Raw genomic sequence first — 72,089 nt, 5'->3', positions numbered from 1 at the left:
TTGGGTAGGTTGCTCATTCCTTTTCACTTAGTTCCTTTTCTGGTGTTTTGTCCTGTTCCCTTACTTGGAATGTATTCCTCTCCCTCCCCATTTTGCCTCTTTCCCTGTGCTTGTGTCTATATATTAGGTAAGTCAGCTATGTCTCCTCTTCTTGGATAGGTGACCTTATATAAGTGATGGCTTAGGAGGCCCGCAGTGTGCTTCCCTCAGTTCTCAATGTTCCAGGGGTGACCCCTATGTGGGCTACGTGTGTCCTTCTGTTGTGGCCTGTTTGCTCTCCCTGTAGGCGCCCAGGGAGGCTGAGTTATGCTCCTGGCCAGCTGTTGTAATGCTCAGCTGCTTGTTGTTGTTGTGGGCCCTTCAGTCTCATTATCAGGTGTGGGGAGCCCCAGCACAGTTGGCTGCAAGTTCTAATACCACATTTGTGTTGCAGTATTTCTTTTAAGTGAGTAGGCCCCCAGCGTGGCAGGTTGTTAGGCTCAGGGGCTTACAGTTGCTATAAGCCTCCAGCCTTTAGGTCTCTTGTCAGCTCTCTGAGGATTGCAGCTGGGTGGGGCTGGCCTCAGGCACAGGAGCACCCAATTGTTTCAGGCTTTGGAAGGTGGGGCAAACCCCCATGTGGGTCTTTGAGAAGCACAAGTCTTCTGCAGCTGACAAGCCCTGCCACCCACAGGTCCACACACACAGTCAACACAGTCCTGCTCCATGTGTGCGCCCTGACCTCCTAAAGTGGACCCAGTCTCTCCACGGCGGGAGCCCCACACACTCCACCACTGCCCCACTCTCTCCACTTGCTCCTTGTGCACGCCCTGCCCCACTGAAGTCAGTTCAGTTGCCAGGCTGCAGAGAATCCAGTCACCAATCTATGCAGGCCCACAAGTTGCCTGAGGGCTTGTTGTTGGGTGGGACCAGTCTCTAGGGTGGGCTGCCCACCCTGGCTGAGCTTGATTAAATCGCTGCTCTAGTGGGTGGGGCAGACCTGGGCTAGCAGGCCCCAGGGAGAACTCCAATGGCATCTGTGTCAGCACTCCCACACCATGCCACAACGGTGGCCTCTGAGTCCCTGGAGAGGTCTCACCTCTCACCGAGATGCACTCAGGGCCTATCAGGTGAGTCTCTTTTCACCAAAGCACTGTGCACCTTTCTTTCTGGTGATTTTAGGTTGCTTTCTGAAACGGGTGAGTTTGCGCGTGGGCCCTTTAAGAGCCGGTTTTAATTTCTTTGTGAACCAGCTTTTCTGGGGTTACACCCCAATGTTTTAGTAGCAGGCAAAGTCAGATATCATGCCACTCATCTTGGTTTTGCTGGGTCCACAAAATGCCCACAGCGGGGGCACTCCCCGGCTCAGGGTCCCGCTCCTCCAGGGAGGCTGCGTACCTGTGGGCTGCTCCCGGGCGGCCGTGAAGCTGGCGGCTTGTGAAGGCGGCGTTTTTCTCTCCAGAAGGGAGTTTCTGCCTCTTCCACCTCAATTAGAATTGTCCTTTGTTGCAAGAGTTCCTCTTATCCAGTGTTCAGTTCTGTCTCAGGGGTAATTTTTCCATGAGTAGTTGTAAATTGGCTGTGTCCGTGGGAGGAGGTGAGTTCAGAGTCTGCTTATGCCGCCATCTTGACTTCCCCTCTATTGTTATTTTTTCCACCTTGCTTCTCTATATAAGTGTTGTCCCTGAGACACTGCCATTCCAGAATGCCATTATCCTTATTGAACCCAGTTCTATGGCTGTATCTCCTACTCTATTAACACTGGCCCTCAACAGACAGCCATCACTGAGCTTCTTAAAGACGCTGGTGCCACCTTTACCAATGCATTCCATATTGTCTTAAGCAAAGGAGTGTCCTCTGGTGTGTTGCCAGAGGACATATGCATATACCAGCTTACGTGCAGATGAAATATGCAGAATCTATGTTTATGTACTTTTACATACATTTAAAAATTGTTACACCAATGGGATCATACAATGTAACCTGTTCTACCTCTGAATTATTTCCCTTGGATTCTGGAAATCATCCCATTTCAACAGGGATGTACTAAAATTACTTTTAATGGCTGTATTTCATTTGTATGAATATACTAGCAATTCCTGTTTATGGTCAGTTAGGTTACTGCCAGATTTTCTTTGGTATTACTAAAATGCTTCAGGAGATATCTTTGTATAAATATCTTGGCATGTTTTTGAAAATTTTCATAAAATAAAGTCTTGACAGGGAAATCACTGGAAATTTTCTAGTATGAATTGAGTATTTTTAAGTAGGATTTTATAGAAGTATACAGAAAACACACATATAAAAAGTGTACAGCTTGATGAATTTTCACTAAGTGACCACAGCTATGTAGCCAGCACCCAGATAATAAACTGTCGGCATCCCAAAACGTATCCTTGTACCTCCCTCCAAGTCCCTACTCAACTCTCAAGGGTAATCACTATCGTGAATTCTCCCACCATAGATTAATTTTATCTGCTTTTGACATTTATATAATAGCAAATAATACCATATGTATTATTTCCTGTATGGCTCCTTTCTCTCAACATTTTGCTGCTTCAGGTGATGATAGTTCATTCATTCTCATCGACGTGTAATATTACATCATATAACCCTACCACTATTTTCCCTTCTATGGTTGATGGACGCATCATGAATAAAGCTGCTATGAACTTTCTTGGACACGCTTTTGGTGGACGCATGCATTCATCTTTCTTGGATATACCTAGAATGTTCAGCATGAGTAGATAAAGCCAAACACTTTTCCAAGGTAGATGTAATATTTACACTCCCACAATCAGTGGATGAGAGTTCCAGTTGCTTGGTCTTAATATATACATAATGTAGCAATTTTTTTCTTCATTGTTAGCACTTTTAGGTCCTGTTTAAGAAATCTTTGCCTACCTTTCTAGTCTCTTTTGATTTTTTTCTTCAAGTTTTGCTTTGGTTTTGAGTATTTATAGTTTTCATAGATATTGCTAAATTTCTCTCAAGATTATTCCCATTTACATTTCTACCTACAGTATATGAGTTAGCTTGTTTCTCCATAACTTCCCCAATACCAGGTATTATTAATCTTTTTCATTTTGGCAACATGGTATGAGAAAAATGATATTTTATGCAGTTTTGCTTTAAAACATTTGATTATGAGTGAGGTTAAGAATATTGTTATGTTTACTGATTTTTTTCTTGAAAATTCTTTTCATATCTTTTGCTTATTTATTTACTTTTTTATTGAGCTGCTGGGCTTTTCCTTACTGATTTGTACAGATTATTTATAAATTAAGAAAACTAGTTCTTTATAGGTATTATAGGTGTTGTAGTTGATTGTTGGTTGATCAGTGCTCTTTTGGCTTTTTTTATGATATATTTCACAAAGTGATTTACATGTTTATGCAACTCAAATTTGTTAGCATTTTCCTCTTACGTCTTTTAGGGTTTATATTACGCCTTCCCCATTTTAATATTTTTAAAACTTGGTAATGTTTTCTGAGACTATATTAATAAATTTATTTATTACATTTACGTCATTGAGTCATCTGGTATTTAATTTAAAGGAGATTTAAGTGATCTAATTTTATTTGGTCCCATATCAGGGAGTGTGCTAGGTCATGAGCACCATGAGGAAGGGGTACAATTAGCATCATTCTCTCAATCAGGTTAAGCCTGGAAACACTGATTCCAAGAGAGACCACAAGCCCCCCGTCTACTCTGAGATAGACCCCATAGTTATTGTATTTTCAAGTAAATATATGTTTCTTTTTTTCAGAGAATTAGGTCACCTTTAAAGTGATTTTTTTTTCACTTGCCTCTTTAGCAAATGTTCCCAATCCCTTCACAGAGAGGGAAAAAGAGGTGAAACCTGCAGGTTATAAATAATGATCTGACCTAGTGTGCAAAGATATACTTAACCAGAAGCTCTCCACGTCTCACACTCTCTAGTGTGTCATCTCCTGCAGAGATATTACCTATTTGTTTTCTTTTTTGGCTTTCATTGCTGGAGATATTTCACATTAGGAAAATCTGATTTTTCTACCATCACTCTACTACTTTCCCCTGATTGGGGTGAGAATGGCGACACCGAGATGATAGGAAAGGGTTTCTATTCTTAAGGGGCTTTTTCATATTTCCTCTTCGTTGCCTGCTGATCCATTTGGTTAGTTTCTCTACCAGCTAAGAGTATTTGAAATTTTCCAGGATTTTGTTTACTTACTTTTCCCTTGTTTTAAATTTTGAAAGTAGATGCCACATGTCAATTCTTGGATTATTGTGTCTCTCTTTTCATGATTATCACTTTGTTTGAGTGTATGGAATAAGTTTGTACCCCTTTCTTTGTTCTAACGTGGCTGGAGGCTTTTTCTTCTGATTTTTATCTTCTCTTTTATTCATTTTATTAAGTTTTGGAGAAGAAAAATTCTTTAATTTGATTTGATACTTCTATATACAAAAGAATAAAAGTCCAAGGATAGCCAAGACAATTTTAAAAAAATCAAGCTGGGGGGACTTTCCTTACCTGACATCAAGACTTATTAAGCTATCATAGTGAAGTCAGTGTGCTTTTCATGCAGGGACAGCCAATACACAATGAAACAAACTATGGAGCCCAGAAATAGGTCCACGAATATTTTGATACTTGAAATGTATGATTTTTCAGATCAGTAGGAAAATGATGGATTTTTAAAGATATGGTACTGGGGAAATTTGTTAGCCATGTGGAAATAAATGAAATTGGATCCTTACTCATACCCTACACATAAATCAACTCCTGGTAGAAGGAAAAACTAGAAAGCATTTACAACACAATATGGAAGGATACCTTATGACCTCAAAGTAGGGAAGATATTCTAAATAACACATAAAAAGCATAAACCACAAGGAAAAGAATCATAAATTTAACCACATTGAAACTGAGAACTTCTGTTTATCACCACAAATAAGTAAGAAGACAAACTAAAAACTAGAATTAATTTGCAAGGCATACAGTGGCTAAAGGATTAGGACACAGAGTATATTAAAAGATCCTAAAACATGAAGAATAAGAAAAACGTGAACAATCTGATAGAAAAATGTCCAAAAGAAATGAACAGGAATTTCAAAGAAGGTGAAGCATAAATAGCCTTAGACATATGAAAAGATTTTCAGCCTCATTAGTAATCAGGGAAATGGAAATCAAAATCACAACCAGATACAATTTCACACCCACTTGAAGGACAAAAATTGAAAAGTCTCCTAATACCAAGAGTTGGCAAGGATGTAGAGTAAGGGGAACCCTTACTTCACCACTAATAGGAGTGTAAACTAGTATGGCAACATTGGGAAGCACTTGAGCGTGATTTAGGAACTGTGGCCATGTGCATACTCTACAACCATCACTTCCCCTCCAGGCAATATTCTCTAGAATAGCTCTTGTTCATGTGCATCGGAAGATACAGATAAGAATGTTCAGAACTGCATTATGCCAAATATTCATCAACAGAAGCATGAATAAGTCAGATGTGGCAAATTCATACAATGGAATATTAAATAGCAACGAAAAAATTTAACTACAGTCACATCAACATCGATGAATCTCAGAAACAATGCTGAGAGCATGAATACGTACAATCCAGTTCCAATAGACAAAACTAAGCAGTATATGGCTTAGGGATACATTCGTAGGTGGTAAAATATACATAGAAAATCCAGGGACTCTAAACCCATTTGTATACTGTTGGGAAAGACGCCATTTAAAGTGGGAAATTGAAAGTGTAAATATAAGAAGGAAAACTGTTGGAGGTAAGTCCCTGAGAATAAAGAAGAGGAATGGACTTCAGAGGATTACTTCTCTCTTTTATTGGGGGTTGGGAGTGTTGTTATACAGGTGTTAATTGTATGATTCCTTTTTTATTTTTAATAATCACAAACTTGTAACCCACTAATCACAAACTTACAGATTAGAGGGAAATGCAAGGACAACACTTTTAAATGAACAATTTGAGTAAAATGTCCAATCCTCCTCCAATAATTTAGTGTGTATTTCAGTAAATGAGGAAATTCTAATCACTACGAGGAAACATAACCACAACACAACCAGCAAAATCAGGATGTCAACACTGATGTTAGCTTAGATGTTAATGTTGGTTACTTTCATCTAATCCTCATACTTCATTCAGGTTTCACCAATTGTCTCAATAACGTCTTTTATAGCAAAAAGACCCAGTTTGGAATCACATGTTACATTTAGTTTCCTCCAGTCTGGAACAGTTCCTCAATCTTTCTGTGATGTTTGTGATCTTGGCACTTTTTAAGATTACAGGCCAGTTATTTTGTAGAATGTCCCTCAGTTTAGGTTTGTATGGTGTTTCAAGATTATTAGATTTAAGCTATGCGTCTTGGCAGGAATATCACAGAAGTGATGCTGTGTTTTCACTGGATCCCATCAGGTGGCGCATGATTCTCTTTTGTCCCATATTGATGATGTTCACCTTAATGATTTGAAAATATCCCTGAAAAACGGCATAGTGACCAGGCTTCTCCTCTGTAATGTTAGTCTTTCCCCACTTTGTCATTAGTAAGGATTTTGTAGGGAGGTAATTTGAAACATTGTAAATATACTATTTCGCACTGAACTTTTCATTTATTCATTTATTTGCTTTTATCTGTATGGACTCATGGTTTTCTATTTCATTCAGTGGATTAAAATCTGTTACTACACTGTTTATTTTGATGATAAAATTGTCTCAGATTTGGCTAATGGGAGCTTTTGACATGTCCTCATCTTTCTTTGAGCACTTCTTTGCTTTCTGGAACAAAAGATGTTCCAAGTTTATATTTTCCCTTTCCTTGGCATCAGCTGTCTTTACAAGGTTCCCTGGTTCTTTATAGAGAAAGACAACGTTTACAGGTCAACCTCTGGGTGCTAGTCGTGTTTGTTGTTATTGAAGTGTCTCTCCTAGTAATCCTAGACAATACATTCCCAGCTATATTTATTCCTGTATCTAAATATATTGAACACCATGAGTTCACACAGATACCTCCAATTGTAGTTCCATACCACGTCACTCTCTTTCCATATTTGTAACCCACTTCTCCAACTGTGAGAAATCCCCCTTTCATTTCTTTACGTATTTCCTTATTTGATCAATTCCTCTGTCCAAATGGTGCTATTCCCTGCCCAGCACAGATGCCCTCCTCTTCCCACTCAGATCTGACTCTTAACCAAGATAGCCTTAATGATCCCCTCAGCTTGACTAAACTTTGGACGGCCTTGTTCCTAACTATAGGCCCCTGACTAAAGGCCTCTCTTTTCTTAGAGCATTTACTCCGATTTCCTAATTTACTCTAATTTGCCTATAATTGTAAATTCTTTCTCTGCCCCTTTAAAATGCACTTAAATCTTCTCCCAGCCTGTTGCCAGTTTTACAACCCAGAACTGTCTTTCTCAAGCACCAGGGAACCATGTCTTTGAAATGTAGACATCAAAGGAGATAGCACCCCTGTCTCCCAGTTTATGTGGGAAGGTGGAAGCCTAACTTAGATGGGTGCCAACTAGCAAAACCAGATGGCCTAATCACAGAGAAAAACATGGGCAAACTCAGGAGTAACTCAATATGCTCCACGCATCCCACTGACCAACCTCCCCGCTAGTCCTCCAGTGCTTTCCCACTAGTTCACTCAGGGCTTAAAGACCTTCTCACCTTTTGCTTCAGTGGAGTTGAGTTCAGTCTCTCTCTCCCTATTGCCATAGTCTCTCTCTCTTTTTTTTTTTTTGTGAGGAAGATCAGCTCTTAGCTAACATCTGTTACCAATCTTCCTCTTTTTGCTGAGGAAGATTAGCCCTGAGCTAACATCTGTGCCCATCTTCCTCTATTTTGTATATGGGATGCCGCCACAGCATGGCTTCATGTGTGGTGCGTAGTAGGTCCATGCCCAGGATCAAACCCATGAACCCTGGGCTGCCAAAGTGGAGCGCACGAACTTAACCACTATGCCACCAGGCCGGCCCCAGCCATAGTCTTGAATAAAGTCTTCCTTGCCTGTTTAACTTTGTCCAGTGCAATTTTTGCTCTGACACTCTTCATTTCAGGCCTCTTTCCCAGAGGGCCACTTCCTTATTCTGCTTGGGCTCTGACACTCCACACCAGGCTGCCCCCTGTACACCCTCCTCATCCCCTTCAGGCTCTGACTCCCCACACTGAGTTACTCCTGCAGGTGGATACTCTCTTCACACTGTCCAGGTTCTGACTCCCCACCCCAAGTTACCCCTCTGAAGGACCATTTTCCTGGGCCCTGACTTCCTGCTCTGGGCCACCTGGACTCCCGCCTCTCCCACCACAGACACCTACCTTTCCCTGCACATATAATGGTTTTAGGGCTGAATTGTTTGAAAATGGAAGAGAAAGAAAGAGAAGGTAAGGGAAAGAAAGGTGAAGAGGAAGAGTTCATTTACTTTATTCCACATGTCCTTGCCCTGGCTATCTATTAAAACTGCTTAGGGAGCTTTTAAAAATTACTGATGCGTGGCCCTATCCCCAGAGATATATGATTGCCCAATAGCCGTCCTGGGCATCTGCTTTTTTGAAAGCTCCCCAGATGATGCTAATGTGGAGTCTGGGTTGAGAACCACTGCTCCATTAAGGACAAATAGCAAAAGATTTAGGGGTACGGGTGGCTTTGAGGATCTGGAGAATGGAGCATGTGAGAAAGCCCATCTGACAGCTTCAATTTTGTCCATTAGGTAGGAAGAGATGTTGTCAGGTGGGAGCGATGGGGTTCAAAATTTTCAGAGTGTGGGAAGTGGAGATTCTATGAAACAATGCTTATTGAGAGAGGGAGATGAAGCTTAATAAAGAGCCGTAGACTACTGGTCAAGGTACATTGCCTATTTGAAGTTATATGCTTCAGGGCTTGGTAAAATTTCTCAAATATTAAATTTATATTTTTTAAAGGTATATATAGAAAGAAAAGAAAGGAAGTAAACAACGGAGAGAGATATTGAGAAACTGAGGTTGAATAATATGATTTTTTTTCCTCCTTCCTTGTATATTCTGTATTTCTTAAGTTTGAAAATGAACTTTTATTATATTCATAATAGAAAAAATAACATTTTAATTTTCAAAAGGTAATGAAATAAATGGTGACCCAGCACACAGAAGTGTTAGTTGCCAGGGCTGCCATAGCAAACTACCAAAGACTGGGTGGCTTCAAATCAGAAATTTATTTCCTCACAGTTCTGGAGGCTAGAAGCCTGAGACGATAAAGGTGTCAGCAGGGTTGCTGTCTACTGAGGCCTCTCTCCTTGGCTTACAGATGGTCATCTTCTCCCTGTGTCCTCTCACGGTCTTCTCTGTGCATATGTCTGTATCCTCACCTCTTCTTACAAGGACACTAGTCAGGTAGGATTAGGGCCCACCCTAGTGACCTTGTTTTAACTTAACTACCTCGAGGGAGTCAAGATGGCGGCGTAGGCAGACTCTGAACTCACCTCCTCCCGTGGACACAGCCAATTTACAACTACTCGTGGAAAAATTACCCCTGAGACAGAGCTGAAAACTGGATAAGAGGAACTCCTGCAACAACGGACAATCCTAACTGGGGTGGAAGAGGCAGAGACTCCCTTCCGGAGAGGAAAAACGCCGCCTTCACAAGCCGCCAGCTTCATGGCCGCCGGGAGCAGCTCACAGGTACGCAACCTCCCTGGAGGCGCGGGGCCCTGAGCCGGGAGCGCCCCCGCTGTGGGCATTGTGTGGACCCAGCACAATCGAGACCAGCGGCATAATATCTGACTTTGCTGCTACTAAAGCATTGGGGAGCACCCCCAGAAAACCCGGTTCACAAAGAAACTAAAACTGGCTCTTAAAGGGCCGCGCACAAACTCACCTGATCCAGAAGGCATCCTAAAATCACCAGAAAGAAAGGTGCACACTGCTTTGGTGACAAGAGACTCACCTAATAGGCCCTGAGTGCATCTCGGTGAGGGGTGAGACCTCTCCAGGGACTGGGACATTGGCGGCGGCCATTGTTGTGGCCTGGTGTGAGCATGCTGACACAGACGCCATTGGAGTTTTCCCTGAGACCTGCTAGCCCAGGGTCTGCTCCACCCGCTAGAGCACCGATTTAATCCAGCTCAGCCAGGGCAGGCAGCCCACCCTAGAGACTGGCCCCACCTAACAACAAACCCTCAGGCAACGTGTGGGCCTGCATAGATTGGTGACTGGATTTTCTGCAGCCTGGCAACTGAGCTGACTTGAGCGGGGCAGGGTGTGCACAAGGAGCGGGTGGAGAGTGTGGGGTGGTGGCGGAGTGTGTGGGGCTCCCGCCTTGGAGAGACTGGGTCCGCTTGGGAGGTCGGGCGCCACACGGGGCAGGACTGTGTTGACTGTGTGTGTGGACCTGTGGGCGGCAGGGCTTGTCAGCTGCAGAAGACTTGTGCTTCTCAAAGACCCACATAGGAGGTTTGCCCCACCTTCCAAAGCCTGAAACAATTGGATGCTCCTGTGCCTGAGGCCAGCCCCACCCAGCTGCAATCCTCAGAGAGCTGACAAGAGACCTAATAGGCTAGAGGTTTACAGCAATTCTAAGGCCCTGAGCCTAACAACCTGCCACGCTGGGGGCCTACTCACTTAAAAGAAATACTGCAACACAGATGTGGTATTAGAACTTGCAGCCAACTGTGCTGGGGCTCCTCACACCTGATAAAGAGACTGAAGGGCCCACAACAACTACAAGCAGCTGAGCATTACAACAGCTGGCCAGGAGCATAACTCAGCCTCCCTGGGCGCCTATAGGGAGAGCTAACAGGCCACAATAGAAGCACACACGTAGCCCACATAGGGGCCACCCCTGGAACATTGAGAACTGAGGGAAGCACACTGGAAGCCTCCTAAGCCATCACTTACATACGGTCACCTATCCAAGAGCAGGAGACGGAGCTGACCTACCTAATACATAGACACAAGCACAGGGAAAGAGGCAAAATGAGGAGGCAAAAGAATACATTCCAAGTAAGGGAACAGGACAAAACCCCAGAAAAGGAACTAAGTGAAACAGAAATGAGCAACCTACCCAACAGAGAGTTCAAACTAAGAGTGTTAAGGATGCTAACTGATCTGGGGAGAAGAATAGATGAACTCAGTGAGAATGTCAACAAAGAAATGGAAGATATAAAAAAGAACCAATCAGAAATGAAGAATACAATACTGGAAATGAAAAATTCATTAGAGGGACTCAAAAGCAGAGTAGAGGATACAGAAGAACGGATCTGTGAGCTGGAAGAAAGACTAGAAGAAATTACCCAAGGTGAACAGGTAAAAGAGAAAAGAATTAAAAAGAGTGAGGACAGTCTAAGGGACCTCTGGGACAACATCAAGCGCACTAACATCCGTGTTATAGGTGTCCCGGAAGGAGAAGAGCGAGACAAGGGGGCAGAGAATCTATTTCAAGAAATAATAGATGAAAACTTCCCTAACCTAAGGAAGGAAACAGACATCCAGGTACAGGAGGCACAGAGAGCCCCAAACAAGATAAACCCAAAGAGGCCCACACCAAGACACATCATAATCAAAATGTCCAGAATTAAAGATAAAGAGAGAATCCTAAAAGCCACAAGAGAATGTCAAGTTACATACAAAGGAAACCCCATAAGGCTATCAGCTGACTTCTCAGCAGAAACCTTACAGGCTAGAAGAGAATGGCACGATATATTTAAAGTGCTAAAAGGAAAACTTACAGCCAAGAATACTCTACCCAGCAAGGTTATCGCTCAAAATGGAAGGAGAGATCAAAAATTTCCCAGACAAGCAAAAATTAAAGGAGTTTGTCACCAAGAAACCAGTGTTACAAGAAATGTTAAAGGGACTGATTTAAGGGGAAAAGAGAAGACCACAAATAGGAAAAATTATCTATTTCACGATTAGAACGTAATGGATACAAATGCACAAAAAGAAGTTGGATATGATATCAAAAACAAAAGGAGGGAGGAGGGTAGTTAAAGAGTACAGCTTTCAGACAGAGGTCAAACTAAAGTGACCATCAATTCTGTATAGAAGAAGTAAGGAACAGAGAAGGACTACTAAAACACTGAGGGAAAAAAAAAAAAAAAGTTAAAAATGGCAGTAAGTACATACTTATCAATAGCTACTTTAAACGTCAATGGACTAAATGCTCCAATTAAAAGGCATAGGGTGGCTGACTGGATAAAAAACAAGACCCATATATATGCTGCATACAAGAGACACACTTCAGACCTAAAGACACTCACAAACTGAAAGTGAAGGGATGGAAAGATACTCCACGCAAATGGCAATGAAAAGAAAGCAGGGGTAGCAGTACTCATATCAGACAAAATAGACTTTAAAACAAAACTGTAAAACGAGACAAAGAAGGACATTACATAATGATCAAGGGAACAATCCAACAAGAGGATATAACACTTGTAAATATCTACGCACCCAATGTAGGTGCACCTAAATATATAAAGCAATTATTAACAGACATAAAAACAGAAATAGACAGTAACACAATAATAGTAGGGGACTTTAACACTCCACTTACACCAACGGATAGATCATCCAAACAGAAGATCAATAAGGAAACATTGGCCTTAAACGACACACTAGAACAGATGGACCTAGTAGATATATACAGAGCATTCCATCCAAAAACCGAAGAATACACGTTCTTTTCAAATGCACATGGAACATTCTCCAGGATTGATCACATATTAGGCCACAAAACAAGTCTCCATAAATTTAAGAAGATTGAAATAATACCAACCATCTTTTCTGACCACAGTGGTATGAAACTAGAAATCAACTATAGGAAGAAAATCAGAAAAGCCACAAATACATGGAGATTAAACAAAATGCTACTGAACAACGATTGGGTTAACGAAGAAATCAAAGAAGAAATCAAAAAATACCTGGAGACAAATGAAAATGAAAATACGACATGCCAGAATGTATGGGATACAGCAAAAGCGGTTCTAAGAGGGAAGTTTATAGCAATACAGGCCTATCTCAACAAACAAGAAAAATCTCAAATAAACAATCTAACAATGCACCTAAAGGAACTGGAAAAAGAAGAACAAACAAAGCCCAAAATCAGTAGAAGAAGGGAAATAATAAAAATCAGAGCAGAAATAAATGAAATAGAGACCAAAAAAACAATAGAAAAATTAATAAAACCAAGAGCTGGTTCTTTGAAAAGATAAACAAAATTGACAAACCTTTAGCTAGACTCACCAAGAAAAAAAGAGAGAAGGCACAAATAAGTAAAATCAGAAATGAAAGAGGAGAGGTTACAACAGACACCTCAGAAATACAAAAGATTATAAGAGAATACTATGAAAAACTATATGCCAACCAATTCGACAATCTGGAAGAAATGGATAAATTCTTAGAATCATACAACCTTCCAAAACTGGATCAAGAAGAAGTAGAGAATTTGAATAGACCAATCACCAGTAAGGAGATCGAAACAGTAATCAAAAACCTCCCAAAATAAAAGTCCAGGACCAGATGGCTTCCTGGTGAATTCTACCAAACATTCAAAGAAGACTTAATACCTATCCTTCTCAAACTCTTCCAAACAATTGAGGAGGGGGAAGCCTTCTAACTCATTCTGAAGCTGACATTACCCTGATACCAAAACCAGACAAGGACAACACAAAAAGAAAATTACAGGCCAATATCACTGATGAACATCGATGCAAAAATCCTCAACAAAATACTAGCAAATCGCATACAACAATACGTTAAAAAGATTATACACCATGATCAAGTGGGATTTATTCCAGGTATGCAGGGATGGTTTAACATTCGCAAATCAATCAACGTAAAACACCACATTAATAAAATGAAGAATAAAAATCACATGATCATCTCAATAGATGCAGAGAAAGCATTTGACAAGATACAGCATCCATTTATGATAAAAACTCTGAATAAAATGGGTATAGAAGGAAAGTACCTCAACATAATAAAGACCATATATGAGAAACCCACAGCTAATATCATCCTCAATGGTGAAAAACTGAAAGCTATCCCTCTAAGAACAGGAACCAGACAAGGATGCCCACTGTCACCACTCCTATTTAACATAGTATTGGAAGTCCTAGCCAGAGCAATCAGGCAAGAGAAAGAAATAAAAAGGGATCCAAATTGGAAAGGAAGAAGTGAAACTGTCACTATTTGCAGATGACATGATTTTATATATAGAAAACCCTAAAGAATCCACCAGAAAACTTTTAGAAGTAATAAACGACTATGGTAAAGTTGCAGGATACAAAATCAACATACAAAAATCAGTTGCATTTCTGTACACTAACAACGAAGTAGCAGAAAGAGAAATTAAGAATACCATCCCATTTACAATTGCAACAAAAAGAATAAAATACCTAGGAATAAACTTAACCAAAGAGGTGAAAGATCTGTACACCCAAAACTATAAAACATTGCTGAAAGAAATTGAAGAGGACACAAAGAAATGGAAAGATATTCCGTGCTCTTGGATTGGAAGAATTAACATAGTTAAGATGTCCATACTTCCTAAAGCCATCTATAGATTCAATGCAATCCCTATCAAAGTTCCAACAACATTTTTCACAGAAATAGAACAAAGAATCCTAAAATTTATATGGAACAACAAAAGACCCGAATAGCTAAAGGAATCCTGAGAAAAAGAACAAAGCTGGAGGTATCACACTCCCTGATTTCAAAATATACTACAAAGCTATAGTAACCAAAACAGCATGGTACTGGCACCAAAACAGACACACAGATCAATGGAATAGCATCGAAAGCCCAGAAATAAACCCACACATCTATGGCCAGCTAATCTTCGACAAAGGAGCCAAGAACATACAATGGGGAAAAGAAAGTCTCTTCAACAAATGATGTTGGGAAAACTGGATAGCCACATGCAAAAATGAAAGTAGACCCTTACCTTACACCATACACAAAAATTAACTCCAAATGGATTAAAGACTTGAATGTAAGACCTGAAACTGTGAAACTTCTAGAAGAAAACATAGGCAGTACGCTTCTTCCACATCAGTCTTAGCAACATCTTTTTCAAACACCACATCTGACCAGGCAAGAGAAACAATAGAAAAAATAAACAAATGGGACTACATCAAACTAAAAAGCTTCTGCACAGCAAAGGAAACCATCAACAAAACGAAAAGACAACCTAACAATTGGGAGAAGATATTTGCAAACCATACATCTGATAAGGGCTTAATCTCCAAAATATATAAAGAACTCATGCATCTCAACAACAAAAAACTACCAACCCAATTAAAAATGGGCAAAAGACCTGAACAGACATTTCTCCAAAGAAGATATACAGATGGCCAACAGACACATGAAAAGATGTTCAAAATCACTAACTATCAGGGAAATGCAAATCAAAACTACAATGAGATATCACCTCACGCCTGTCAGAATGGCTATAATTAACAAGACAGGAAACAACATGTGTTGGAGAGGATGTGGAGAGAAGGGAACTCTCATACACTGCTGGTGGGAGTGCAAACTGGTGCAGCCACTATGGAAAACAGTATGGAGATTCCTCAAAAATCAACGATAGAACTACCATATGATCCAGCTATTCCACTGTTGGGTATTTATCCAAAGAACTTGAAAACACCAATTTGCAAAGGTACATGCACCCTGTGTTCATTGCAGCCTTATTCACGATAGCCAAGACTTGAAGCAACCTAAGTGCCCATCAAGGGACGAATGGATAAAGAAGCTGTGGTATATATACACAATGGAATACTACTCAGCCATAAGAACGATAAATCCAGCCATTTGTGACAACATGGATGGACATTGAGGGTATAATGCAAAGTGAAATAAGTCAGAGGGAGAAGGTCAAATACCGTATGATTTCCTTCATTAAGTAGTAGATAATAACAACAATAAACAAACACATAGGGACAGAGATTGGATTGGTGGTTACCAGAGGGGAAGGGGGGAGGGAGGAGGGTGAAAGGGATAATTCGGTACATGTGTGTGGTGATGGGTTGTAATTAGTATTTTGGTGGTGAACATGATGTAGTCCATGCAGAAATAGAAGTACAATGATGTACACCTGAAATTTTTACAATGTTATAAACCAATGTTACTGCAATAAACAAAAAATTAAAAAAAAAAAAATAACTTAACTACCTCTCCAAGATCCTATTTCCAAATACAGTCACATTCTGAGGTACTGAGGGTTAGGACTTCAACCTGAATTTTGGAGGAGCAAATGCAGCCCATAACAGGCACTGAGATCACACTGAGATTTTAATGTTCTCCCCGGTATTTCTATTTTATTTTTTTCTATAGGTGCCCCTCACCTCCCCTCCCCATCCCCCAGTGATTTCTTAACTCTTATGACTTAAAATTCTGCCTGGGAAGAGTTTCTAAGCAATGGTTCAACTTTAGTGGTAATTTTCTGTGATGCTAATTTTTTAATATTTTGCAACATTCCAAGCCCAAATAAATGCATTCTCAAGCAAAACTGAAACTTTCTGCATTTCTGCTTCCTCATTCTCCCTCTGCACTTCATATCTCACACACTTTCAGGAAGAGTCAGAGCACAGGGAGACCAGAACACTTCACAACTTAAAGGCTTAGCTTTTAAAAAGGATCCTTTAGTCGTATGTCTCCTAGCCATCAGTAGAAGAAGAAGAAAGCAAAGGTTAAAATCAACTGTTTCAAGTTTCCGATATAAAAAGTTTTCAGGAAAATCCTGGTAAGTTACTGAATCATTAAACTTTATTTTTTATGCCTATGAGGAGACAGCTATTTTTAAAAACTCCAGCTGTGGTTTTTATAGAAATACATGTGTTTGTACATAAACTATAACTTATAAAAATATTGAAAGTAATTAGAAATATCGATGGATTAAATACATATCAGTACATTTAACTGAGGCTAACTTTGTAAATGCTCTCCTGAAAAGAAGCGTATTTATCGTGGTGAGAATGTTTCTGGTCGTGCAGGGTGGTGGGAAAGATGATAGAGAAACAATGCAAAGTTCAGCAATTTAAGCATAAGAGATTGTAAAGGTACCTGTAGTCATGTGCAATTTTGCAAAATTCTGTCTTCCGTAACTTAAGATGTTCTGAGAAGTTTTACATTTAATCAAAGATACACCCTCTAGAGGCTAGCTATTTTTCTATGCAAGTGTTTCCTTCACCTCTATCTCATAAAGTAACCTAGTTAAAACTGCAGGAAAGTGAAACTTAGCTTCAGGAAAATGAAACTCAGCTTGCTTGTGTTTGGTTTCAGTTCGTCAGACCATCAGAGAAGGGTGTGTGTAGCCCTTCCGGGCTAGAGCCGAGATTCTGAAGTGCCTTTCCCCCACTATCAGCTCTAAGAGTGCTCAGAGCAGAACAACTTCTCAGGGCATGGACACCTGGGGTGCTGCTGAGGACCTCCCTGAGATGAGGGTGGGTGGGCATCAGTGCTTGCCCCTAAGAGCTCTGCTGACTTGGTACCTCTTGTTCAAAAGCTAAAGAGAAAATTGTAGTAGTCACTTGAGAATGGCATCCTGAAGCTCCTTTGCCAGGAATTAATGTCACTATTGATAAGAAGATTTGTGTTCACAATTGTTTCAAGACAGGAAGATGAGGGAAGGAAGCCTAGGAAGCCAAGAGTTGTCAAGGCATTCTCAAAATTTGTCCACAGCAGTCATTTTGATCTTTACTTAGCTCCAACAATATATATGCAGATGCTCTTAAAATTGCTAAAGTACAAATGATTTTTAAAAAAGCATTACTGAATATAACAAGCTCAAATCATTATATGTTCACAACTGCTATCCTGTAGGGGGAGGGGGGATTGAGAAACTTTTGACTTTATAATAGGTCTGAGGATGTTATTGAAGTGTTTAGTATATCATGTTGAGACAAGGTATTGTCAATTTTTCCATTTAACAGAAGAGACTCCAGATTTAGGGAATAAGTGTCAGTGACCTTATCTGAGAAGAGTATTTCTATCTCCCTGGTATCTATTAGCAGAATCTGAACAAAAGGCAGTGAGAGAAAGCTGTCACCTGTTAGGTGCACGAAGTGTCCTTTGCAGCATCCCCTACACTAGACACAGCATGCAGTGAGTTGCTGGCTGTGTAGACACCAAAGAGCTGTAAGAAGAAGGGATGTGCTGAAGAGGGAAATTCTTGATGTGCTGCTTCATTTCTAGAACGTAGAGCCCTATTGGAATTTTGTAATTACTGGCTAAAGCAAAAGAGAGAATCTGGAGTCTGTTCTCTCAGTCTTACTATATCCAGAGAGAGTGTAGATGGTTAAATTACTGAAGGGGGACTCCGGCTAAGAGAAGGTACTGCGTCAGACCTGAACAGAGGGTGTCTGTGGCAAGGGGTAAGCCCCTCACCAGATCAGCTTCCCAGAGCAGAGACAGCAGATGAAAACAGCAGAGATGCTGAGGCTCTGACCCTGACGACCTGGAGTAGTAAGGGACCTCCAGCGGGGAAAACCTGGTATGAGAAATGGCCTCATTTGGGGACTGTGAGTGACATAGCAGAACATTGATGCAGGTATTGTGAAACTGGGGTACCTGGAAGGACTGGAAGAGAAAACACATTTCTTAATTTTCTTTTCCTTTTGATAAAACTTCTTTTTTATTCTTGTGACCAGGTGATTGAAGCTAGAATTTGTTCTGGCCTTACTAGTAGCAGCACCCAGATTTCTGTCTGGGATTTAGGCCAAGTGAAATAACCACCCTAGAGAAATGAGCAAAGTTCTTTGACCCACAGACATTGCTAACTCAAGGGTTTTCAAAAATTCATTATTTTTAACTACTTTAAGAAAATATGTTATTCATTCAACAAATTTTTGTTCAGAAGCTGCTGTGTGCAAAGCACTGTAAAATTGTGAACAAAATATACAAACCCTTGTCCTCACGAACTACACAGAATAATGGTGGGACAGAAAAAAACACAAGATACATAGGTAGACATATATGGCAAATTTGATTGTGATAAATCCTAAGTAGATTGAAAAAAAAAAGCCAGAGGAGGAATAGGAAATGCTGGGAGATGAGAGAATGTTTTCAGGAAGCTGGCCAAGCAGTGCGTCAGTAAGAAGCTGACATGCAACAAAAGACCTGGGGGAAGTGTGCGAGAGAGCACGCAGGTATCCGAGGACACTCCCAGGAGAGGAAGCAAGTGCAGGGCCAGCAGCAGAAGCAGGTGCCGCCTGCAAAGCAACGAGGAAGTCAGGGTGCTAGACCAGATCTAGAGAAACAAAAGTAAGATGTAGGATCAGAAGGCTAACAGGGTGCCAGGTCACGTGAGGCCTATTAGTTCATAAGGAGCTCAGCTTTCACTCTGAGTCGAATGGAAAGCCACTAGAGGGATTGAACAGAATATTGGTATGATTTTACATTTGAACAAGGTGACTCTGGCTGCTATTTTGAAAAGTCCTCAAAGGAGTCAATGACAGCAAGAGGGAAACCAGTGAGGAAGCTACTCCTACAATCCAGGAGAGAGAAGACGGGGGCTTGGACCAGGTGGTAGTGGTGGACGTGGTGGCCGGTGGTCAGACGCTGGACATGTTTTGAAGGTACAACCTATAGGACTTGTTCCACATTGAATGTGGAACATGGAAGAAGAGAAAGAGAAAGGAGGCCTGCAACATATTTTTGGATGTTTATTTATTTTATTAATAAAGTATTTCAATATAGGAAGAGATGCCATCTAGGTGAAGGATGTGCCTTTCACTATTCTTTCAAATCTTCTATATGTTTGAAAATTTTCATAGTAGAAAATCAGGGCAAAAATCTGTCCCATAAAGAGTTTCTAAACAACAGTCCAATCAATTTGTATTTTAAATTGCTGCAATATTTTTTTTGATGTAATAGATTCTCAACAAATATAATTTCAGGCAAAACTGGAAAAAGACCAGGTCTGGTCTTCCTACATCTCTACTTCCTTGTAGCTGCTGCTTTCGAGGACGTGACTCTTGCAAGCTCTCAAGAAAAGGCAAATAATCTAACTGCTTGAGATCAAAGAACCTCATGAAGACTTATTTCAAGTTGCTGATATAAAAAGTGGAAGTTTTCAGAAAAGCCCCGGTAAGTTTCTAATCATTAAAGATATCTGTTTCATCAACTTTCTTTAAAAGCTAAATTTAAAAACTAATTCTAAAAACTAAAGCAGAACTTCAAAAATGAATATACTTTCAAGTGCACATAAGCTATTTCTAATGAAATGATTCTAAAAGGGATGAGAAATCTCAATGCTTTTATACATATATCGCTAGACGTAACTTATGCTGACTGCAGAATTCTTTAAGAAAGAAACTTTCCAGGAAGCATAGTGCAGAGAGTGTTTCTGCTGGAGGTGGTAGGCTCTGGGGAGGAGGTTAGAACAGCTAAGTAAAATGTAGATCAGAAGATCAGGAATTGAAGCACACTAAACTGGAGAAAATTGTAGCCGTGTGCAGCTATGCCAAACTCTGTCCTATAGAACGCAAGACCATGTCAAAAGTTTATATCTAGTTAAAGGTTAAAATCGCCAATGTTTAATTATTACTTTATTTAAGTCTTTCCTTCACAACTAGCTTGTACAGAGACTATAGGAAGAAGTATATAATTTTAGCGTACACTTCCAGAAAATGAAACTAACTTGCTGTGTAGTTTGTTTTGAAGAACTTCAGAGCAGGGCATGGGCCTGCTGGCCTCCTGCCAGGACTGCGATCTTTCTTTCCTGGAGGCAAAGATACTGCGGGCTGCTGAGGCCCAGCCTCCTAGAGATTGGGGTCGGCACAGGTGCTTGCCCTGGAAGTTGCGGGTTTCCTGAGGTTCAAAACTTTCCCAGAACACAATAAAGGAGATAAGATGGAGGTCTTCTCCCCAGCTCTGACTGGAGCAACACCCTTATCCATTTTCGACTTAGAGGTTTAATGTACTTTTCTTCTGAAGAAGCAGAACAAAAACAAACAACCACCAAGACAACACTGGTTCTGGTCTAATTCCCTTGTACTGTGAATGGGAAAACAGGCTGGCTGAGAGGAGACATGGTTTAATCACAACACAGTTTTCCTGATCACAATTCTTCCCCATTTATTTACGCTGTGTAGCTTCTTGCCAAACATAAAAGTCCCTCAAGTTTAAAAATATGCCAATACTCCAGGATGTAAATCCAATCAGATAATGTTCATGAGAGGACTTTGTAAGCCCTAGAACAGTGAAGTATATTAAAGTTATATACATATGTAAACAAACTATCACCCAAAATAAAGTTGAAGACGCTGATTGGGCCAAAGAGTTCTGTCAAAGAACTATTAAAACCTTTTTGCCCAAATCATTGTCACCTTGAATTAAATATATAACTCCAGCCAAATACGGATCCTAGACCATATAAGATGCTCTTATACATGACAGAGTGCAAAATTCATGCGAAAGTGTTATCAAATATATAGGAGCTTCAAATCATTATGTATCTTCTCAGATCACATCATAGGGGTGGGCAGCTGAAAAATTTTTTGATGTTATAAAGTGTCATCTTTGAACAATGCGGGAACCTCTGAGACAAGGTAGAGATAAAAAGACAGGCTTGGGGAAGACAAATATCAATTCCCCTACTTGAGCAGAGTGCTTCCATCTCCCTGGTGGTTCCTGGCAGAATTCAAACAATAAAGGAGAAAGCAAGAAGAAGCTATCTCCCTGTGAGGTGGCACAAAGACAAACCTCCCACCATCCCACATTACACACACATACACACAGTGTCTCTGGCATGTAGTTTCAAGGCACCCCAGGTGGCTGGAATGGAGTGAGTGGAGGTGATGAGGTCAAAAAAATAGTGGAGGGGGCATGTCACATAGGACCTTATGTAAAGACTTTGGCTTTTACTCCAAGTGAGATGAGAAGTCATTGGAGGATCTGGAGCAGAGTGACATGATCACACTTACATTTCAACAGAATAACATTGGCTGCTGTGTTGAAAATAGAGTGAATGGGGGTGGGGGCAAAGCCAGAGTCAGAGAGACCAGGCAACAAACTATTAAAACAATACAGGAAGAGATAATGTCTTAGACCCAGGCGGTGGCAGTAGGGGTAATGAGAAATGGTGGAATTCTGGATATACTGTGAAGGTGGGGTTAAAAGCATTTGCAAATATAGTGAATGAGAGGTGTATGCAAAAGGAAGAGTCAAAGATGCTGCCAAGGTTTTTGCCTTGGACAATTGGCAAGTTCCATTAACTGGTTAGACTGTGGGAGGAGCAGTTTTGGGGCAGGAGGGGCAGATATCAAGAAATCACTTTTTGCCATGTTGATTTTAAAAGGACGTTAGACATTCAGGTGAACACATGGAAAAAGGTGGTTAGATATATGATCTGGAGATCATGGAAGAAGCCAGGGCTGATGATATTAATTTGGCATTCATGGACATACAGATTGTGTTTAAATATAAGATGGAGGAAATCCATAGGGAGAAACTCTAGATAGAAAAGAGACTTCCACAGGCTAAGCCTGAGAGGCACTCCAGCATTTAGAAATGGAGAGTTAAGAAGGAAAGAGCAGAGGAAACTGAGAAGGACCAGCGAGAAAGGGAGGAGAAAAATTAGGAAGGCTTGGTGTCCCAAAAGCCTGGGAAGAGAGTATTTCAAGGAAAAAAGAGCAATCACTTGTTTTAAGTGCTGCAGACAGGTCAAGAATTGTTTTTTAGCAAAGCAAAGTGCAGTTTCAGTGGAGTAGTGAGGCTAAAACCTGATTAGAGTGAGTTTTAAAGGGAATGAAAGAAGAAAAACAGGAAATAGCAAGTATAGACAGTACTACTGGGAAGCAAAAGAGAAATATGGGGCAGGAATAGAGCCGAAAGTCTTGTTTAACATGAAAAAAATAGTTTATTTGTATGCTGAAGGGGAAGATCTGGTAGCCAAGGAAAGACTGAGGAGGCCAGATAGAGCGAAGAGAATTGCTGGAGAAACTTCCTTGAGTAGAAAAGAGAGATGAGAGGGCTAGTACACAAGTGGAGAGGATGATCTCACAAGGAGTGTGGACAGTCCGTTCAGAGAACAGAACCTAAGATAGAAAATGTGGACCTAGTAATAGAAGAAAAGTCAAGAAGCAGGTCGGTGATAGACATGGTTTTAGGAGCTCAGGGAGGCTCTTTTCTTATTGTTTCAATTTCCCCAGCTATCATGCTCTATTTCTCTGCTTTATTTACTCTCTCACTGTCCTGAATGACTATTTCACACTTTCTCCTCTCTCATCAAATCTCCAACACTTCCTCACCAATTCCTTCAATAGGAAGCAAGATTACAGCTGAAAGTGACAATGGTGAGGAAGTGTTGGAGATTTGATGAGAGAGGAGAAAGTGTGAAACAGTCATTTAGGACAGTGAGAGAGAGAATGAAACAGAGAAATCGAGTGTGATAGCTGGGAGCATTAACATCCCGCTGGAGGATAGTGGTCATGACTTTAAAGTGAGACCAGTCGGGGTGTGGAGGGTCATTTTCCAGCCATGTTCCACTAAGCTGACATAGGTAGAGTGGTGGATTGTGGTATAAGAGGAGAGAGGAGAAAGCGAATGATTATAATGAATGAACAATAAAATCAAGCTAGTCACGGGGCGGGGGTTGGGGGTAGTGAGAACATGAGGAGGAGGTGAGGAAAAGCAAGAAAGTAGTAAGATGGGTGGATTAAAGATCTTGTGTTAAAGAAATATTAGAGTTTGAGCACTAAAGGTAATGAGTCTGAGGGGTGGGAGATGGTAGTGAGAGTGAGATGTTTGAATCTGAGGTGATGAAAGGCTTGTAGCTATTAGCGACTCTATTAGTTTGCAAGGGCTGCTGTAACAAAGTACCACAAACTGAGTGACTTCAATAACAGAAATGTATTGTCTCACAGATCTGGAGGCTGGAAGTCTTCAAGATCAAGGTATTGGCAGAGGTGGTTCCTTCTGAGGGCTGTGAGGAAGACTGTGTTCCGTGCCTCTCCCCTAGCTTCTGGTGGTTTGCTGGCACTCTCTGATGTTCCTTGGTTTGTAGAAGGATCACCTCAGTCTCTGCCTTCATCTTTACATGGTGTTGGCCCTATGTGTGTGCCTCTGTGTCCAAATTTCCCCTTCTTATAAAGATACCAGTCATCTTGAATTAGCGCTCACTCTAGTGACCTCATGTTAACTAGTTAAATCCGCAACAACCCTATATCCAAACAAGGTCACATTCTGAGGTATTGGGGCTAGAATTTCAACGCATGAACTTTGGGAGGGGTCACAATTCAACCCATAACAATTATGATAAGGTCAATGGTGTGACCATGAGAGTGGAGATGGGTGGAGTCAAGATCATTATACAAGAGGCAGTCAAGAGGGTGTAAGGCCAATGGAAGGATCAACTACATGTCTATTGAGTCACCAAAAATTATGACAGGAATAGTGTCTGAAGGCATGCGTGCCTCTTCCCTTCAGCTGCCTAACAGAAAGGAGGTCAAAATATATTAAAATGTATGAAAAGCAAGTATTCAGCAAATTCTCAAAGTATGAAATATTTTAAGACTCAAGGTTAAAATAAAATGGGTAGTCATATTTTTTGACTCAGCCTTTTCTCCAAAAAAATATTTCATTAGGAATACGTTTATTAATAACTGCTTACACTTTTGGCTCCATGTAGTGCTTGTAAACACGTAAGGCAGAGTCCCTCCCTGTAATCTTACCTGAGATGGCATTTAGGGCCTCTACAGAGGAGACAGGAGGATCAGGGATGAGCTTCCCAGGCTCCCAGGTTTGAGGAGTCATCCACTGGTCTATAATTCCCTTTGCCTAGGAATTCTCTTTGGCAAGAACAGTCCCTGGCTCTGGGAGCAGGAGCAGGTACTGCCCACTGCTGGAGTGCAATCACACTCATATTCCTCAGACCCACTGCATAGGCCTGTGGAAGGTCCACCAGGTAGACTATTCCTTATTCCCTTAACTCTGTCCCCCAGACTTTCTCCCTCTACCTGCCTCCCACCTACTCCAGCAGCCCCCTTTAAAGTCACGTGCCCAATCCAATGTCCCCACTCTCCTCCTAGTGATATCTCTCCTCCTCACAGGTCTCAGTCCTTTGCCCCTTATTGTGTCTTGCACAAAACGCTTATCACAATTTGTCACTATAAACTTCTGTGAATATTTTTGTGTGTGGCTTTTTTTTTTTTAATTTCCTCCATTGGACTATAAGTACCATGAAAGAACCTCACATCTCTTTTGGTTACCACTATTTTTCTTGAGCATGGTGCCTAATAGGTGCTCAATAAATATTTGTTGAGTAAACAAATGATACAATTTAAGATAAAATAATACTCATCTTTGGTTACAACGTGCACTAACTCTTGTGGAACCTTTAAGACCTCTTCCATCTACACTGTAAGTTAACAGAATTGATCATCTGAAATATGTTGGTAATATTCATAGTGCCATTTGCTAATGGTTCTGCTAAGTAGCTCAGGATTAGATGTGTCCTGCAGACTGAAGCCAGAGTGACTACAAGGATTCAAGACACTAAGGCACCAGGAAAGGATTTATCCAGTCAAGTAGAAGCTGCTATGCCCAGTGGTTGGGTGCTTGTAGACAGGATAAATCATTCAGGTGTACTTGTGGTATTCACACCACAAATGACTAGCATGGGTTTCTTCTCTGGCCAATCACAGGGCTGCAGGCTTAGGCTTCAGTTTAGCTCATCCTTCTCATTTGACCTCAAGGAGAGCTTCCAGGAAAGCTTTCACAAGACACTCCAAACATAGATGGGTCAAATTTGCAGTTTGGCTAGACTTTGTGACTTGTTATACACTAATTTTTTAAAAAAACCAGGTTCCTTAAATCTTTGATTTAAAAAATTACAAATCTTTTTAAATGTTTGTATTTTCTCTCTTTGTAGTTTATTTTAATATTTTTGTTTTGTTTGATCCTTAATGCATTTAGTCTATTTATCTTTATAATACTTTCACTTTCTTGTTTCCCTTATTTAAATCACTTTATCGATTCCTCTTTTTAATTTCGATTCAGTAGGTCTGGGGTGGGGCCTGAGAATGTACATTTCTAGCAAGTTTCCAAGTGATGCAGATGCTGCTGATCTGGAGACTGATTTTGAGAACTGCTCTGAGCCTTATCTGCACAATAGAGTGACCCAGAAAAATTTTTGAAAGTATTAATGGAGCCGACCTGGTGGCGTAGTGGTTAAGTTCAGAGAACTTTCCTTCCGCAGCCCGGGTTCATGGGTTCAGATCCCGGGCACAGGCATACATCACTCATTAAGCTGTGGAGGTGACCCACATACAAAACAGAAGAGGATTGGCACAGATGTTAGCTCAGGGACAATCTTCCTCAAGCAAAGAAAAAAAAGGAAGATTGGCAACAGATGTTAGCTCAGGGCCAATCTTCCTCACCAAAAAAAAAAAAAAGTACTAATGCCTGAACTCCACTCCCAATCCCTCAACCAATTAAATCAGAGTCTCAGAATGTGGTTCCCCAGGTGATTCTAATGTTCAGCCATGGTTGAGAACCCCTGCTCTAGGGGGTTCCAGGGTGTTCATCTCTTGCAATTCAGCAAAGTACATAATTGTAGGACCTTCATTAGTCTCATACCAATAATTTAGGCCGAAATGGTTTTAACAGTTAAAAACTCATATATTTTCCTTGCCTAATTTCAGGTAGGTCAGGCCAGTCTGAACTACAATTAACTCTTTTGGTACCTCTGAGAGCTACAAGAATTAGCCAACCAAATAAATTATCGTAACATTTTGCTACCAGGTCCCCCAAAGCTCCAGCCCTGATGGCCTAACAGCTTGAGTTCCAAAAGACAATAGGTGGTGAGTTAACTAATTGCTTTGTTACTGTGTAACTAAGATGGCAAGCTTCCTAGCTGTGAATAGAGTTTCCTATTCCCCAAACCACCTACACTTACCCAGTTTCAGATTTTGAAGTTTATTTGAAATATTCAGCTATGGGAATCATTTTCTGCATTACTTAAGATTCTGATTTTAAGTTACAAAAACCCAACTTTCACCAAGTTAAGCCTAAAAGGGAAAATTATTATAAAGATAAAGGGGTGTGTCATCCTAGTTAGCAGCTACTGCTTATTTAATAATCACAATTATAATCATCTAGGAAACAAGGGCACTAATTGGGACTATAAAACAGTTAAAATAATTATAAAGCAGTTTTAAGAGTCAGCTTTGAACAATATTTTATATATGTTATTTATATGAAATTATAGACATAATTGACTGTGATTTCAATGATAAAGTATAATACTAAAATACTTCTTATATTAATTTTTCCAGAGAAGAAAGTTGCAGCTTTGATATGAGTGAACAAGTAAACCTACCTGAAATGACCAAAGACTGGACCAAAGAGCATGTGAAACAATGGGTAACCAAAGACCTTAAGATTGATGAGAAATATGGGCAGATTCTGCTCCGTGAAGAAGTGACAGGATTAGTCCTGCAGGAATTAACTGAGAAGGACCTTATAGAAATGGAGCTACCACGGGGTCCGGCAATTTTGATAAAACGTTCTTATAACAAATTGAATAACAGTTCTCTTGAAAGTAGCAGTCAGGATTCTGGGCAATTAGATCATACAAAACCCTCCAAAAAAGAACACAAAGAAAAGCCACAACAATGTCATCCAAAATCGGAAAAGGAAAAATCAATGTCCTCCAATATTGATCACGATCTCAGAGACACCAGAGATACCAAAGAACAAGAATTGATTCTTATGAAAGAAAATGCATTAAATGAAGTAGCGATCGGTAAAGACAAAAAAAAGAATAAGCTGGAAACTGAACAGTTGGCTTGTATGCCATATCCTTTTGATCAGTTTCATGACAGCCATCGTTACATAGAACATTATATTCTACAACCTGAAACAGGACCACTCAATCTCATAGACCCAATACATGAGTTCAAAGCCCTCACAAATACAGAAACAGCCACAGAAAAGGACATTAAGATGAAATTTAGCAACGAAGTCTTCCGATTTGCATCAGCTTGTATGAATTCACGCACCAACGGCACCATCCATTTTGGAGTCAAAGACAAACCCCACGGAGAAATTGTCGGTGTGAAAGTCACCAGTAAAGATTCCTTCATTGACCACTTCAATATAATGATCAAACAGTATTTTGAAGAAAGTGAGATCAAGGTAGCCAAGAAGTGCATTCGGGAGCCACGGTTTGTGGAAGTCCTACTGCAGAACAATACACCATCTGACAGATTTGTCATTGAAGTAGATGTTATTCCAAAACACTCTGTATGTAAGGAAAAGTATTTCTATATTAAGATGCAAAATTGTAAAAACGACACATGGAAACAAAACCAAGATCTTTCACTGTTTGTGAGAGAAGGGGCTAGCTCTAAGGATATCCTGGCCAACGTCAAGCAACGGGATATAGATTTCAAAGCATTTACAAAAAATTTAAAGTCCCTAGTAACAGCTAGAAAAGAGGCTGAAGAAGAATATGACATGAAAGCAAATAAGAGGGAGAGTGAAGGACAAAAGCTGGTTAAACTTCTCATAGGAAACCGAGACTCACTGGATAATTCATACTACAGCTGGTATATTCTTGTAACAAATAAGTGCCATCCAAACCAAACAAAGAACTTAGATTTCCTAATGGAAATGAAATGGTTTGCTGTGTTGGAGTTCGACCCTGAATCTCAGAGCAAGGGGGTGGCCAAAGCTTACAAAAAAAGCCGAGTAGCAAACCTTCACTTTCCAAATCAGTATGAAGAAAAGACAACTCCCATGAGGGAGAAAATTTCTAGTCTGAATCTTTACCAGCAGCCCAGCTGGATTTTCTGCAATGGCAGAACGGACCTAAAAGATGAGAGGTATAAGCCTTTAGAACCACATTTATGGCAGAGAGAACGAGCTTCTGAAATTAGGAATCTGATTTTGTTTCTCACAGATGAAAATATAATGACAAAAGGGAAATTTTTGGTAGTGTTTCTATTACTCTCTGCAGTGGAAAGCCCAGGAGATCCCCTCATTGAAACCTTCTGTGCTTTCTACCAAGCTCTCAAAGGAATGGAAAATATATTGTGTATCTGTGTAAATTCACAGATTTATCAACGATGGAAAGATCTACTGCAAACAAGATTGACAATTGCAGATGAATTAGCAAACCACAGTATTTCCACTTTAAATTTGGAATTGATAAACAGTACTATTCTTAAACTAAAACCAGCGACTGAGTCATCAAGAAGGTTTTTGCCCTCCAGTGGGTTTTCTTCTGTTATCTTAGAGAAAAAGGTAGAAGATATCTTGACTGCACTGGAAATCCTCTGCGAAAATGAGTGTAGAGACACAGACATAGAGAAAGATGAATTTAAATTCCAAGAATTTAAGAAATCAAAAGAAGAGTACTTTTATCGGGGTGGCAAAGTATCCTGGTGGAACTTCTATTTTTCTTCTGAAAATTATTCATCAGCATTCGTCAAAAGGGACAGTTATGAAAACCTTAAAGATCTGATACTGTGCAGGGCAGAGTCTCCTAAGCCAACATTTGCAAAAATCATCAATCTTTATCATCATCCAGGCTGTGGGGGTACTACATTGGCTATGAATGTTCTCTGGGACCTAAGGAAAAACTTCAGATGTGCTGTGTTAAAAAACAAAGCAACTGATTTTGCAGAAATTGGTGAACAAGTGACCAATTTGATTACCTATAAGGCAACCAGCCAGCAGGATTACGTTCCTGTACTTCTCCTTGTAGATGATTTTGAAGAACCGGAAAACGTCTGCGTTCTACAGAATGCCATTCAGTCCATTTTCGCAGAAAAGGGTTTGCGATATGAAAAAACACTGGTAATTATCTTAAACTGCATGAGATCTCAGAATCCTGATCAAAGTGCAAAATCAGCAGACAGTATTGCACTAATACACCGACTTTCTCCCAAGGAACAAAGAGCTTTTGGGGCCAAACTGAAGGAAATTGAAAAGCAACACAAGAACTGTGAAAACTTTTATTCCTTCATGATCATGAAAAGTAATTTTGATGAAATGTATATAGAAAATGTAGTCAGGAATATCCTAAAAGGACAGGATGCTGACAGCAAGGAAGCACAACTCATTTCTTTCCTGGCTCTACTCAACTCTTATGTTACTGATTCTACAATTTCAGTATCACAGTGTGAAATATTTTTGGGAATCATGTACACTAATACACCCTGGGAACCTGAAAGCCTAGAAGACAAGATGGGAGCCTATTCTACACTTCTAATAAAAACAGAAGTCACAGAATATAGGAGATACACAGGTGTGCGCATCATTCATCCTCTGATTGCCATTTGCTGTCTAAAAGAACTGGAAAAAAGCTATGACTTGGACAAATGTAAAATTACGTTGAAGATCTTAAAAGAGAATTTATTCTATGATTCTGGAATAGGAAGAGACAAATTTCAACATGATGTGCAAACTCTTCTGCTTACAAGACAGCGCAAGGAGTATGGAGATGAAACAGACACTTTGTTTTCTCCATTAATTGAAGCTTTACAGAAGAAAGAAATTGAAAAGGTTTTAATTGAAGGAAGTATTCGATTCCCACAAAATGCATTCATTTGTCAGGCCTTAGCAAGACATTTTTACATTAAAGAGAAGAACTTTAACACTGCTCTGGATTGGGCAAATCAGGCCCAAAGGAGAGCACCTAAAAATTCCTATATCTTAGACACACTTGGTCAAGTCTACAAAAGTGAAATCAAATGGTGGTTGGATGAAAACAAAAACTGTAAGGATATTAGCATTAATGATCTAACACATTTCCTAGAAGCTGCTGAAAAAGCCTCAAGAGCTTTCAAAAAATCCCAAGAGCAAACTGATAGGAAAAACTATGAAACAGAGGTCTGGTTATCACAGAAGTCTCTAAGAAAATACGTCATGTACAATACAGCTGGTTTCTTGGGTGAAATAGAAGTTGGTCTTTATACTATTCAGATTCTTCAGCTCACTCCCTGTTTCCACAAAGAAAATGAATTGTCTAAAAAGTCTATGGTAGAATTTTTATCAGGAAAGGGGAATATCCCTACGAATTCAAAAAGTGAATATTATTCAGCTCTTAGGAAGTTCACATCCTACTTACAAAATTTACAATCAGATTTGAAAAGGTGCTTTGACTTTTTGGCTGATTATATGGTTCTTTTGGAAATGAGGAATACCCAAAAAGAAATAGCAGAAATCGTATCAAGCAAGAAAATCAGTCGTTGTTTCAGGAAATACATGCAATTTTTCTGCCATTTGGATTTGGGTCCATTACAAAGCAAAGAGAATCAGTTACTTGAAGAGGAGAATTGCAGGAAAGGTCTAGAAGCGTTGAGAGCAGATAGGTTTTCTGGACTCCTGGAATATCTTAATCCAAATCACAAAGAGGCTGCAACCATTATGGAAAATATAGTGAAAAAATACACCGTCCTATTGCAGCAAAACCCAAACAAACAGTGGACAAAGGAGAAACAAAATTTCATTTTGGCCAACATTATTCTCAGTTGTCTAAAACCCACCTCCAAGTCCATTCAACCACTTCCCTCGCTAAAAAAACAGCTCCGAGAAGTGTTGCATCTCGTAGGACTAACTCATCAATATCCAGATCCTTATTTCTTGGCCTGCCTCTTGTTCTGGCCACAAAATCAAGAGCTAGATGAAGATTCCCAGCTAATGGAAAAGTATCTTTCATCCTTAAATCGATCCTTCAAGAGACAGTACAGGAACATGTGCAGATCCAAGCAGGCAAGCACACTTTTCTATCTGGGGAAAGGGAAGGGTCTCAACAGTCTTCTTCACAAGGCAGAGGTAGAGCAATACTTTGGTAAAGTACAAAATACAAATTCCCTCTGGCAGAATGGAGATGTGTGGGAAAGAAAAGAAGTCAGAGACCTCCTGTGCCGTCTAATTGGTCAAGCTGAAGGCAAGCTAATCTCTATAGAATATGGAACAGAGAAAAAAATAAAAATACCAGTGACATCTGTTTATTCAGGTCCACTCAGAAGTGGTAGGAACATAGAAAGAGTATCCTTCTACCTAGGATTTTCGATGGAAGGCCCTCTAGCATACGATGTAGAAGTAATTTAAGATGAGATTTTAACTCAAATATGTTTGTTCATATCTCTCTAAGATTTTGTTCCCTCTCTCCATTCCTATGGCATTTTGATGACATTATTGGCTTACCTCTAATCACAGATTTTGCTTTTGTTTCCTCAAATGAATTATAAGCCTTTTTTAGGGCAGGAAATATATCTACACACAGAGCTTGGCACACAGCAGTCAACTGTTCAATGTTTTAAATGTGCATTTTCAGACTAAAATTTAATTAAGAAGTTTCAATTGGTATCCACTGGTCACATAATATCTGGTTGTAAGTCAATAAAATGGGTTTTAATTGTATCACTTGTGAATTTTCTGAAATATGAATTATTTCTTCACCGTCAAAGCAGAGATTTAATAAGACAAATAGGGAAGAAAAAGGCTCTCCTTAGTTTATTGAACTCAAACCCAAAGATCCACACCAGAGTGTCACTTACCTCACCTTGGTATCAACAAAAACATATGTGGAAGGTAAATATTTTGTTCCCGTCCTCCATCTACCCCTCCACCCACACAATTCTTTATAACCCTTGCCTTTCTCCCGACTCCTTGGGTCAGGAGGCAGAAGAGTGCAGAAAACAAAGTAGTTGCAAGCTTGAACTGCCTCCATCCTCTTGCTCCCATTTACAGATGAACCTGTTTCTTTGGCCATTCTTGCCTCCTGTCAACAGTCTTATCTCCACCTTTTCTTTAGATCCCATCTCCCCTGGCTTCTTTTTCCTACCCTCTTTGCTCTCTTTACTTCTCAATTAGTGCTATATGCATGCTGTTCCCTCTGTCAAATATTCCTTTATTTTCATCCAATATTTTCCATATAGCTATTCTGATTTGTCCACCAGTGAACTCCACCAAGAAGTCTTCCCTGTAACCCCTGCCTGATTAGATGACTTCCTCAAGGCAATATGTGCTCTCAACTTTCCAGCACCAAGAATGTTATCCCAGAAGCCTATTTCTCGACTTATACCAGCTGCTCAAACAGCATTCTAGAGCTTGGATTTTAAGAGATATTCATTGCCTATGAAGTGAAACACATGCTAATATAGATTAAATTGAATACTTAACAAATATATGTTTATTTATCCACTTCTTTATATCTCCTTATAATGTAACTTAGATATTCCGGGCTTTAAATGTAATTCCTCTTGTCATCAAGATGTCTATTTCATGTCAGGGTTCCTTTCATCAGTATTTTTATGAATCTCTGGGGAATGCCCACCTGATCCACAAACACATCCCTGTTTCTAGAAGCCACATCTGCTGCTGATCCTGCTCCAAACTGCTGCTTCCCTCTTCTGCAGTCCACCTGTCCATTGGGTAGCAGGCTCTCCCAAGCGGCTGCACTCCCAAAAGTGTTCATAGGCCTGTGGACCTTGACATAGGCCTGTCCCTTAATCCTACACAGCTCAGCTAAGACTGGGCTACAACATTTAACAAGACTTAACTAAAGGCTTGACGTAAGAGAAAAAAGTTATAATAGAAGGAGGAAAATCTGAGAATTGCTCTGGCTACCCATGACTATCCTCAGAGTGCATAGGCCCAGCTTTTCTACAGGTTTTCTAGGGGGCTTCTCTCTCCTCAGCCCCCCTCTCAACAGCCATGTTGTAGGGTGGCCCTTGCTCAACTCTCCCAGATAAGACAACCCCTAAACATGAATCCTTGACTCAAAGCTTGGGCTACAAACCCTCCGAGGTCCCCAGAAAGAATTACATCTTTTCTGAAAAGAATTATGATGTGCAGAGATGTCACCCCACCCACAATGAGGACAAGGTTTTACATTATTATGCAGAGAAGTTCAACTCTCCATTCCAGAAGAGATTCTTCTCTTTACTCTTCTAGAATCAAAGAGCCCGTTAAAATACTTTTCCCAAAACAACTGCTTAGTCTTCCTTCAAAGATGAATTTGTGTTCTACCTACAGAGAATAGAAAAACCTGTAGTACCCTTAAATTCCAGTTTATCCCATTTCTACCATCTATATTCCAAAAATATTGGGATCTAATTTTTGCTCAAGGAAGTCTATTAAAATATAAAAACAATAATTTTTAACTGATTCTTTTCTTCAAACTCCCTCCCTTTTGTCTTTTTTTTGAGTTGCCATCGGGGAAAACTGAGAGTAAAAAAAATTGTTGGACTGGGTATTTATTAGTTTGTGATACTTGGTGTTAATTCTACTACCTCTTTCCTCAACTCCCTACTCACGAGGACTCAATGCCCTCCTATTATCTCCAGCCTGTTCAGGACTCCACCTAGTCCACCAAATCACCAGCCCTACCCACGTAGGTAAATAAACTCACAGCTGATAACAGCACAACAAATAGTTATCCCAGTAGCCATCTGGAAACAGAGTAAACCAAGACAGCTAGTAGAAAAAGCTCATACTTTGAAAATAGACAGGCTTACAATGCAAGCTTAACTATGCCAATCACTCATCGGGTTAGTGTACACAGGTAAGTTAGAACCCTGGCTTCCTCATTTGTAAAATGAGGAAAATAAACTTTGTTTGCAAGCATCTGATGAGAATTAAATTGGATAGCGTAAGTTACGTGTCTGGCGCTCAGTATGCTCCTATTAGGAGGCAAATTTAAACATCTTTATTGAGACAATTCACACACCATAAAATTCTCTCATTTAAAGTATACAATTCAATGGTTTTTAGTATATCCTCATTGTGCAACCATCAGCACAATCAACTCTAGAACATTCTCAACACCCCAAAAGAAACCCCGTACCCATTAGCAGTCAATCACCATTTACCCCTTCCCCCAGCCTTTGGCAACCACTAATCTTCTCTCTGTCTCTATGGATTTGCCTATTCTGGACATAATTCTAATTGGAGTTATACAGTATGTGGTCTTTTGTGAATGGCTTCTTTCACTTAGCATGTTTTCAAGATTCATCCACATTGTGTCATGTATCAGGACTTCATTCCTTTTTATTGTTGAATAAAATTCCATTGTATAGTTATACTATATTTTGTTTATCCAGTCATGAAAGGCAATTTATTTTTATGAAGCACTAAATGAATATTGTTTTATTGATCTAAGATGGGTGTATTTTACCAAGTTTGCTTAGGTCTTCTTAAATTTAAATACTAGCTCTCTTTGTCACTCCAGTCTTTGGTTAAGGGAACTTATTCACTGATGCTTGAATTCAAGCCCCTTCCCCTAACCACACAAACTTAGTTTTCTCACACTATATTGTTTACCCTTTTTCAATACTCGTCTTCACATGTAGGTATGTTGCAGTATACCAATTTATACGATTTTAAATAAAAACAATATTTCCCCAGTAGGTGGAAAACTATCACGTTGGAAACAGGGAAATGGACACTTGGATGAAAATGAACCGAAAAAACAAATCCATAGATTTTTTTAATTTATTACTCATGCCCAAGTTAAGTATGAACTGAAAAAAAAAATTATACCCCAGGATATTTCTTCACACAATTTTAAATGTTTTATTTTTTCATTATAATTTGAGAAAGAAAATATTATCCCTGAGTATCAAATACACATGAGTGATCTAAGAGCCAGAAATCTTTAAACATGGTTGGCTTCTACTGAGCTCTGTGAATACTGAGCACAATACCTCATGAGGAGCGGATAAATATGGACCCTTCTGATCAGCAAATCCCTTGGGGAACAATCGTTCTATTTTCCCATATTAACAATACTCTCAATATTTTCTCAAAACATATGATTAGATAAACAAAGAGGCTGGATTAGAGAAAATTAAACTTACACTAAGCTTGGTATCACCCTGAAGACATAACTGGTATATCAGTTTGGAAATACCTACGATATGAAATACACACCCAATGTGGAATTTATAATCATGTGAATAGTATTTGAACTTACCAAATAGACTCTTAACAAAGAGAAATGTAATAAGATGGAAGAAATTTTTTCAGAGGAGTCAAACATCAAAGGTCTCTGCTTAAAGCTGAATAGCCCTTGAGTAAATAAAGCATACCAATATGTTCTGAGTCTAACCACTCTTTTTTTTTTTAACATTCTGTGGAATAGAGACTCTGTTGTCCAAACGTGCCTAATCCCTGTGGGAAAGTTGGGCCTTCCAGAGTGGACAGTTGGCAATATTTTATCTAACACTCATAGGGCACAAGCCAGTTCCTTAAGGAGTCAGCTCCTCAAGGAGCCTCACGTGTCTAAAAAGACTGAAGATGTGTATTGGGTATAAATAGCCGCAGGAAGGTTCAACTTGTTCTTACAGTCCTGGAAAAGTAGAAAGTAGTGTTCACAATGAGTCACAGCATACAATTTTGGGGTCCATCCAGAAAGAAAAATTAGTAATAGCTGAAGAGATGATAGGAAATACCCATGTAGTCTGCTGTTATGTAAAAGGGATATCAATTGTGTGCAAAGGAGCAAGATCTGCCTGCTAGTATACAATATCCAAATGTGACCTTCATAATGTCACTTTCCTGTTTTTTCAACCAATTGTATTAAATTTCTAACTGCCCATTCAATACATATAAAGCAGATTCATTTTGCGGGCTCATCTTGGGAGTTCTGAAATGATGTTCATTACAGATATTGTAAAAATATGAACACTCACTAATGGGAGCCACATCTGACCACTCCTAAGATGGTGAGAACATATTAGACAATTCTAACATCAGGCCAGGTATTATGGGTACCAATTAAACTAAAACATCTGCTACTCACAGATATGGTGGGATATAATTGTGATGCCTGGCAGCCTCAGACTCTTGATACTGATATGCTCAGTATCATTATTTCTTTATTCCCAAGCTTCCTAGACACCAGTTTCTTATTTCATTTTGAGTTATATAGTGGCCTGACACAATGACTCACCACACCTTAAAGAGTATCACTTCTGGCACAACTTTGGACAAAGGCTTGACAGTTTCTTATGAAGTTAAACACGCACCTATTTGATCCAGCAATTCCATGCCAAGGTACTTACCTAAGAGAAATGAAGACATATGTCCACAAAAGACCTGTACAAAAATAGTCATAGCACCTTTATGCATGGCTGCCAAAAATTGAAATAACTCAGATGTCTATGTAAAGGAAATTGGATTAAAAAATTGTGATATATCAATAAAACACAATACTATTCAGCGATAAAAAGAAACAAGCTACTGATACATGCAACACCAGGACCAATCTCAATGACATTATGTTGAATAAAAGAAGCCAGTCACAGAAGAGTATATACTATATGCTGCCATGTGTATGAACGCTTGGATCAGGTAAAACTAGTCTATGGTGAAAAAAAATCAGGAGAGTGGTTTCCTCTGGAGGGAGTTAGGAGTGACTGGGAAGGGACATAGGGTAACAAAAACGTTCTATATCTAGATTGGTGTGTGGGATACTCCAGTTCGTCAAACCGTTTGTCAAATTTTACATTTAATATATATGTGTTCCAATTTTACCTCAGGGGAGGAATAGCTAAAACAAGAGTACAAAATGCAAAAGAGAGAGAGAGAGAATAGCAAAATGTTAATAACGTTGATGCTGGGTAATGGATACAAGGGGGTTCATTATGCTGTTCTGTTTACTTTGTTTATATTTGAAATTTTCCAAAGAAAAAATTTTTTAAATTATGCTATAAAAGTCTATTTATTTTTTATTCATCTATTTTTTTTGTGACGAAGATCGATCCTGAGCTAACATCCATGCCAATCCTCCTCTTTTTGCTGAGGAAGACTGGCCCTGAGCTGACATCCGTGCCCATCTTCCTCCACTTTATGTGGAACGCCGCCACAGCATGGCCTGACAAGCAGTGCCTTGGTGCGTGCCAGGGATCCGAACCCAGGACGCCAGCAGCAGAGCGCATGCACTTAACCGCTATGCCACAGGGCTGGCCCTAAAAGTCTACTTAATGATATGAGAAAAGAGAAGCTATATTTTGCTAAGTAGAAAACAAAATATTATATGGCACATATGCCTATTGTTGGGCAAATGTTTACCTATTCATAAAAGACTGGGAGATTATATACCAAAAATGTTAACAATTGTGAATGGAGGATGGGATCCAGGTATGTTTTTTGTTTTCTAGTTGCTTCTGATTTTTTAAATTGAACACATATTAGTTTTTTTAATTAGAAAAATATACCTCAAATGTTACTTTTTAAAAAATAACCAAGAATAACAGCCAAAAACACAGAGTATTGGTCCTAACTACCCTGAATCAATATGAAGAAGGGAAATGTGCCCAGGACCCTTGCAAAACACCTGTCATATAGGCTCCGAGGATTCTTGGTATTGTAATTTGGCAATACTTCCTTCACTCGCGAGAAAGAGGAATATAATAATATGTAAAAATTTTGGTGGTTCTGCTCCTAAGAGAAATTTTCTATAAAAACAAAAGAAAAGAATGAAAGCATGAGATATTCTACAAAGTCTTTCTAGATCACGACAAATTTTTCTGTGCTTGCTACATTACAATAATTTTATTAGAGAACAGAGGACCCCCGCCCACCCCCCGTCCCCAAGATCCCAAATGATTTAGAAGAGAAACATTGACCATATGGTATCCAGGAAGCTTAACTTTCAACAATCTTCTCTTAAGAAAGGGATCCTCACCATTTAGATTATTGAAATAATTTTTAAAAGATAACAAAACCTTACTCCAACAAAGAGCTTAAAAGAAGGCCTTGGAAAAGAGAAGGAACTTTCCCTCATCTTTAGCAGAGAATTCCCCTCAAACATTGAGCATGTCCTCTAGTGAGACAAGCCACAACCCAGGCTTAGTCAGAGGCTCACTCAAAGCAGGAGAGGGTTGATGTGGAGGACCAGACTGAGGTCCTAGATGACAGGAGGAGAGCGGGTTCTAGACAACATCAGAATCTATACCCTCAGGTGGCAAGGCATAACCAGTTTCCATTTTCCGCAGGAACATTTCAGGAACAATTGCCTCAGGGGTTCATACGCAATAGCAGGACTGAGCCAACAGCGTGGGTGAAGTAAGGAGAAAGTCAGACAGACAATATATGCAAGGTTAGATCATGCATTCTCAACTGAGGTGCTATCACCTCCAAGGAGGTGAAAACTGGTTCTTGGGAGCAAAATAAATCATGCCTTTTTAAAAAATAGACTTTACCTTTTAGAGCAGTTTTAGGTTCATAGCAAAATTGAGAGGAAGGTTCAGGGATTTCCCATATACCCTCTACCCCTACGTATACACAACCTCCTCCCCATCAACATCCTGCACCAGAGTAGCACATTTGTTACAAATGATGAACCTACATGAACACATCATTATCACCCAAAGTCCATAGTTTACATTATGGTTCATTCTTGGTGTTGTGTATATGTATATATATATAATGACATGTATCCACAATTATAGTACCATATAGAATAATTTCATTGTCTTAAAAATTGTCTATGCTCCATCAATTCATTCCTCCTTCCCCTCTAACTCCTGATAACCACATCCTTTTGCTGTCTCCATAGATTTGCCTTTTCCAGAATGTTGTATAGTTGGAATAATACAGTGTGTAATCTTTCCAGATTGGCTTCTTTCCTTCACTTCTCTCACTTAGTAATATACATTTAAGGTTCCTCCACGTCTTTTCATGGCTTGACAGTTCATTTCTTTTTAGCACTGAATAAATATTCCATTGTCTGGACGTACCACAGTTTATTTATCCATTCACTTACTGAAGGGCATCTTGTTTGCTTCCGAGTTTTGGCAATTATGAATAAAGCTGCTGTAAACATCTATGTGCAGGTTTTGTGTGAACATAAGTTTTCCACTGCTTTAGGTAAATACCAAGGAGTGTGATTGATGATCATATGGTATGAGTAGGTTTAGTTTTGTAAGAAATCACCAAACTGTCTTCCAAAGTGTCTGTACCATTTTGCATTCCCACCAGCAATAAATGAGAGTTTCTGTTGCTCCATATCCTCACCAGCCTTTGGTGTTGTCAGTGTTCCGAATTTTGGCATTCCAACAGATGTATAGTGGTATCTCATCGTTGTTTTACTTTGCAATTCCCTAACGACATATGATGTTGGGCTTTTTTAATGTATGAAGCACAGATATATCTGTGGTATTAAAATTTCAAGGGAAGGGAGACAACTAGGTTAAAAATGTCCCTTCTTAGGGGCCGGCCTGGTGGCCTAGTGGTTAAGTTTGCGTGCTCTGCTTCGGGGGCCTGGGATTCGGAGGTTCAGATCCCAGGCGTGGACCTATGCACCACTTATCAAACCAGGCAGTGGCAGGCATTGCACTTATAATGTAGAGGAAGACGGGCACGAATGTTAGCCCAAGGGCAATCTTCCTCAGCAAAAAGAGGAAGATTGGCAACAGATGTTAGTTCAGGACTAATCTTCTCACCAAAAATTAAAAAATAAAAATAAATTTTAAAAATGTCCCTCCTTAAGGGGTCAATAACGGAATTTTTAAAATGGAGAGGCACTGATCTGGGTGGTCAGAGAGGCAGCAGGAGGAGAGAGACAGGATAGAAAAGAAGGATTGCTCACGCTGGCCTCACAGAGATTCTGAGCAACTGGATAAGCTAGTGGAATAAAACTGAGTATGGAAAGCAGACCAGAAGTTAATTTTTATAACCTGTTTGTATTAGTCAGGGTTCTCCGGAGAAATAGAAGCACACCCATTTAAACGTACATATTGTATGTCAACTATACTTCAATAAAAAATATATATATAAAACCAGTGTGAATCATCAGTGGAATGTGGAAACCAAAAGCTAATTGAGCACACACAATAAATGTTAGCACGTGCTGTTAGTTTTTTAAATGTTAACTATTTTGTCACTCTCACTCAGGCAGTTCCCTACCTGGCCCTGACACTGACCCTGGAAAAGATAAATCCCTGCAGTGTGGCCCTGGGGCCCCTAACCCTGGTCTGCCCTACAGCACCAACCCAGAGGCCTTTAGATTTTACAAGGAGCTCAAAAAATTCCCTGAAAGCCATTCCTTTAGACTTTAGGAAAATAGGGATGGATGGTTAGTCCACCCCAGAAGGCAAGTGAAATACCAACATAGCTCCACAAGGCTCCAGGCAGCAGTGAAAACCAGCGTTCCCAAGGGATCCATTCAGGAAATCCCGGAGTTTGTGGCTAAGACAACAAGGCTCTCTGCAGCCCTCAAAACTCGCAGGCAAAGAACAGATTTTAAACCTTTGGATTCTAAGCAAAGAGACCAGAAGGTGGCAGAGTAATGTCTTACAAAAAAAGCATTTCAGAGAGAAAAGTCACTTCCGTAAACGCAGATCCGGGAAAATGAAACTCAACTCAAACCTGCAGGCTTGCCGGTGTCGGCACACCCGTTTCTGAGAAACGCCCTGCTGTTCAGGAGCCAATTAGAGCTCGGATGGAAGTGGAAGCAGAAGATAAACTTTCATAGAAACCAGAATGAAAAAGACATTTTTCTCTAACATCATAAGAGGAAGGAAACACAGACGTCAGATGTTTTCTGCACGGCAAAACATGGTTTTCTCATTTATGTATAAGAAATTTGCAAGAAAATCTGGGTAAGTACAATCTCTACTATTAATATTATTACCATCTATAGCCTTTTATTGAATAGGAAGAAATCTACTTTTCAATTAGAAAATTTAAATTTATTCCAAAACAAAAAATAATGTTTTAAGCCTAGAAATTCTGGACTGTTCGTTGCTGTGACAGGAGTCTGCTTTATATTAGTTGAAAAAGATAAAAGATGCAGTTGAAAACTAGAGGCACTTTTATTGATGAAATCCCCCAAGGCATTAATAGCATCTTCAGAAAGAACATATAATGAAAATTTAAAGATATACTTTACATCAATCAAAGATACCTCCCACCATCTACTCCAAAAAGCTGCCAGAAAATAAAACTTCCCAGGTGCTTCTCAGATAGTAGTGTCAGATAATATAGATAAGAGACAGACAGAGACAGGGAGAGACAGAGACAGACAGACTACTACAGGAAATCCTTGAAATTATGGCAGCTTTATTACTTTTATTTCTTGGTAAAAATCCTAGGTTTATGTCTGAGTTCCCCCAAAGCAAGGAACAAGGTAATACAAAATGGGTGGGGAGGGGATTACATTTCTGAATAAAGCCCTGAGCTTCAACTTCCTTTAGGAAAGCTAAGAAACCCTACAGTTACTAAATGTCTGTGGGCTCAGTTGTGTAACCAATCGTGTTTTCTTTTTTATAGTGGTTGCTAAGAAGCTCAGAACCAATTTTCAGGCCACTTCTAGTAAAGTATACAGAACTGAAAACAGTTATATTAGGCGCTAACTTTACTCCATGGCTTCACCTTTTTTCCCCTCCTACCCGTATTCAGCCTTCTCTCTGATTTATTTACTCAAGAGTTTTCATATATGTGTGATCTTGTATCACTTTCTAAATCACCTAAAAACCGTCTTGGAACAAGGGAGGCTATAAAGAAATTATTAAGATGTGAAATACCTGTGAACAGTGGCATAAATGGGGAAAACACAGGTGTTAGATAACAGTCATTCCTCTAGTGTACATTCTCCAAAAGTGGCATCTTCAACAGTTTTTAAAAAGTAAGTTATTGAAAGGCTCAGATATCAAGACTCTGACAAAGGCTTTAGAGAAAGAGTGAAAGCTGTTCAATCATGATTTGCAGATCCGTAATCTGGTAGAGAAAATAGTCAAAAGTCATTGCTTTTTTATTTGCTCACTTTCCCAACCAAACATTCAGGCCTAACTTCCCCATCCCTCCAAGCCATATCTGAGAACTTGGCTTCGTGTTTTTATACGTATCCAGTATGCAGCTCATGCATAAATCAAATAATCCATCAAATTCACCACTCAGCCTCATAACCTGGGTTGTGATATATCACTTAGGGGGCAGGGGCTGAGTTTGTAAAACTGTGAAAGGCCCTGGCTGATGGAGGAAACAAGAGAGACTCCAAGGGAAGTATTCTGGTAGGATGGGACAAGAGATGGGTCGTGAGAACCCCAGATATGAGGGCTCGGGAGCCCGAGCACAGCTGGCAGCAAAATGATCAGAGTGCCTCTGGCCTTATGTGTTACGGTAGTGTGGGTGCAACAGAAGTGAGCTGTGCTTTTACAGGGTAGAGTAGGTGGGACTGAGCAGGACACACGAAAAGGACTTAGATAGCCGAATTACTAGAGGAGGGTGCGATCAGCTTTTAGATAACTATAAAACTAGTATGAATCAACACTGGGATGTGAAAACCAAAAGCTAATCCCATAATCTGAGGCTGCTGTAATAAATCTCTAGTAAAACTTGAAACTCGGATGCCAAGAATTGAATTTACCATTATCCTTGATTGGTAACACACCATCATCTTTTTCTATGCAAGTACTTCTTTTATTTTATTCATCTATTTATTTTATCACGTATTTAGGAGGCATCATTGGCTTTTTAAATGAAGTATAATTTATATGAAATGAACAAATCTTAAGGGTACAGCTCTATGAAATTTTTGTATGTATTCATTAGTGTAACCACTAACCAGATCAAGATATAAAATATTTTTATCACACCAGAAGTGTTCCTTGTGCCCCTTCCCAGAAAATATCTCCATGCCAAACCCCTATTCTGACTTCTACTACAATAGATTAATTTTGACTTTCTTGAACTTCACATAAATGGAATCCTACAGTATATTTTCTATTGTTACTGGCTTCTTCCACTCAATATTACATATGTGAGATTCATACATGTTGTTGTCTATATCAGCACTTTAATCTTTTTCATTAGAATTGCTGAATCATAGGGTAGGTATACATTTAACTATATAAAAACGGCTGAGTAGTTTCTCAAAGTGGCCGAAACAATTTACATTCCCACTAAGCAGTGTACGAGTGTTCCATTGACTCCATATCTTCGCCAACATTTTCTATCATCAGTCTTTAATTTTAGCCATATTGCTGGGTATATAGTACTATCACATTATAGTTTCACTTTGCATTTTCATGATGACTACAGATTTTGGAACACTTCTAGATTCCTACCCATCACATCCACCCACTTGACTGTCAAAAGCCCCACTGGTTTCTCTTCCTCCCGGTAAGCCACGTCTGGTCCTCAACCCCAACCCAGAATCAGCAAATGCCCCAAAGCTTACCCAGGAAGATCTTCCCTCCCTGGAATTTTGTCATCAAGTCCACCTACAACTCTGTGTTAACTTCAAAAATATGTTTTGTAATTATCTGAATTTTTTTCTAGTTGTTTCAGTGGGAGTGTTGGCCTGCTGTGATCTACTACATCACCTTGGGAAGTGGGACTCCTTCCATTTCTTCTTGAGTCAGTTTTGGTAAGTTATATTTTCCAAGGAATTTGTTCAGTTCACCTCAGTCTTCAAATTTATTCATGGAAAGTTGGTTAAAATATCCTCTAATCCTTTGAATTTTTGTAGCATCTGATATTGTTTGTTTGTGCCATCTCATTTATTTCTTGGTTACTTTTTCCAAGATATGTCAATTTTATTATTTTTTATCAAGAACAACTTTTGGGCTTTCTTGATTCCCTCTATTGTAACTTTGTTTCCATATTATAGATTTCTACTCTTACCTTTATTTTCTCCTTCCTTTTACTTACTTCAGGTTTATTCTGTTGTTCTTTGAACTTTTTAAATTGATATTTAGTTTATGCTTTTCAGTCATTTTTCTAGTTTTATAAAAGCACTTAAGCCTATAAATATCTCTCCAACTATTGTTGACACTGTATCTTGCAAGTTTTCAAATGCAATATTTCTAATAAAAATTGTATGTACTTAAGATATACAACATGATAATTTGATATACATGTATATACACAGTGAAATGACTACTACAGTCAAGCTAATTAACATATAATCTCCTTACATAGTTACCATTTTTTTTGTAGTGAGTGCACCTAAAATCAACTCTCGTAGCATGTTTCCAGTGTTCAATACAGTATTTTTAAGAATAGTCACCATGCTTGTACATTAGATCTCTAGACTTATTCATCCTACATAACTGCAAATTTGTACTCTTTGACTTACATCTTCCCATCTCCCCACCACACTCCAGCCCCCGGTAACCACTGTTCTAGGAGTTCAACTTTTTTTTTTTCCCATATGTAAGTGAGATCATACAGTATTTGTCTTTCTCTTTCCGGCTTATTCACTTAGCATAATGTCCTCCAGGTTCATCCATGTTGTTTCAAATGGCAGAATTTCCTTATATCTGATGGCTGAATAATATTCCATTTTATACATATACCACATCTTCTCTATCCATTCATCCACTAATGGACACTTAGGTCATTTCCATAACTTGACTATTGTGAATAATGCTACAATAAACATGGGAGTGCAGCTCTCTTCAAGATACTGATTTTATTTCCTTCTGATATATGCCCAGAAATGGAATTGTTGAATCATATGGTAGTTCTATTTTTAATTTTTTGAGGAAACTTCATACTGTTTTCCGTAATGGCTATACCAATTTACATTCCTACCAACAGTGTACAAGAGTTTCCTTTTCCCCACATCCTCACCAACATTTGTTATCACTTGTTTTTTGGATAGTAGTCTTCTAACAAGTGTGAGGTGATATCTCATTGTGGTTTTGATTTGCATTTCCCTGATGATAAATGATGTTGAGCACTATTTCACATATCTGTTGGTCATTTGTATGTTTCCTTTTGAGAAATGTCTACTCAGGACCTTTGTCCATTTTTTAATTGGGTTGTTTTCTTGCTATTGAGTAGTTTGAGTTCCTCATATATTTTGGATATTAATCCCTTATCAGAAGCAAGGTTTGCCAATATTTTCTCCCATTCTGTAGGTTGCCTTTTCATTTTGTGGATTGTTTCCTTTGCTGTGCAGAAGCCTTTTAGTTTGATGCAATTCCATTTGTCTGCTTTTGCTTTTATTACATGTGCTTTGGGGATCATATCCAAAAAGTCATTGCCAAGACCAATGTCAAGATTTTTCTCTCTGTTTTATTCTAATAGTTTTATGGTTTCAGGTCTTAGATTTAAATCTTTTATCCATTTTGGGTTGATTTTCGTATATGGAGAGAGATAAGGGTCCAATTTCATTCTTTTGCTTGTGAAAAACCAGTTTTCCCAAAACCATCTAAAGAAGAGACTGGTCCTTTCCATATGTGTGTTCTTGGCACCTTTGTTGAAGATAAATTGACCATAAAGGTGTGGATTTATTTCTGAACTCTTTTCTGTTCCATTGGTCTGTACCTCTGTTTTTACGCCAGCACCATGCTGTCTGAGTACTATAGCTTTGTAATATACTTTGAAATCAGGTAGTGTGATGCCTCTAGTCCTGTGGGTTTTTCTTTTGCTCAAGATTGCTTTGGTTATTTGTGGTTTTTTATGGTTCTATATGAATTTTAGGGTTGTTTTTTCTATCTCTGTGAAAAATGCCATTGTAATTTTTATAGGGATTGCATTGAATCTCTAGATTGATTTGGGTAGAATGGACATTTTAACCATATTAATTCTTCCAATCCATGAACACAGGATATCTTTCCATTTATTTGTGTCTTCTTCAATTTCTTTCATCATTGTTTTATAGTGTTCAGTGTACAGATCTTTCACTTCCTTGGTTAAATTTATTTCTGAGCATTTTTTTGATGCTATTGTAAATGAGATTGTTTTCTTAATTTCTTTTTCAGATAGTTTGCTATTAATGTATAGAAATACAACTGATTTTTGTTTATTGATTTTGTATCCTGTACCTTCACCAAATTTGTTTATTAGTTCTAACAATTTTTTGGTGGAGTCTGTAAGGTTTTCTGAGTATAATATTATTGCAAACAGAGACAATTTTACTTCTTCCTTTTCCAATTTGGATGCTTTTTATTTCCTTTTCTTGCTAATTGCTCTGGCTAGGACTTCCAGCACGATATTGAATAAAAGTGATGAGAGTGGACATCCTTATCTTGTTCTTGATCTTTGAGGAAAAGCATTCAGCTTTTCACCATTGAGTATGATGTTAGTTATGGGCTTGTCGTATATGGCCTGTATTATATTGAGGTATATTCCTTCCATACCTAATTGTTAAGAGTTTTTATCGTGTAACAGTGTTGAATTTTGTCAAATGCTTTTCCTGGATTTTTGAAATGCTCATATTATATTTGTCCTTCATTCTCTTAATGTGGTATAACACGTTTATTGAGTTATGTACATTGAACCATCCTTGCATCCCAGGAATAAATCCCATTTGATAATGGTGTCTGATCCTTTTAATGTGCTGTTGAATTTGGTTTGCTAGTATTTTGCTGAGGATTTTTGCATCTATCTTCATTACGGATATTGGCCTGTAACTTTCCTTTCTTGTAGTGTTCTTATCTGGCTTTGGTATCTGGCAGGGTGATGCTGGCCTCGTAAAATGAGTTTAGAAGTGTTTTCTCCTCTTTTTTGGAAGAGTTTGAGAAGGATTGGCATTAATTTTTCTTTAAATGTTTGGCAGAATTCACCAGTGAAGCCATCAGGTCCTGGACTTTCCTTTGTTGGGAGGTTTCAATTACTGATTCCATCTCCTTACTTACATTATTGATCTGTTCAGATTCTTTATTTCTTCATGATTCAGTCTTGGTAGGTTGTATGTTTCTAGAAATTTATTCACTTCTTCTAGGCTGTCCAATTTGTTGGTGCATAATTGCTTATAGTAGTCTTTTATGATCCTTTGTATTTCTGTGATATCAGTTGTAATGTCTCCTCTTTTGTTTATAATTTTATTTATTTATCTTCTCTTTTTTTCTTAGTCTTGCCAAAGGTTTGCCAATTTTATTTACTTTTCATAAACCAACTCTCAGTTTCATTGATCTTTTTTATGGTTTCTCTAGTTTCTATTTCATTTATTTCTGCTCTGATCTTTATTACTTCATTCCCTCTGCTAACTTTGGGTTTAGTTTGTTCTTCTTTTTCTAGTTCCTTGAGGTGTGAAGTTAGGTCGTTTATATGCGACTTTCTTTCTTTTTAATGTAGGCATATATCACTATGAACTTTCCTCTTCAAATTGCTTTTGCTGCATCTCATAAGTTTTAATATGTTGTATTTCCATTTCAATTTGTCTCAAGATATTTTGATATCCCTTTTGATTTCTTCTTCGATCCATTGGTTGTTCAGAAGTGTGTCATTTAATTTCCACCTATTGAGGAATTTTTCAATTTTTTTTTCTATTATTGATTTCTAGTTTCATATCATTGTAGTCAGAAAACATACTTGATATGATTGCAAGCTTCTTAAATTTGTTGACTTGTTTTATGAATTAATATATGATCTATCCTGGAGAATGTTCCCTGTGCACTTGAAAAGAATGTGTATTCTGTTGCTATTGGATAGAATGTTCTGTATGTGTCTGTTAGGTCCATTTGGTCTATACTGTTGTTCGGGGCTGCTGTTTCCTTATTGATTTTCTGTCTGGATAATCTATCCATTGTTGAAAGAGGGATATTGAAGTCACCTACTATTATCATATATGTCTATTTCTCCCTTTAGTTCTGTTAATATTTGCTGTACATATATTTATAGGTACTCTGAAGTTGACTGCTTTATATATTTGCAGTTGTTATATCATCTTTTTTTTTTTAATTTTTTGTTTATTGCAGTAACATTGGTTTATGACATTGTATAAATTGCAGGTGTACATCATTGTACTTCTATTTCTGCATAGATTACATCATGTTCACCACCAAAATACTCATTACAACCCATCACTACACACATGTGCCGAATTATCCCTTTCGCCCTCCTCCCTCCCCCCTTCCCCTCTGGTAACCACCAATCCAATCTCTGTCTCTATGTGTTTGTTTATTGTTGTTATTATCTACTACTTAATGAAGGAAATCATACGATATTTGACCTTCTCCCTCTGACTTATTTCACTTTGCATTATACCCTCAATGTCCATCCATGTTGTCACAAATGGCTGGATTTCATCGTTTCTTATGGCTGAGTAGTATTCCATTGTGTATATATACCACAGCTTCTTTATCCATTCGTCCCTTGATGGGCACTTAGGTTGCTTCCAAGTCTTGGCTATTGTGAACAACGCTGCAATGAACACTGGGGTGCATGTACCTTTACAAATTGGTGTTTTCAAGTTCTTTGGATAAATACCCAACAGTGGAATAGCTGGATCATATGGTAGTTCTATCCTTGATTTTCTGAGGAATCTCCATACTGTTTTCCATAGTGGCTGCACCAGTTTGCACTCCCACCAGCAGTGTATGAGAGTTCCCTTCTCTCCACACCCTCTCCAACACATGTTGTTTCCTGTATTGTTAATTATAGCCATTCTGACAGGCGTGAGGTGATATCTCATTGTAGTTTTGATTTGCATTTCCCTGATAGTGATTTTGAACATCTTTTCATGTGTCTGTTGGCCATCTGTATATCTTCTTTGGAGAAATGTCTGTTCAGGTCTTTTGCCCATTTTTTAATTGGGTTGTTAGTTTTTTTGTTGTTGAGATGCATGAGTTCTTTATATATTTTGGAGATTAAGCCCTTATCAGATGTATGGTTTGCAAATATCTTCTCCCAATTGTTAGGTTGTCTTTTCGTTTTGTTGATGGTTTCCTTTGCTGTGCAGAAGCTTTTTAGTTTGATGTAGTCCCATTAGTTTATTTTTTCTATTGTTTCTCTTGCCCGGTCAGACGTGGTGTTTGAAAAGATGTTGCTAAGACCGATGTCGAAGAGCGTACTGCCTATGTTTTCTTCTAGAAGTTTCACAGTTTCAGGTCTTACATTCAAGTCTTTAATCCATTTGGAGTTAATTTTTGTGTATGGTGTAAGGTAAGGGTCTACTTTCATTTTTTTGCATGTGGCTATCCAGTTTTCCCAACACCATTTGTTGAAGAGACTTTCTTTTCCCCATTGTATGTTCTTGGCTCCTTTGTCAAAGATTAGCTGTCCATAGATGTGTGGGTTTATTTCTGGGCTTTCGATTCTATTCCATTGATCTGTGTGTCTGTTTTTGTGCCAGTACCATGCTGTTTTGGTTACTATAGCTTTGTAGTATATTTTGAAATCAGGGAGTGTGATACCTCCAGCTTTGTTCTTTTTTCTCAGGATTCCTTTAGCTATTCGGGGTCTTTTGTTGTTCCATATAAATTTTAGAATTCTTTGTTCTATTTCTGTGAAAAATGTAGTTGGAACTTTGATAGGGATTGCATTGAATCTATAGATGGCTTTAGGAAGTATGGACATCTTAACTATGTTAATTCTTCCAATCCAAGAGCACGGAATATCTTTCCATTTCTTTGTGTCTTCTTCAATTTCTTTCAGAAATGTTTTATAGTTTTCGGTGTACAGATCTTTCACCTCTTTGGTTAAGTTTATTCCTAGGTATTTTATTCTTTTTGTTGCAATTGTAAAGGGGATGGTATTCTTAATTTCTCTTTCGCTACTTCATTGTTAGTGTACAGAAATGCAACTGATTTTTGTATGTTGATTTTGTATCCTGCAACTTTACCATATTCTTTTATTACTTCTAAAAGTTTTCTGGTGGATTCTTTAGGGTTTTCTATATATAAAATCATGTCATCTGCAAATAGTGACAGTTTCACTTTTCCTTTCCAATTTGGATCCCTTTTATTTCTTTCTCTTGCCTGATTGCTCTGGCTAGGACTTCCAGCACTATGTTAAATAGGAGTGGTGACAGTGGGCATCCTTGTCTGGTTCCTGTTCTTTGAGGGATAGCTTTCAGTTTTTCACCATTGAGGATGATATTAGCTGTGGGTTTCTCATATATGGTCTTTATTATGTTGAGATACTTTCCTTCTATACCCATTTTATTCAGAGTTTTTATCATAAATGGATGCTGTATCTTGTCAAATGCTTTCTCTGCATCTATTGAGATGATCATGTGATTTTTATTCTTCATTTTATTAATGTGGTGTATTACGTTGATTGATTTGTGAATGTTAAACCATCCCTGCATCCCTGGAATAAATCCCACTTGATCATGGTGTATAATCTTTTTCACATATTGTTGTATGCGATTTGCTAGTATTTTGTTGAGGATTTTTGCATCGATGTTCATCAGTGATATTGGCCTGTAATTTTCTTTTTTTGTGTTGTCCTTGTCTGGTTTTGGTATCAGGGTAATGTCAGCTTCGTAGAATGAGTTAGGGAGCTTCCCCCGACCTCAATTTTTGGAAGAGTTTGAGAAGGATAGGTATTAAGTCTTCTTTGAATGTTTGGTAGAATTCAGCAGGGAAGCTGTCTGGTCCTGGACTTTTATTTTTGGGGAGGTTTGTGATTACTGTTTCTATCTCCTTACTGGTGATTGGTCTATTCAAATTCTCTACTTCGTCTTGATCCAGTTTTGAAAGGTTGTATGAATCTAAGAATTTATCCATTTCTTCCAGATTGTCGAATTGGTTGGCATATAGCTTTTCATAGTATTCTCTTATAATCTTTTGTATTTCCAAGGTGTCTGTTGTAACCTCTCCTCTTTCATTTCTGATTTTACTTATTTGTGCGTTCTCTCTTTTTTTCTTGGTGAGTCTAGCTAAAGATTTGTCAATTTTGTTGACCTTTTCAAAGAACCAGCTCTTGGTTTTGTTAATTTTTTCTATTGTTTTTTTGGTCTCTATTTCATTTATTTCTGCTCTGATTTTTATTATTTCCCTTCTTCTACTGATTTTGAGCTTGGTTTGTTCTTCTTTTTCCAGTTCCTTTAGGTACATTGTTAGATTGTTTATTTGAGATTTTTCTTGTTTGTTGAGATAGGCCTGTATCGCTATAAACTTCCCTCTTAGAACTGCTTTTGCTGTATCCCATAAATTCTGGCATGTCGTATTTTCATTTTCATTTGTCTACAGGTATTTTTTGATTTCTTCTTTGATTTCTTCGTTAACCCAGTCATTGTTCAGTAGCATTTTGTTTAATCTCCATGTATTTGTGGCTTTTCTGATTTTCTTCCTATAGTTGATTTCTAGTTTCATACCGTTGTGGTCAGAAAAGATGCTTGGTATTATTTCAATCTTCTTAAATTTATGGAGACTTGTTTTGTGGCCTAATATGTGATCAATCCTGGAGAATGTTCCATGTGCATTTGAAAAGAACGTGTATTCTTCGGTTTTTGGATGGAATGCTCTGTGTATATCTACTAGGTCCATCCGTTCTAGTGTGTCATTTAAGGCCAATGTTTCCTTATTGATCTTCTGTCTGGATGATCTATCCGTTGGTGTAAGTGGAGTGTTAAAGTCCCCTACTATTATTGTGTTTACTGTCTATTTCTGTTTTTATGTCTGTTAATAATTGCTTTATATATTTAGGTGCACCTACATTGGGTGCGTAGATATTTACAAGTGTTATATCCTCTTGTTGGATTGTTCCCTTGATCATTATGTAATGCCCTTCTTTGTCTCTTTTTACAGTTTTTGTTTTAAAGTCTATTTTGTCTGATATGAGTACTGCTACCCCAGCTTTCTTTTCATTGCCATTTGCATGGAGTATCTTTTTCCATCCCTTCACTTTCAGTTTGTGAGTGTCTTTAGGTCTGAAGTGTGTCTCTTGTATGCAGCATATATATGGGTCTTGTTTTTTTATCCAGTCAGTGACCCTATGCCTTTTAATTGGAGCATTTAATCCATTGACATTTAAAGTAGCTATTGATAAGTATGTACTTACTGCCATTTTTTAACTTTTTTTTTTCCTCAGTGTTTTAGTAGTCCTTCTCTGTTCCTTTCTTCTTCTATACAGAATTGATGGTCACTTTAGTTTGACCTCTGTCTGAAAGCTCTACTTTTAATTCCCCTCCTCCGTCCTTTTATGTTTTTGATATCATATCTAACCTCTTTTTTGTGTATTTGTATCCATTACGTTCTAATCATGGACATAGATAATTTTTCCTATTTGTGGTCTTCTCTTTTCCCCTTAAATCAGTCCCTTTAACATCTCTTGTAGCACTGGCTTCTTGGTGACAAACTCCTTTAATTTTTGCTTATCTGGGAAAATTTTGATCTCTCCTTCCATTTTGAATGATAACCTTGCTGGGTAGAGTATTCTTGGCTGTAAGTTTTTTCCTTTTAGCACTTTAAATATATCATGCCATTCTCTTCTATCCTGTAAGGTTTCTGCTGAGAAGTCAGCTGATAGCCTTATGGAGTTTCCTTTGTATGTAACTTGACATTCTCTTGCGGCTTTTAGGATTCTCTCTTTATCTTTAATTCTGGACATTTTGATTATGATGTGTCTTGGTGTGGGCCTCTTTGGGTTTATCTTGTTTGGGGCCCTCTGTGCTTCCTGTACCTGGATGTCTGTTTCCTTCCTTAGGTTAGGGAAGTTTTCATCTATTATTTCTTGAAATAGATTCTCTGCCCCTTTGTCTCACTCTGCTCCTTCCGGGACACCTATAACACGGATGTTAGTGCGCTTGGTGTTGTCCCAGAGGTCCCTTAGACTGTCTTCACTCTTTTTAATTCTTTTCTCTTTTACCTGTTCACCTTGGGTAATTTCTTCTAGTCTTTCTTCCAGCTCACAGATCCATTCTTCTGTATCCTCTACTCTGCTTTTGAGTCCCTCTAATGAATTTTTCATTTCCAGTATTGTATTCTTCATTTCTGATTGGTTCTTTTTTATATCTTCCATTTCTTTGTTGACATTCTCACTGAGTTCATCTATTCTTCTCCCCAGATCAGTAAGCATCCTTAACACTCTTAGTTTGAACTCTCTGTTGGGTAGGTTGCTCATTTCTGTTTCACTTAGTTCCTTTTCTGGGGTTTTGTCCTGTTCCCTTACTTGGAATGTATTCTTTTGCCTCCTCATTTTGCCTCTTTCCCTGTGCTTGTGTCTACGTATTAGGTAGGTCAGCTACGTCTCCTGCTCTTGGATAGGTGACCTTATGTAAGTGATGCCTTAGCAGGCTTCCAGTGTGCTTCCCTCAGTTCTCAATGTTCCAGGGTTGACCCCTATGTGGGCTACGTGTGTCCTTCTGTTGTGGCCTGTTTGCTCTCCCTGTAGGCGCCCAGAGAGGCTGAGTTATGCTCCTGGTCAGCTGTTGTAATGCTCAGCTGCTTGTAGTTGTTGTGGGCCCTTCAGTCTCTTTATCAGGTGTGGGAAGCCCCAGCACAGTTGGCTACAAGTTCTAATACCACATTTGTGTTGCAGTATTTCTTTTAAGTGAGTAGGCCCCCAGCGTGGCAGATTGTTAGGCTCAGGGCCTTACAATTGCTCTAAGCCTCTAGCCTATTAGGTCTCTTGTCAGCTCTCTGAGGATTGCAGCTGGGTGGGGCTGGCCTCAGGCACAGGAGCACCCAATTGTTTCAGGCTTTGGAAGGTGGGGCAAACCTCCTATGTGGGTCTTTGAGAAGCACAAGTCTTCTGCAGCTGACAAATCCTGCCGCCCACAGGTCCACACACACAGTCAACACAGTCCTGCCCCGTGTGAGCGCCCCGACCTCCCCAAGCGGACCCAGTCTCTCCACGGCGGGAGCCCCACACACTCCGCCACAGCCCCACACTCTCCACCCGCTCCTTGTGCACACCCTGCCCCACTCAAGTCGGCTCAGTTGCCAGACTGCAGAGAATCCAGTCACCAATCTATGCAGGCCCACAAGTTGCCTGAGGGCTTGTTGTTGGGTGCGGCCAGTCTCTCGGGTGGGCTGCCTGCCCTGGCTGAGCTGGATTAAATCGGTGCTCTAGCGGGTGGGGCAGACCCTGGGTTAGCAGGCCTCAGGGAGAACTCCAATGGCGTCTGTGTTAGCACGCCCACACCAGGCCACAACAATGGCCGCCGCCAATGTCCCAGTCCCTGGAGACGTCTCACCCCTCACCGAGATGCACTCAGGGCCTATTAGGTGAGTCTCTTTTCACCACAGCACTATGCACCTTTCTTTTTGGTGATTTCAGGATGCTTTCTGAAACGGGTGAGTTTACGCGCGGGCCCTTTAAGAGCCAGTTTTAGTTTCTTTGTGAACCGGGTTTTCTGGGGGTGCTCCCCAATGCTTTAGTAGCAGGCACAGTCAGATATTACGCCGCTGGTCTCGATTGTGCTGGGTCCACAAAATGCCCACAGCGGGGGCGCTCCCCGGCTCAGGGCCCCGCGCCTCCAGGGAGGCTGCGTACCTGTGAGCTGCTCCCGGCGGCCGTGAAGCTGGCGGCTTTTGAAGGCAGCGTTTTTCCTCTCCAGAAGGGAGTCTCTGCCTCTTCTACCTCAGTTGGGATTGTCCGTTGTTGCAGGAGTTACTCTTATCCAGTTTTCAGTTCTGTCTCAGGGGTAATTTTTCCACGAGTAGTTGTAAATTGGCTGTGTCCATGGGAGGAGGTGAGTTCCGAGTCTGCTTACGCCGCCATCTTGACTCCGCCTCCTGTTATATCATCTTGATGAATTGACCCCTTTATCATTATATAGTAACTTTCTTTCTCTCTTTTGAAAGTTTTCCATATGTGTGTGAGGAAGATCGGCCCTGAGCTACATCTGTTGCCCATCCTCCTCTTTTTTGCTGAGGAAGATTGGCCCTGGGCTAACATCCATGCCCATCTTCCTCTACTTTATACGGGACACCACCACAGTATGGCTTGATAAGTGGTGCGTAGGTCTGCACCCAGGATCTGAACCAGCGAACCCCAGGTTCATGCAAACTTTAACCGCTACACCATTGGGCTGGCCCCCTCTTTTGACAGTTTTTGACTTGAAGTTTATTTTGTCTGATATATAGTCACCCCTGCTATCTTTTGGTTACCATTTGAATGGAATATCTTTTTCCATCCCTTCACTTTCAGTGTATGTGTGTCCTTAAATCTAAAGCAAGTTTCTTGTAGGCAGCGTGTTGTTGGATCTTATTTTTTTATCTATTCAGCCACTCTATGCCTTTTGATTGGAGAATTTAATCCTTTTACATTTAAAGTAATTATTGTTAGGTAAGGATATGCTATTGTCATTTTGTCATTGTTTTCTGGCCATTTTGTAATTCCTTTCTTCCTTTTTTCTTCTCTTGCTGTCTTCTTTTGTGATTTGATGATTTTTTTTTTTTGTAGTGTTATACTTTGGCACCTTTCTATTTACCTTTTTTTTTTTTTTGGTGAGGAGAACTGCTAGTATTTCTCTTTTTTTGCTTGAGGAAGACCAGCTGAGCTAACATCTGTGCCTGTCTCCCTCTAATTTGTATATGGGATGCCTCTACAGCATGGCCAATGACTGGAGCAGGTCTGCACCTGGGATCCGAACCCACAAACCTGGGCCACCGAAATGGAGTGCGTGGAACCCTAACCACTTGACCACGGGGCTGGCCCTATCTCTTTACCTTTTGTATATCTACTACAGGTTTTTGTTTGTTTGTTTGTTTTTTGTGTGAGGAAGATCGGCCCTGAGCTAACATCTGTCACCAATCCTCCTGTTTTTGCTGATGAAGACTGGCCCTGGGCTAACATTCCTGCCCATCTTCCTCTACTTTATGTGGGACGCTGCCACAGCATGGCTTGACAAGTGGTGTGTCGGTCGACACATGGGATCCGAACCCCAGGCTGCCACAGCAGAGCACGTGCGCTTAACCACTATGCCACAGGGCCAGCCCCTACAGGTTTTATATTTGTGGTTACCAGGAGGCTTACATTAATCATCTTACAGATATAACAGTCTATTTTAAGCTGATAACAATTTCCACAAAAACTCTACACTTTAACTTAACTTGTCTCACCACATTCTGTGTTATTAATGTCATAATTTACATCTTTTATATATGGTGTATCTATTAGCACATGATTTTACCTACAGTTATTTTTAATACTTTTGTCTTTTAACTTTTATATCAGAGTTAAAAGTCATTTATGTACCACCATTACAGTATTAAAGTATTATGAATCTGACTATATTCTTACCCTTACAATGTCTTATACTTTAATATTTTTTCATTTTGTTAGCATACTTTCATTACAACTCAAAGAACTCCCTTTAGCTTTTCTTATAAGACAGGTCTAGTAGTGATGAACTTCCACAGCTTTACTTTTGTCTGGGGAAGTCCTTATCTCCTCTTCATTTTTGAAGGACAACTTTTCAGGGTAAAGTACTTATGGTTGACAGTTGTTATCTTTCAGCACTTTAAGTATATCATCTTCCTTTCTCCTGGCCTATAAGGCTTCTGCTAAGAAATCTGTTCATAGCCTTATAGGGGTTCCCTTGTATGTGAAGAATTCTTTTCCTCTTGCTGCTATTAAAATTCTCTCTTTGTCTTTGATTTTAGATAGTTTTATTATAATGTGTCTTGGAGAAGATCTTTTTGGGTTGAAACTTTTGGGGAACTTATGAGCTTCATGAACTTGGATGTCCAAATCTCTCCCCAGATCTGGGAAGTTCTCAGCCATTATTTCTTTAAATAAGCCTTCTGTCCTTTTCTTCCTCTCTTCTCCTTCTGGGACTCCAATAATGTATAGATTGCTACTTTTAATGGTATCCCATAATTCATATAGGCTTTATCCACTCTTTTTCATTCTTTTTTCTTTTTGCTCCATTGAATCGAGAATTTTAATTGTCTTGTCTTCAAGTTCACTGATTCTTCTGCGTGGATGAGTCTGCTATTGAAGCTCTCTGTTGAAATCTTTAATTCAACCATTGTATTCTGCAATGCTAGGATTTCTGTTTGTTTTTTTTAATGGTTTCTATTTCTTTGTTAAACTTCTCATTTTGTTCATGCATTTTTCCTAATTTCATTTAATTGTCTATCTGTATTTTCTTGTACTTCACTAAATTTCTTTAAAAGGATTATTCTGAATTCTTTGTCAGACAGTTCATAGATCTCCATTTCTTTAGGATCATTTATTACAGCTTTATTAGTTTCTTTTGTTGGTGTCATATTTCCTTGATTATTCACGATTCTTGTGTCCTTGCATTGTTATCTGCACACTTGAAGAAATAGGCACCTCTTCGGTCTTTACAGACTGGCTTAGGCAGGGAAAGCCTTTCACCACTTAGCTTGTCCAGAGATTCTGGTGAGCTGTCTGGTAGAGTCTCAGGGTGGGCTTGTTGCTGGAGTCCTCGAGCAGGCAGATCTGGTGCCTAGGTCAGCAGGTGGGCTGGCCTGGTGCTTAGGTCCACAGAGGTGGGCTGGAACTTGGGTTGATGGGGTGGTCTTGGCTCCTAAGGTGATGGTGGTGGGCCTGAGACCTGGGTCCATATGGGCAGGCTTAGATCCTGGCACTGCAATAGTCAGCCTGTAGCCTAGGGCCACAGGGGCTGGCCCGGAGCTGGGGTCCTTGGAATTCAGCCTGGTGCTGAGGCAAGCCATGTGCCTGTGTCCTTGGGAGCCAGCTTGGAGGTACAGGCAGGCCGAGAGCCTGGGTCTGCAGGAGCCAATCTGGAGTATGGGTCCATATGGCCCTGCTCAGTGCTGGAGCAAGCAGAGAGCCTGAGTTCACAGGAGCTGGCCCTGCACCAGGGTAAGGTGAAAGCCTGGGTCTGCAGGAGACTGCCTGAAGCCTGGGGCCTCAGGGACTGGCCTCACACTGGGGCAGGGCAGGAGTGGGGTCCATGGGAGCCCACCTGAAGGGTGGTCCACAGGGGCTTTGCTATCAGGGTAATACTAGCTTCATAAAGTAAATTGGGAAGTATTCCCTCTTTTACTGTGTTTGGAAGAGATTGTGTAGAATCAGTGATAATTCTTTAAATGTTTGGTAGAATTCTCCAGAGAATCTGTCTGGGCCTAGAGATTTTCTTTTGGGAGAGATTTTTTTTTAATTAAAAATTCAGTTTTCTTTGAAGTTATGAGACTATTTACATGATATATTTGATATATTTCATATTGAGTGAGTTGTGGAAGTTTGTATTTTTTGAGGCATTGGTCCATTTCATTTGAGTTGTCAAAGTCATGTGTGTAAAGTTGTTCATAGTACTCCCTTATTGTCCTTTTGATGTCTACAGGGTTTGAAGTGATATGTTGGATGTGGTTTGGAACCTGTTGGTTAATGGTGTTGAATTCTTCTTTGTTCTCACTAATATTCTGTCTAGTTGTTCTATTAATTTTTGAGAGAAAGATGTTGAAATATCCAGCTATAATTATAGATTTGTCTAAAACTGAAAAGTTCTATCAGTGTTTGCTTCAAACATTTTGCAACTTTCTTGTTTGGTGCATACACTTTTAAGATTGCTATGTTGTCTTGTTGGATTAACCCTTTTATTATTATATAATACCCCTCTGTCTCTGGTAATTTTCTTTGCTCTGAAGTCTACTTTATCTGATATTAATATAGCTACTCCTGCCCTTACTGATTAATATTTGTACTATGTACCTTTATTCATACTTTTACTTTCAACCTACCTATATCATTATATTTCAAGCAAGTGTTTTGCGGACAGGATATAGTTGGATCATGTTCTGAATCCATTCTACCAATTCTGTCTTTTAATTTCTGTATTTAGGCCATTTATATTTAATGTAATTATTGATATTTTACGAGTTACCTCTATCATTTTACTTTTTGTTTCTGTTTGTTCTCTCTGTTTTTCATTTCTCTATCTTATTTTCCTGACTTCCTGTGGGTTACTTGAAAATTTTTTACAATTCCACTTTTATTACAGTGTTTTGGGGTGTACCACTTTGTGTAACTTTTTTTAGTAGTTGCTCTAGATTATATGTACATAACTTACAATAGTCTAATGGTGTTATTTTAGCAGTTTGAGTGAAGTGTAGAAATCTTACTTCCTTTTATATCCCCTTACTCTATCCACTTATAATATAATGATCTTAAATATTTTTACTACATACATTTAGAACCATATCCGACAGAGCTTCAATAATCAAACATAATTTAGAAAACTGAGGAGGAGAAAGTCTATTATATTTACCAATATTTTTGCTTACCACGTTCTTTTTTACTTCCCAAGGTTCCAAGGTTCCTTCTCTTATTATTTCCTTTCTGTTTAGAGAAATTCCTTGAATAATTCCTTTAGGGTAAGTTGCACCATTTTACATTCCCACCAATAGTGCACAAGGATTCTTTCCAATTTCTCCCCAGCCTTACCAATACTTGTTATTTTCTGTGTTTTTTTTTTATAGTAGTCATCTTGATGGTTGTGAAATGATATATCATTGCAGTTTTGGTTTGCAATTCTCTAATGATTAGTGATGTTGAGCATCTTTTCATGTTCTTGTTGGTCATTTGTAGATCATCTTTGAAGAAATGTCTGTTCAAGTCCTTTGCCCATTTTTTGATTGGGTTGTTTGTTTTGTTGTTGTTGTTGAGTTGTGGGAGTTTTTTATATGTATTCTGGATATTAAGTCCTTATCATAATATGATTTTCAAATATTTTCTTCCATTCCATAGCTTGCTTTTTCATTCTGCTAATTGTGTCCTTTGATGCACAATTTTTAAGTTTGATGTAGTCCCACAAAAGGGGATTACTTTAAATATTAGTAAACCTAAATCAATTTCCCCCCCTCAACTCTTTTTTTTCCTCCCCAGCTTATTTTAAGTTTGAGCTTTGTAATCTCTATAGGAAAAATTACTGAAAGAAACTTCATCTAATTAACTTTTTTTTAGAAAGCATTAAGTTCTCTAAGTTTCTGATAGTTGTAGTATTGTAGAGGAGTACAGTTTCCATCAATTTTACATATCTTTGCCTATTTTTATATTAATGTAGCTGTAAGGTATGTTTTTTATTCACTTTCTATGCATATAGGAGTTACTAACCAAAAAAATAATAGTTTTAACCTTAGACCATCACTCTGGCATCTCTATGTCTGGAAGGGAGGGTAAATCCTAATCTTAAATTTGTATCTATCACTGGGAGGCAATATTCCTGTGTATTATTTCATGGAAGTGGGCCTATATAGGCTATTTGCCACAATTCCCCAGGCTTATCTCCTCTGTTATTTTGATTTTTCCCATGATGGAGTCATTGGAATGGCTTACATTTTGGGAGCCACTTTTGGATAGTACTTAAAGCTGACTATTATTATTTGGACTTTATTTTTTCTAACCATTGCTATGTTTCTATAACCCAGATTGCCGTTAATTTTCCAGATAGTAGTCTGCACATTTGCAGACCAAAAAGTAATGCCATTTGTTACTGCCTAAGAATCAGCTATTATCAATTATTATATGAAAAATTACTTTCATATAATAGTAGCCTCCAAGTTCACTACCCAGCAAGCTATCACAGAAATCATGGAACAGAATGGCTCACAGACCAATATAAGATGCTTGAGGCACATGCCTTATTAAATCAATTAAAATACACAACAAAAAGTACAGGGAAAGAGATGGGTAACATATTTTGGATAAGGTACAAGATGGGTAGAAAGATCTCATTACTTGAGTTATGCAAGTTCATATAGCCTCCCTCTCCTGCTCTACTATATCAGAATTCTCTACTGATTGTGTAATTTTGAGAACCCAGAGTTAAGGTCTGTCCAACGGGGATCAACAGATAGAAGATACCCTGGGTCAGTGACATACACTTGCTTTAATCAGAGAGATGCAGAGGGGCACGTATGCCTGACCACAGCTATGGCTCATCAATTAGCCTGATAAGCTACTCTGGATTTTATTTATGTTTCTTGAGTAGAGGACACAAAGGATCAGAATGGGTGTCACAAAGGATGACCAATTAAGATCTCAAAAATATCAAGTGTTTCAAGTATGTCTCATGAATATTTAATATCTATTTGGCCCTTCTATCTCTTCCTAGCTATGTTTAACACTCAGATGCTCTATTTACTTTAGCAACATCTATCATATTTCACAAACTATTTGCTTCTATGCTTAGTTTCATATATCCTCCTTATTTCATACATCTTTCTCTATTTAGTTTTATATATCCTCCTTTGTTTCTCTTATTTTCTATAGCAGAATTGGATACTTTTAAATAATACAAGTAATACATATTATAGCAAACAACTATTAAGATTGATGAAACAGGGGCCGGTCCGGTGGCATAGTGATTAAGTTTGTGGGCTCCACTTCAGTGGCCCGGGCTTTGCAGGTTTGGATCCCAGGCACAAACCTACGCACTGCTTGTCAAGCCATGCTGTGGCAGGCATCCCACATATAAAGTAGAGGAAGATGGGCACGGATGTTAGTCCATGGCCAATCTTCCTCAGCAAACAGAGGAAGATTGGCAATAGATGTTAGCTCAGGGCTAATCTTCCTCACCAAGAAAAAAAAAAAGGATGAAACATCTCTTCATATATTGACTGGAAGCATCCCTAAGATACAGTTAGTAAATAAAGCAAGGTGACTAGAATTGTGTATAGTATGTTGCCATTTATGTGGGGGGAAAATGTTATGTATTTGTATTTGGTAGTATTTCTCTAGAAGAATACAGAAGAAACTAGTAATGGTAATTTCCTCTCAGGAGGATAATTACATAGTATGTATATCCTTTTGAACTTTTTAAATTTTATAAGACACGTATATATTATCTATTGAAGAATTATCTAATTATTTTAAAAATTTACTTATAAAAGTACTAAGTCATTTTTCTTTTTCTATATATAGGTATCAGAATGGCAGTGGAACTGAATCTGCCAAAAAATACAGATGACTGGACAAAAGAGGATGTAAATCGGTGGTTAGAAAGTCATAAAATTGACCAAAAACACAGAGAAATCTTGATTGCACAAGATGTGAGTGGAGCAATTTTGAAGTGGTTAACTAAAAATCACCTTGTTGAGATGGGCATAACACATGGACCAGCTATCCAAATAGAACATCTATTCAAAGAATTGCAGGCAACATCCTCTGAAGATTCTCTTCAGACAGGTAAGAAGAAAAAAGGCAGTAAAAATGTTCCTAAAACACAAACTGTGACGCAAGAGGAAAATGGGGAAACTTCAAAGCAAAAACAAAAGGATAAAGAGAAATCAGATACGGCTAATGCCTCTACAAAGAGTACAGTTACTAAAGAATCTAAGTCACTAAAAACTGAGTTCACAGAAGATGAAATAGATGACACAAAGGAAAAGCAGCCATCCATAGAACTAACATGCATCTCATACCCTTTTGATGAATTCAGTGATCCGTATCGTTACAAATTAAATTTTAGTCTACAGCCTGAAACAGGACCACTCAATCTCATTGATCCAATACATGAATTCAAAGCATTCACGAATACAGAAAGAGCCACAGAAGAGGATGTTAAGATGAAATTTAGCAATGAGGTTTTCCGATTTGCTTCAGCTTGTATGAATTCACGTACCAATGGCACCATTCATTTTGGAGTCAAAGACAAGCCCCACGGAAAAATTGTTGGCGTGAAAGTCACCAGTGTGACCAAGGAAACCCTCATTGACCACTTCAATCTGATGATCTGCCAGTATTTTGAAGACCATCAGGTCCAAAAAGCAAAGAAGTGCATTCGAGAGCCAAGATTTGTAGAAGTTTTACTGCCAAACAGTACGCCATCTGATAGATTTGTTATTGAAGTGGATGTCATTCCAAAATACTCTGAATGTGAACATGATTATTTCCAGATTAAAATGCAAAATTACAACAACAAAACATGGACACAAAGTTCAAAATTCTCAGTCTTTGTGCGAGATGGGGCCAGCTCCAAAGACATAATGAAAAATAATGCAGATTTCAAATCATTTAAATTAGATTTAAAAACACTGGCAGAGTCTAGAAGAGAGGCAGAAGAAAAATACAGAGTAAAAACAAACAAAAAAGAGAGTGAGGGACCAAAGCTCATTAAATTGTTGACAGGAAATCAGGATTTGCTAGATAATTCATACTACGACTGGTACATTCTTGTAACAAATAAATGCCATCCAAATCAAACAAAACACTTAGATTTCCTAAAGGAAATTCAATGGTTTGCTGTGTTGGAGTTTGATCCTGAATCTGAGAGCAAGGGGGTAGTCAAAGCTTACAAAGAAAACCGAGTGGCAAACCTTCACTTTCCAAGTTTATACATGGAGGGGAAAACCACACCAAATGAGAAGATTGCTAGTCTGAATCTTTATCAACAACCCAGCTGGATTTTCTGCAATGGCAGGGTAGACCTTGATAGTGAAAAATATAAACCCCTAGATCCAAGTTCCTGGCAAAGAGAAAAAGCGTCTGAAGTCAGGAAACTGATTTCATTTCTTACACAGGAAGACATAATGCCAAGAGGGAAGTTTTTGGTGGTATTTCTATTACTCTCCTCCGTGGATGACCCAAGAGACCCCCTTATTGAGACCTTCTGTGCTTTCTACCAAGATCTCAAAGGAATGGAAAATATATTGTGTATTTGTGCACACTCACACATATGTCAGGGATGGAAAGATCTACTTGAAGCAAGATTAACAAAACAGCAAGATGAATTATCAAACCAATGTATTTCTGCTTTAAGTCTTGAAGAGATAAATGGCACTATTCTTAAACTAAAATCTGTGACTCAATCTTCAAAGAGATTTTTGCCATCTGTTGGTTCATCTACTGTCCTTCTGAAAAAGGAAGAAGATATCATGACTGCTCTGGAAATTCTCTGTGAAAATGAATGTGAAGGTACACTCTTAGAGAAAGACAAAAATAAATTACTTGAATTCAAGGCATCAAAAGAGGAAGACTTCTATCGAGGTGGTAAAGTATCATGGTGGAACTTCTACTTTTCTTCTGAAAACTATTCTTCATCTTTTGTCAAAAGGGATAAATATGAAAGACTTGAAGCAATGATTCAAAACTGGGCAGATTCTTCTAAACCAACATGTGTCAAAATTATTCATCTATATCATCATCCAGGCTGTGGTGGGACTACCTTGGCTATGCACATTCTCTGGGAACTAAGAAAGAAATTCAGATGTGCTGTGCTGAAAAACAAGACAATGGATTTTTCTGAAATCGGAGAACAAGTGGCTAATTTAATCACCTATGGAGCAACAAACCATCAGGAATACTTACCTGTACTGCTCCTTGTTGACGATTTTGCAGAACAAGAAAATGTCTATCTTCTGAAGGTCTCTATTCAAACAGCTATAGCTAATAAGTACATTCGATATGAGAAACCTCTAGTGATCATCCTAAATTGCATGAGATCACAGAATCCTGAAAAAAGTGCAAAGATTTCAGACAGTATCGCCCTAATACAAAAACTGTCTCCCAAAGAGCAGAGAGCTTTTGAGCTTAAATTGAAAGAAATTGAAGAGCAACATAAAAACTTTAAAGATTTTTATTCCTTCATGATCATGAAAACCAATTTTAATGAAGAGTATGTAAAAAATGTCGTCAGGAATATCCTGAAAGGACAAAATATTTCCACCAAGGAAGCAAAGCTCTTTTCTTTTCTAGCTCTTCTTAACTCATATGTGCCTGATACCACCATTTCACTATCACAGTGTGAAAATTTCTTAGGAATCACAAACAAGAAGGTTTTCTGGGGACCAGAAAAACTTGAGGACAAGATGGGCACCTACTCGACAATTCTGATAAGAACAGAGGTGGTGGAATGTGGGAAATACTGTGGAGTGCGCATTATTCACCCTTTGATTGCCATTCGCTCACTGGAAGAATTGAGGATAAGCTATCACTTGGATAAAAGTCAAATTATACTGGATATGCTAACAGAAAATTTGTTCTATGAAACTGGTATAGGAAAAAGCAAGTTTTTAGAAGATATACAAACACTGCTGCTCACAAGACAGCGCAATGAACATGAAGGTGAAACAGGAACTTTGTTTTCCCCTTTCATTGAAGCATTACATAGAGATGAAGGGAATGTGGCAGTTAAAGATGTATTGCTTGAAGGTATTCATCGGTTCAGCTCAAATGCATTCATTTGCCAAGCGTTAGCAAGACATTTCTACCTTAAAGAGAAGGACTTTAGCAATGCTCTAAAATGGGCAAATGAAGCAAAAAAGAAAGAACCAGACAATTCTTATATCTCAGATACACTGGGCCAAGTCTACAAAAGTAAAATAAGATGGTGGATAGAGGATAATGGAAAAAAACGGAACATTTCAGCTGATAATCTAACTGATCTATTGGATTTAGCAGTACATGCTGCAAATGCATTCAAAGAATCTCAACAGCAAAGTGAAGATAGACAGTATGAAGGGAAGGAAAGGTTTTATCAGACGTCAAAAAGGCGGTATGATACTTACAACTTAGCTGGTTATCACGGAGAGATAGAAGTTGGGCTCTACACAATCCAGATTCTTCAGCTCATTCCTTTTTTTGACTGTAAAAATGAATTGTCTAAAAGAGATATGATCAATTTTATATCAGGAAGTAGTGATATTCCTGGGGATCCAAACAACGAATTTAAATTAGCCCTCAAGAACTTTATTCCCTATCTGACTAATTTGAAATTTTCTTTGAAAAAGTCCTTTGATTTTTTTGATGATTATTTTGTCCTTCTAAAACCCAGGAACAACATTAAACTAAATGAAGAGGCGAGAACTCGGAGAAAGGTGGCTGGATATTTTAAGAAGTATGCAGATATATTTGGTCCCTCAGTTGAAACACAAAAGAAAGATCTCGGATCAAAGCTTAGTTCCCCACTTCAAGTAGAACTGTGTCGGAGAAGCCTAGAAGTTTTAAAAGCAGACAAGTTTTCTGGGCTCTTGGAAAATCTTATCAAAAATCAAGAAGATGTTATAAGGACCATGGAAGATATAGTGAACAAATATACTTTTCTCTCTGATCAATGCACTGTCAAAATCCAGCCAAAAGAAAAGCAAAATTTCATCTTGGCTAATATCATTCTCTACTGTATTAAACCTACCTCCAAAATAGTGACACCAATTAGAAAACTGAAAGATCACCTTCGAGAAGTCTTGCAACAAACAGGACTGACTTATCGATTTTCAGAACCTTATTTCCTAGCTTCCCTCTTATTCTGGCCAGAAAACCAACAACTAGATCAAGATTCTAAACAAATGGAAAAGTATGCTCGGTCATTGGAAAATTCTTTCAAGGGGCAATATAAACATTTGTTTCGTACAAAGCAGCCAATTGCATATTTTTTTCTTGGGAAAGGTAACAATATGAACAGACTTGTTCACAAAGGAAAAATTGATCAATGCTTTGGAAAGACATCTGATATTAATTCCTTGTGGCAGAGTGGAGATGTATGGAAGGAGAAAAAAGTTCAAGAGCTTTTGCTTCGTTTAAAGGGACGAGCTGAAAATAATTGTTTATACATAGAATATGGAATCAATGAAAATATCACAATACCCATCACACCTGCTTTCTTCGGTCAACTTAGAAGTGGCAGAAGCATAGAGAAAGTGTCTTTTTACTTGGGGTTTTCCATTGGAGGCCCACTTGCTTATGACATTGAGATTATTTAAGAGCCTGATCTCCCTCCAAGAATGTGGTCTCAGTAGCACCTAATTTTTTTTAGACCCAAGATCTATACTTTAAATTGGCAAATTTACAGGTACAGCCCCTGGCTTTTTCAGCCCTGCAATACAATATTTGTATTTCCTCTTAAGCATGTTATGAGTCCTACACAGACTGTGGTGAAAAAGGAAAGAGTGAGAGATTTGGAAAGTATCAAATATCTTCTTTGGTTTGGATAACACCATTTATGACAAGATAAGAATATAGATGGAATTAAGAGAGGAGAATGTAATAATTCAGCCACACAGAACCCCACCACTTCTCCCAATTACACAACCAAGGCATAGATTGAGGAAGATTGTCTACTTTCTTCTCAAATGTGAAAATTTTTCAGAATAGGAAAAAATAGTTATCGTTCCAAGACATTACAATATCTGAGAAACTATTTCACAAAAAAAGTGAAAACCTCTCCAACTGCCAAGCAACATTTATTCTTACCAGGCAGAACAGAAATGTACCATGTAATTGGCACTCAAGAGTCTTTCAAAGAAGAGGACCAACCAATTCTCTGAAGGTCATATCCATAGAAGTCAGCAGATCTTACCAAAATAGGCTGGAGAATTAGACTACCTTTTCATGCAGTAGGAGGCAGTTGAGCAAAAGTGAAATTTGTCTCTACAGCTAATGAGCTTATAGACTTACAAACAAGCAAAAATACACCCAAACTCCAAGGTTAATGAACAAAAAGGACTCTTGTGAAAAGACTAATGAGTCCCCCGTCCAGGAGATCCCTACGTACTAGCAAGTATACATACAACCTATATAACCATATGCGTTGAACAAGCACAATCAGTGAGCTGTAATCAAAATGTAATTTTCTCTAATGAAATTATGGATATGGGCAATTGTCAATGGTTGCCAAAACTGATAAAAAGCTGATAAAGAACTTTATAACAGATGAATCAGACTGTCCTAAATCCTGATCAATATTAACATTGCGGAGAGAGAGCCAGACTTTCTGGCCTGGAAGTGCTATAGGAGTGCACACATCACCCATGAGATAATTGAACTTGAATCTGATCAAGGCTCTGGATCTTACTTCCAATTTAAAGGAAATACAGATGTTGGATATGCTTCAAAGTAATTACATGTGTGGGGTATGGGGATGGTGAAAGGAGAGTGGAGGGGCAGTATAGCTGAGTTAACAATTGCAGCATGATGAGTGCGTGGGAGTTCATTATACTTTTCTCTCTTCTTTGGAATGTGTTTTTGAAATTTTCTGTTATAAAACATTTGTAAAACAAAAAGTGCAATTTGTTTGTATCTTCACAATTCCATTCAAATTTTTTCACTGAGGGAGATTTTTCCCTGGCCCCTGCATGAAAGTGCAGCTCCATAACTTATCAGCTTACTCTTGGTTAAAAAAAATGCTGTGACACAGTCTCAATCTACAAATGAGAGTGTCTAGTCACACTTTTCTCTGGGGTCACTTCCCACTCTGTCCCAGATTTCAGTCTACTTTATACAGAACTATCTCTGTTGGAGTCCTCTTGCCTTTCCAGGTGATTCTTTTGAACTCAAATTAGACCAACTTGGATAGGTGCTCTCTCTCCCATGACCTTCCTAGGATGCACGGGAAACACTGATGGATGTTTGTTCTACCATTGGTAGGGGTTGCAGCTAATTTCCAGTCTGGGGAACAGCATGCCCTATAACGTCAGGAGGACGCAGGTCAGGCACTCCAAGTGGTCCTCTTCAAGCCCCTCTCTCTCTAGCCTGGAGATGAGGTTCTCGTGGTCATTGGGAGAACTTTTGCCGAAAGAACATTTCCATAAACCCACTCTTTCTCAATGCCAGTGGGGGACAAACTACAGCCTGTGGGCCAAATCCAGCCTGTCTTTTAAATAAAGTTTTGTTGGAACGTAGCCATGCTCATTTGTTTAAGTATTGGCTGTGGCTGCTTTTGCACTGCAACAGAGTCGGTGCAACAGATACCGTATAGCCCGCAAACCTAGAATATTTACTATCTGGCCTTTTACAGAAAAAGTTTGCCTACCCTTGCTGTATGCTGTCAACTCTTTTATGTCTTTGTTTAAGAACTAATTGTCTAATTGGTTCACGGACATTTACTTTGAAATATGCATTTTCGTTTATCACCTAATTTTGGTATCTGATTTCTATCATTTTAGGACTAAAGTTAAAATTTAACAACCTTTTAACACACAAAATCTATTTTTCATCTTATAATAATCCAGGTCCACTTTTCCAAGGAATGGCAGAGTAATAAATGTGTGTGAGTTTTCCTTTTGCAGGTAAAAATATAGCCAAATTATGCTGGATGAATTTGACAAACATTGATCTATCATAATTCTCTTTACCTATTTAGCTTTATATTTTCCTTAGGTCCATGGAATTTGGTCTTGAAAAACAGAAATTTGGAATGTGAGATTTAAATATTAATAATTTACTCTTCCATAGGCCAGCAGTTCTCAATTGAACAGAACCCCCCAAGAGGTCTTTCCAAGTTGTATATTCTATCTCCCAATTCAGATAGAGCCTAGAATGAGAAAGTAATCAGAATTTTTAAAAACTGTCCCCTTGAAAATCATAGATTAGATCATTGTAATACAGCAGTTTCCCAACTCAGTGTTCAAAAGAAAATGCTTATCAACACTCCCAAAACAAATGGTGGCCTGAACAAATGAGCTTTGGAAACTGTATGAAATTCTGCTTCCGGCTATTTGGAATGTGGATTAGCAAAAAAGCTCTCAGAAAGTAATACCGAAGGGAAGATCATTTATTAAACAGACTAACTTATTTCTTTTTTTTTAGTTTTACTTTATTTCCTCACTTATTTTTATAACCCTTGCTCCTCCAAAGGTCTCCCTGCTGCACAACTTGGAACATACTAGAAAAGAGTTCATATGCACTGAAATATTTTATTTTTTCACCTTCTCTATTGTCAAGAATCCCAGCTCCAATTAAAATATGTATACTATTATTCTCTGTTCCTTTCTGTATTTTTAAAACTTAAATATGTATGTACACTATCATCATAATATTGTAGCCAAGTTTCCAATTCTAAGGCAGCTTTTATCTTCTGAGCGCCCTGCGTCACCACTGAAAACATTCCAAGTAAGTCAAAAAGTACATTTCTTTTCATTAGTGGAAGGAGGAAATTGTTCAGTTTGAAATCCAGAAATCTACCTTTTAGTGAGATGCTGTCATCATCTTTTCCTAGTGGCAAGAAATATAGTTTAAGCCCATATTTTAGTGATTCACTTAAAATAATAATCTACAAGTGTAAGTACCAGCATAAAGCAGAAGGCACATTCAAAAGGAGTCATTTGAAGAGAGTTTAACAGAGGAAGTATTTACAAAAGTGTAAGTGGGGCGTAGAGATAAAAGCAATACCCGCTTGCTAATTACATCAGGAGAGCCTACTATTCCTAAACTCGAAGGGGTAAGAGAAGAGGACCTGTTAGCAGAACCTTGAGAGGGAGACGAAGAGAGCACACCACGTGGAGAAGACTGCCTACCAGGAGCGATAATCTTCAGTAGAGGGATGCAGCCATCCTGAGGCACCTAGCAAGGAGAGAGCCCTGGGAAACACCCTGACCTCACTCCCCTCCTCCCTCCAATCTCCTGCCTGTGCTTCCCATTGGCCCAAATCCAACCAGAAGCCAGAGGACAAGGGATCCCAATGGTACGATCCATAATGGTCAACAGGGTATGGAAAAGAGGAGAGAGTAGAGGGACAAACAAGACAACCAGCACCATGTCCATGAAACCCTTTAATTCCTACAACCATCTCTAATACCTGTTTATGTTTGGAACTTAAATATCATTGACACATCACCTTAAAGAGTAAATTTCTTTCACTACTCCTTAGTGATGACAGTGATATCTAAACTGGTTCTGGTGTTCACCCATTCATCTAATCCTCTTCCTGTTTGTCCATAAAGCAATTGAGGAGCCTTCAAGTGGAATTAGTTAATGGGTACATGCTTGGGAATGGATTTAATTTTGTCTTTGTTTTTAAGTATCATTTCCAACACCTACCTGTTTCCAATTTATAGAAGTTTTGTATGTTGCAGAAGAGCTTCAAGCTCCAAAGGAAAGCCTTTACTTTCAATCATCCCTTGCACCACATGGCATGTTTCCAGACATGTATGAACATGGTATAGAAACTTACTGAGGTGGTCAGTGAGGAGAACGGTCCTATCTCTTGTATGTCAACTGCCTTTTTTGCACTAATGCTTGCTATTGTTATTGTTGTTGTTTTAAGTTTATAGATAAAGTTTCCCATTCCCTTGAAGATGCTATAACAAAATTCCGAGGTTAACACTTTATCTCCTCTTTTCACCAAGTTAAAAGAAAAACAACTCTGTTAAACCAGGTCCTCCAAGAAACAGATGCCAAGAAAGGATTACACTTGATCTTAGCCAAAAGGTGAAGAAGCAATAAGGAAGGCTTGAAAGTGCAAAGATTTTATTGGGGGGAAAGCCTATAAGAGAAAATGGGGGCTGGGAGGATGGCATCTGGTAAGGCTGAGCCATCAGATTGTGACGCAAGTCTGACCCCAAATGAAGGAGAGAAGGAAGGAAGCTTAGGGAGAAGCACCCTTGACTACTGTGCAATCTAAGGAAGATACAGCAACTCCATCAGGGAGTCTTTGTGATGGTTAGTTTTATGTGTCACTTGGCTAGGCTGTAGTACCCAGATATTTGATCAAAGAGCTCGCTAGATGTTGCTGTGAAGGTATTTTTTAGATGAGATTAACGTTTAAATCAGTAGACTTTGAGTAAAGCAGGTTATCCTCCATAATATGGGTGAGCCTCATCCAATTAGTTGAAGGCCTTAGGAGAAAAAAGACTGAAGTCCTCTGAGGAAGAAGGAATTCTGCCTTCAGACTACCTT

General features: G+C 38.9%; 2 protein-coding genes across 3 annotated transcripts; both read left to right on the top strand.

Annotated features, from left to right (window-relative positions):
- The first annotated feature begins 16,550 nt into the window (after nucleotides 1-16,550).
- SAMD9L (sterile alpha motif domain containing 9 like) lies at nucleotides 16,551-32,333 on the top strand. The gene is made up of 3 exons (XM_087420923.1): nucleotides 16,551-16,701; nucleotides 19,856-20,045; nucleotides 27,236-32,333. The coding sequence occupies exon 3, from the start codon at nucleotides 27,258-27,260 to the stop codon at nucleotides 32,019-32,021; it is 4,764 nt and encodes a 1,587-aa protein (XP_087277049.1). The 5' UTR covers nucleotides 16,551-16,701; nucleotides 19,856-20,045; nucleotides 27,236-27,257; the 3' UTR covers nucleotides 32,022-32,333.
- A 9,001-nt stretch (nucleotides 32,334-41,334) lies between these two features.
- Nucleotides 41,335-70,170, top strand: SAMD9 (sterile alpha motif domain containing 9). Of its 2 annotated transcripts, XM_014788172.2 has the most exons (3): nucleotides 41,335-41,521; nucleotides 44,202-44,289; nucleotides 62,403-70,170. In XM_014788172.2, the coding sequence occupies exon 3, from the start codon at nucleotides 62,411-62,413 to the stop codon at nucleotides 67,175-67,177; it is 4,767 nt and encodes a 1,588-aa protein (XP_014643658.2). In that variant the 5' UTR covers nucleotides 41,335-41,521; nucleotides 44,202-44,289; nucleotides 62,403-62,410; the 3' UTR covers nucleotides 67,178-70,170. The 2 variants fall into 2 exon arrangements, with proteins under 2 accessions (XP_014643658.2, XP_087276969.1); XM_087420843.1 differs by lacking the exons at nucleotides 41,335-41,521; nucleotides 44,202-44,289 and adding an exon at nucleotides 54,538-54,769.
- The last annotated feature ends 1,919 nt before the right edge of the window (nucleotides 70,171-72,089 follow it).

Source organism: Ceratotherium simum, chromosome 1 (assembly GCF_057802395.1).
Source record: "Ceratotherium simum simum isolate JZ-2026a chromosome 1, ASM5780239v1, whole genome shotgun sequence".
In the NCBI taxonomy this organism is placed as follows: domain Eukaryota; kingdom Metazoa; phylum Chordata; class Mammalia; order Perissodactyla; family Rhinocerotidae; genus Ceratotherium; species Ceratotherium simum.
The sequence above is the reverse complement of the archived record's forward strand: the minus strand, read 5'-3'. Positions and strand labels throughout refer to the sequence as shown.

Coding starts and splice junctions, on each gene's coding strand:
- SAMD9 (XM_087420843.1), top strand. CDS start 54,712: ATGTCCCAGTCCCTGGAGACGTCTCACCCCTCACCGAGATGCACTCAG. Junction 54,770..62,402: donor ATGCACTCAGGGCCTATTAG/GTGAGTCTCTTT, acceptor TTCTATATATAG/GTATCAGAATGGCAGTGGAA.
- SAMD9L (XM_087420923.1), top strand. CDS start 27,258: ATGAGTGAACAAGTAAACCTACCTGAAATGACCAAAGACTGGACCAAA.